We start from the raw sequence: 57214 nt of genomic DNA on the forward strand, positions 1-57214 counted from the left end.
ATATTATTCACTTTATGCGTAAACTCTCGTGACATTGTTTTTAATTAATTATATCATAGATGGTTTCTTTGTGAAATTAATGTAAAACTTTGTTTACATTCTAATGTCATCTTACAGTACTAAAAATTAACTCCAATGTCATCTTCATATGATCATATGGACACCTTGTCTATGTCTATGATAACAATTACATTTTTCAAATACTCATTTAGTTGAAAGCAACATTATAATTCAAATACTTTTTCTTTTCTTGAGGCCAATAATTCATATTTCTCTTTCCTAATCAACTTTTCAAATTGTATCGTTGTCTATATAAATTAATATATATATATATATATATATATATATATATATATATAGTTACATTACTTTATTTTATTGTAAAGAGTGTCATTTAGGCTTTTGCTTTGAAATTATTGTAGTTTTAAAAATAATTGCTACCAAATGTGCTTTTTGTAAAATTACTTTATTATCAAATTAATCAGTATTTAGTAAATTTTGACTTTGGATATATGTGTGGTAAATAAATATCAAATTATTGTATTTTTAGATACTAAATAATGTATATTAAGGTCACGACTTCAATTTACTACGTGACTATCTATAAATTATTAATTCTTAAAATTTTCAAAAAACACTCGTAGGATTAAGTGGGTTGTCCCGAACACTCATGGATATAAAGAAGAGTGCAATTTGCTTGACATTTAGAAGTGGTTTGGATAGATTTAATTATAATTTGTTTCACCAAACAAAAAAAAAAAAGGTTAAGATTGTGTTATAAATTATAATCACTTGTTTTTCTTGGGAGTCAATCCAAACACATCTAATGAATATTTAAAAATAAAAATAAAAAGATTCTTTTAGAAATATTAACTTCTAATGAATATTTAAAAATAAAAATAAAAAAATTCTTTTAGAAATATTAACTTTTATTTATAGAAATTAGCTTTATATTTTTTAAACAGGAGATCTTGTGTTTAAATCCCCATTCATGTTTATTTAAAAATACATTTTTAAAAGAAGAAATGCAAATTACAAAACAAAGTTTTTTTAAAAAAAAATTATAAAAAGGATAAATTGAAAAAAATTACACCTAAAATATCAATATGATATGTTAGTTGCAATCATAAACTTTGAAAGCATACAAACTTATAACTTTTACAATTTACCAAACAACTATTCCTCAAACTACTTCCTGAGTTTGGTTCAAATAAACAAAAATTTTATAAGTTGAATTGGTTTATGGATTCACTAAAATAACTCAACCTAATCAAATCAATCTAAACTTATTACTAATATTAGTAATATTAAAGTGTGATAGATATATTTATTTTAGGTTTATTTAATTTCATTAATATTTTTTAAAAACTTATTTCCCACAACTCCCGAAATAATTTTTAACTATTGGAAAAGAAAATTTTCATTATATAAATTAAAATTAAGTTCTACCATTAATTCAAGTATAAAAAAAATTAAAAATAAGTTTTTATGCATTATATATTTAATACGAGCCAAACTACTCCAAAAATTCAATTGTTTTTGGGTTCTTAACAAGAGTTATTTAAATTTACATTTACGAGAACAATTAGATTGAATCTAAGATGAACCCAACCCAACTTAGGAACATACTCTACCTTTCTTTCATTTCCATTCACAAAAACAAAGGTTGAAAAAGGGATGAAAAAAAGTAACTATCTCACATGGGAATGAATAGTTTTCAATAGAGGGAAATTAACTAAAATGCTTCAACTTTTCACATAATCTTTAAATGAATCATTACTTGGTAAAACTTAACAGTAGTATTAGATTTGTGTGAGCATGTATATATATATATATATATATATATGGTTGTTTCCTTAGTCCATGGCCTACTCATTATACCATGAGCTAATCTATGATTATTCAACCTCACCATTATTCATTAATGTTCACAAAAACCCACCCATTATTATTTCCTTCCTCTCATATCAATTTATCCTTTTACCAACCCACTACATCATTTCCAGCTTTCTTCAAAATTCTGAATATTGAATATCTAGGTGCTCTTCAAAATATATATCCAAATTCTTTTAGCACCCCATGACTCTGATCACTTGACCAAAGTACTCTCTGCTTTTATCTTAAACCACATTTGTATGACCAGTCACACATTGGGATTGGTCTTGAAAAGATGGTCTGTACTTACGAGGATGGGGAGAAGTTTAGGGTTTAGCGTTTTAAAGATTAAAGATTTAAATTCAAAGGCAACAGTTAATTATCAGTATCACATATGTTTATACTAAAAGAGATTAGAACATTAGAGTTGTTAATACTGACATCACATATGGATTAAACTCCGAAGCTGACACAAAGATCCAAACCCCCATGTCTTCTCGTGAATGATGTTCTTTAACTAGATGTAGGATCTACCCCATGTTTCTCAGTCTTTGCAAACTCAACGAAAATCAATCTTCCATCAACAATCTGCATCATTTATCCAAACAAAACTTATAAATCTCCTTAACAATTGACCCAGCTTAAAATACAATCCATGAGTTCAAACTAGCTACCAAAACTAGCATCTTGGTTGAAAGCTCATATTACTCAAAGCTCATATTGCAGGCACGGTTTTCACAAAAACCCAATTGAAATGAATTCCCAATAATAAAAAATTAAAACAGAACCATATTCCCGATGCTACTAATGTAAATCAGATATATGATCTCACTCAGACATTTTGTCGAACAGGTTATGTGCGTAAGAGGGGAGGACACATACCCTGCCATCCATGGCTTTAAGAGCCTTCTTTGCCTCAGCTGGGGATTGAAATGTGACAAAACCAAACCCTTTGGGCCTCTCGGTTTTCGGATCACGAATTAGCCGAGCTGAAGAAATTGGAATTTTCCATTGATGAGAAAAGAAATTGAAACTAAAACCGATTAAGGAGGAGATACGTACCTTCAGAGATTGAACCGAAGGGTGAAAACAGATTCTTAAGTCGTTCTAGAGTTGTGTATGATGATAGTCCTGAGCAAAAAAAGAGAAAAATCACCATCAATTGAGAAAAATCACCATTCTTATGAAATGTTCGAGTGAGAGAAAGGGAGAGCTACTGCTGATGAAGAGCTCCGAGCCAAGTCTGTTAGCCATTCCTTCACAAATCCCAATCGGCTATTTTGCTTCTTTTCAATTCATTATGATAAATTTACTTATGGTAATTTGTACCATTACAAAAATAATATTTTGAAAAATAGCATACTTTTTGTTTTATATTTAAAAAATAACACAATTTTAGAAAACTCCTAAATTCATGCCCTCATTCATATCCAAAAATTTTGCTCTCAAAACCAATTCAAGACACTATTTGCACCACTTCATCTTTTCTTTCTCCAAGGGAAACCCATCTTGTTTGAATGTGTTCATTAGTTTTATTGATCCAATCCTTGACAGTTTGTAAATCAATATCAATCATTTTAATTCTGTTCATAATTATTCCACCATCATTATAATGACAAACATTCTTGGCCATGGCTAAGCCTTCTGCTCATGGCTATGCCTGTGTTAATCTTTTTTTAACAATCTTTAAGGTTACCTATTGGGATCTCTTTTAGCTTAGTTGCTTAACTAAACCTAAATCAGATACGTGTGGGACTCAAAGGAAATTAAGCTTTGTTTGACCCTTCAACCACTCCTTTAATTTGAATATATTCTGAATAGAGAGTTTGTAACTTTCTTTTCCATTCCAATCTTAATAATATTATTGAAATGTGGGCTTAGTGTGAAGATGTGACATTTCTTCCCCTATGTTACAGTAATCAAACACTTTAATCTAACATTTCACACAATTCTAATATTAATTGTCGGTCACCCATGAAATTACCTCAATCATAGTGTGGTTAATTTTGAACTTAGTGTGGTTGTTATTGAGAAATTAAAAATTAGGGTTTAGGTAACATGGTTAAATATAACACAAATTTATAAAACTATTTATTTTGCTATAAATAGTTTTGATATTTTGTTAGGGATGATAATTTAATTTGTGAAAAAATAAGTTGGAAGAGTCAAAAGAAAAAAGAGAAACGTGTAAAAAAAGAAGAACACTATAAATGAAGGGGTAGCAGCGGCATTAGTTCATTGTTGCCTACAAATTCACCATCAAAGAGACACCTCATCTCTTTAAAAAAACGTATAGATTTGGAAGGAGGAAGACACCTCTCATAGGATAATAAAAAAGCAGGAATTATTCATTCTCACTCCTCCGGATAAAAGAGAGAAAAAAATTCCCCTTTAGTTTTCTTTGGGAGAAGAGAAATTCTTGAATCATCCTATAATTCTTCTTCTTTCATCATCTCTTCATCTCATAGCACAAGTAGCATCTGATCGGAAAACCCACTTCATCATCTATCATCATCCTTTTTTTTTATTATTATTATTATCTAAATTTATATTATTTTGGGAAAATTCTTGGCGGATGAAGTTGGGTTTTGATGAATTCTCGTTTTCATGTAATTTCCTTTCTCAATAATTACTAATCGATCTGTGATGATGATCATCTTGTACAAGCTGGTTTCTTTTTTCTTTTCTTTTTTTTTTTGGAATTTGAAGGAAAATAATTTTGATTCTGTAAATTGTGTGATCTGGGTCTGAAGAGTTGTTTTTGTGATTGATCATTGGTGGTGATGTTATTATTGTAAACCCTGTTCTGGGTCATTAAGGATGATGAGAGTTTGATTTTCAAGTAATTGTTATTGGTTTTTGTTAGTGTCTCTGACTTTTTGCTCCTTATATTGAGTTTGCGTGAACAGATGTTTTTCCTCTCTTATGGTAATTCCTTCCTTTTTGGGTTCTTTTTGGGGTTGGAATATCCATTCATAGACGATTGGTATTCTTCTTAACAATGCTTTGCCTTCTGCTCTGACTCATTTTTCACCATCATCTTCCTTATTTTGTTTTCCATTTCCTTAACTTGTTTTGTTTCGGAGTTTCTTGCTGCTCTTTTACTTGGCTTTGTTTTTTCTTTTCTTAAGCTCAAATGGTAGTGATCGAGTGCCTTATTTGGGTTGTTTTTGGTTAACTGATCTAATCTTTGATCGTGGTTTGGAATAACTTATTTGGGTTAAAAACTAAGTTCTTAAAAAACTATAAGCTTGAAACGTCAAAGCATCCGTAAATCCATTATTGGACTCTTTTTTTTTTTTTTTTTTGCCTTTTCATTTGTTTTTCTCCTTTGTCTTACGAGTAATTTATACAGGTGTGGTTTGTTTCTTATGTAGATTCAAGAGTGGAAGTTTGTTGAACAATCCTGTTAATCTATAGGTAGATAATAATATATACAATCTTTTAGATTACCTAGATAGGAAATGTTGTAATTTCTCTGTTCATGTCCTTGCAAACTCAGCCATCTAGACTCATCTCCTGCCAAGTTTGGGCACTGCAAAGCCTTTGGCAGTGCCCATGGATGCCACCACAAGCGAAACGGCAGCCCTACAGTTCCATAGCATTCCTGATCAATCAGTTTCTACTATTGTCACCAGTGCAACATCCACATTTCCACAATCGAAACGACATTGCTTTGGGGAATCTGACCCAGGTGAATTCCCCTTAGCCGCCAATCCCTCCATTGTTCTTCATGTCTTGACTGCATGTAACTTGGATCCTCAAGACCTTGCAAAGTTAGAGGCAAGATTTTTCATTTCCCTTGTTTTGATTTTCCAACATTGTTGTAACTTTTAGGATCGATAATGCTGCTGATTGATTTTGGTTGTGTGTTGCAGGCAACATGTTCATTCTTTAGACAGCCTGCAAACTTTGCTCCTGACTATGAATTGTCGATTTCGGAGCTTGCTGCATTAGATATGTGCCGAAAGAGAGCCATATTCAAACCTATGACACCAGAACAGCATGAAGCAATGAAGCAAAGATGTGGTGGTTCCTGGAAACTGGTATTGAGGTTTTTAGTGGCTGGAGAATCATGTTGCCGAAGGGAAAAATCCATGGCAATTGCAGGACCCGGCCACAGCATTGCGGTCACTTCCAAAGGAGCTGTTTACTCTTTTGGATCTAACAGCTCTGGACAGCTTGGACATGGTACAACTGAAGAGCAATCACCCCCTCGCCTTATCAGGTTGCAAAAATTTCAACGATCCTTTCACCTAATACCATAAGAAGTAGTAAAAAAGATTAATGGATTCCATGATGTTGCAGATCCCTGCAAGGAATTCGAATAATTCAAGCAGCAGCAGGGGGCGGGAGGACAATGTTAATCAGCGACGCCGGCCATGTTTATGCATTTGGCAAGGATTCATTTGGTGAAGCTGAGTATGGAGCTCAAGGAGCTCAAGTTGTTACTACACCAAAGTTGGTTGAATCCCTGAAGGATATATTCGTGGTGCAAGCTGCAATTGGAAATTTCTTTACTGCTGTATTATCAAGAGAAGGTACCGTGTACACATTTTCTTGGGGGACTGACAGTAGGCTCGGTCATCATACCGAACCAAACGACTTGGAACCACGACCCCTGAAAGGAGCATTAGAAAACATTCCAGTTGTTCAAATTGCTGCTGGATATTGCTACCTTCTTGCTCTAGCTTGTCATCCTAGTGGCATGTGAGCTCCATCCTCATTTTCATCAAGCACCACTTCTGTTTTTCACCTTTATTTGTCTTTACCAAGTCTTAGCACAGATTGAATGGAATGGTATTTTAGATTTCATTTTTTTACTACTAATGGTTATTCATTAACAATCCTATGTTTTCAAAACATCAGGTCAGTATACTCAGTTGGCTGTGGACTGGGTGGGAAGCTCGGTCATGGTTCAAGGACCGATGAGAAACACCCACGACTTATTGAACAATTTCAGCTTCTGAATCTCCAGCCAGTCGTGGTTGCTGCTGGTGCTTGGCATGCAGCTGTTGTAGGTCGTGACGGTCGGGTTTGTACCTGGGGTTGGGGGCGATATGGGTGCCTAGGTCATGGAAATGAGGATTGTGAATCTTCCCCTAAGGTGGTGGAAGCATTAATCAATGTTAAAGCCGTTCATGTTGCCACAGGAGATTATACAACATTCGTAGTATCTGACGATGGTGACGTGTATTCTTTCGGTTGTGGAGAATCAGCTAGTCTCGGGCATAACGTCGTTCTTCCTGAAGAAGAGGTTTCTCCTTGCTTATACTTTCTTCCTTACTTATACCAAATTCTTCTTTCAATCCATAGCGCTATTTTTATTGTTTTTATTACTATATATATTGTACAGGGGAATCGGCAACCGCACGTTTTAAAACCAGAACTAGTCAGATCCCTGAAGCAAATTAGCGAGCGAGTAGTACAGATTAGTCTCACTAATTCAATTTACTGGAATGCACACACCTTTGCATTGACAGAGTCGGGGAAGTTGTATGCATTTGGTGCTGGAGACAAAGGGCAGCTGGGAGTTGAACTTGCAAATCAAACCGAAAGGGGAAATCCAGAGCTAGTTGACATTGATCTAAATTAACCAAAAAGAAAGAAATTCAATAACTTTCTCTATGCTAATGGTTATGGCATTGCATTTTAATCACTAGATTTGGCAAATGAAATTATTAATTTGTAAATAGGAAGAAGAAAAAAACCAAGAAAAAGAAAATTGTGAATTGTTTTATGGTTGTTGATATTTGGATGGTAAATGGATGGGGCAGTTCCTTTTGTAGGTTTTCAATTCTTTTTAACCTTTTATGAAATCTTCAAAATTTAGTTGGAGTTCACCAAGGAATTGGATTCCATGATATATGAAGATGCTACAACAAATAAAATGAAAGTTATGAAAATGAAACTTCAATAGATTTCAAGAAAAAATCTAGAACAGATAAAATGAAATAGAACTACTAATTGAGTCCAAACATCATTTAATGTATTTATAATCTAGGTTAGGTTAGGATAGTTTTTTTATATCGATTGGGGTAGATTAACCCACCTATATTGAGAGGATTCTTTTTTAATAGTAATGATCTTTTAATAGCAATGATCTATAACGGGTGAGAATTAAGTGATTCAATTTCGAATTAAGTGATTCAATTTCGAATTTCGAATAGAATTAAGTGATTCAATTTCGAATTAAGTGATTCAATTTCGAATTTCGAATTGTGTGGAATTAAGTGATCTAAATCTCTAATGTGTGGAAATTAAGTGACTAAATCTTGAATTGTGTGAAATCAAGCGATCTAAATTTCGAATGTGTGAGAATTAAATAAGAGATATTAGATTGTGGAGGGATTAAAAGAAAATAAAAGAGATTAGATTGTGAATGCGTGAAAATTAAGTATATCTCTAATGTGAATGTGTAGATTAAAATTAAGTAAGAGAGTTTAGATCGTGAATGGATTAGAAGAAGTTACATGCTCTTTTCCTTAGATGCTAAAAGTGAAGAAGTTACCTGATCTTTTACTTAGATGCTAAAATTATAGTTAATGAAATTGGAAAGCTGTCTAGGAGTTGGAAGAAATCGATTTGGTTATGTGATTTCTTTGGTTCATAACCGTGCCTTGATCAAAATTATTATTTTAGAGCTCTAAGTCAATTTTTTTTTGCAAAATATAGTTAATTCTAACTTATCATTCTCATTTATTTTAAAAAAGAAAAAGTTGTTAAAGGCATGAAATTGTTCGTCAATTAGTCTAAGAATTCTAATTTTTACTACATTGAAGGGAGATTGTTAAGAATTCTAATTTTTACTACATTGAAGGGAGATTGTCAATTTAAACGAGTCCAATAATGCTATGTCACGCTAAGAAAAGGGCCCCCAATTGTTTGATTGTTTTAATTTTCTTTTATTCCCTTCAAAAGCTCCATTTTCTCCAATTGTTTAATTGCCACAAAAATATTTTTTTTATATATTAAAAAAAAAACAAAAAAACAAGCTAGCCACAAATAAGAGAAAAAAGAACATTCCATAACCACTAAATTTCTGATTAATACCTGAATGTAAATGTAAAATTATATTAGTTACTATTCAAAAGAAAAAAGAAGTAAAATTCTTTAAAAAATTTAATCAATAATAACTAATAAAAGCTAAAAAAAAGCATTTGAAAGAGAGTAAAAAAACTAAGTTATTTAAGAATGTGGTTTATTAAGCATTTCAGATGTAATAGATGATAAAACAAACAAGAAAATAAATCTTTTTGAAACCCTTCACCTAAGCTGAAAGCCAAAAAACATGCAATTCAGCTCATCTAAATAAAGTTCACTGAAATGCTTGAATTTTTCTATAGGATTTATCAAGGCCCATCTACATGAGGACAAAAAAAAAAAGGCTAAAATTTGGACCAATTGCTAAACTTTAGAAAAACCTGGCCCCCAATGAAAGAATTGAAGTAATGAAACCACATTTCGTACAAATTTTACACAAAATGATCATATTTTACATCACCCATGTACACCTGCCAAAGGAAAGGCTGCAAGAATAGCATCCAACCGAGGTGCACGCTCAAGGGGAAACGGCAAAGCATCTGATCCAACATAAGTCAGGGACTATACTACCCACCCAAACGTCAAAAAGCTCTCGAGGATCTTTGCATCAATACATTCCTTTGAAAACAGGATTCGTGCGGCATATGCTTGCACCGTACTCCTCATATTCCGCTTTTGTATGACAAGCCTGCATCCAAAGAAAACATGATAAGTTTTGTTGATTACGTGAACTGAGCTACTCTAGCACATTGGGAGCAGATTGTTCTCTTATGAGACACTGTGCAAGAATCTAATGGTAATATGAATTACGGATAGGCTCTCAAACCACATTGAACAAAAAAAGCACCTAACTTAACAGGTACCATGCCTGACATCCTTCCCAAAATGGATTGTAATTGGCATATGAAAAAGGTTTAGCATACATACCGCAAAAAACTCGGGAGTTGATGCAAGAACGGAGCCTCCAAACCAGACGGCAAATCTCTGGATGGGATGGCTAACAACATTGACTTCCACCGGATGCGACTGAAAAAGGCAAGAAAATTGTGAATTCATTGGAAAGTATTTCGTCCTGCAGTTTAAAAAAACATATATATATAGTAACCAGTTTCTTTTTAAAAAGAGAGAAACAAGAAGGTCATGCAGCATTTCTCACTTTTATTTCTCCTCCTAATCTAGCTTCAGAAGCAAGGATTCGAGCATCCACGATTTTCTTCAAGTCTCTTTGTAACCTCCTATGGAAGTCCTTGAACATTGTTGAACCTCCAGATAGTACTATATTCTAAGGTAAGCAACAAATATATTCAATAGGAGAAGTAGGCTTTTGTAAAGGAGTAAGTACTGGAATAGAACGGTCATTATATATGTCTAGGCAAACAAAAACGAAAAGCAAGAAAAAGGAAAAGTGTACATCAAATAAATCTGATAATTAAAGAATGGCAGAAAAAAGGGTGACACCTAAGTAAAAATGAAACCACGTGTGGAACCCAAGTAAAATGTAAAATGCACATAAACAAGGTAAGAGAAATTCAATACATTTCCTAAGCCAAAATAACTGATTGTTTCATTATAATCAGGCTTGAAAGTTACTTTCAAGAATACTTCACCTTGTACAACGCTCTTCTGGTATCAATTGGAGCAGATTGAATACACCTGTCTATTACAGCAGGCAAAGGGGTGGTAAACTCGCTGCTGTAAATTTCAGGATTGAAGAACACCTGTAAATCATCAACATTGCCAAAACAGTTCAGCACTACGATGACGAGAATTACAATTGCAAAGGGAACAGAATGACAAAATTCTCTAATCATCATAGCCTAACTCAAGCATGCATTTCGGGAAAACCAAACCTCCGGGCCAAGAAATCGTTCATAGCCAATATCACAAGAATATGGTGCGCCAGTCTTGGGTTTAATACCCTTCCAGTGCTTTAGATACTTGCCTGGCTCCTTATCATGCTTATTGAACTCCTGAAATCAACAATACAAACTACCTCATCAAATCATTTGTGAAGAGAATCAACGACAAGATAACTAAACTAAAACAGAAATACAGAATAGGTTGAGAAATATGTTATCTACTTCCAAGTTTCAACCAAGTTGTGATTGAAATAAATCTTAAAAATGTGCTGTTTTCATTTCTATCTACCAACCAAGAGTCCAAGACCCATCAAACAAGTTTAGAGAAGTTCCAACCTTGACAATGTCAGAACAGGTATAGCAATACATTTCCTTCACTTTTCGGGCCACTTCAAAAGAGTCCTCAGGTGGTACATTTTCCCCTCTTTCCTAAATGACACAAAGGTAATTGCAGAGTTTGTGAGCTCATCAATAGGCAACAGCTCATTGTATAAATTAACATAAATGGAAGCAAAAAAAAATATCTAAGAACATTCTTATATCCTCAATTTTAGTAACTTCTGATATCAGCATATCCAGAACAACAAAGAAACTTAAAGTACACAAAAATTAAACATCAAAGACAACATTCTTTTGAAAATAATATAACATGTGATCTGTTAGAATTTTGACCCTATAACCTCTTAGAGAAGGCAAAGACAACCTAACCATTGAGCTATTCCCTCATTGGCAACTTCAAAAACAATATTCCACATCATATATTAAAAAATGAAACATAACTTCACAGAACAACACCTAATATTAATATCCCATATTTTTACCCAGAAAATTTTATTTGTGTAGACAACTACTTCACTAGATCCAGAGCACTTGATGGAGTTTCTTAGCACGGAAGAATTAACTAAACTAACCAAAAAAAATTCGCAACCATGGATATTGGAGCGTCAAAACCACTCTAAAAAAATTCCATCAAAATTTCCATGTCGAAGAAGAAAAGAATCACACATAAATATTACAGGATAACCAGTCAACGAAGACAAATTAAGCTTAACGATTCTCTAAATATTTCCACATTCTTACAAACTGTAGTCAACAGAGACAAATTCAAGGATCAAATGATGCAAAGCTTAACAAGAGATAATTCTCCAAATGTTTTCATATTCTTGAAACTTTCCAGTAATAAACAGCTGGTCACAATGATATAGATCAGATATGAGCAATTGACAATTGACATGACAGGATTTGACCTCAACCATTAGACCCTTCAAACAAGCAAAATATAATTCTTCAACCAGAAAAAGAAGAAGAAGAAGAGGACAAAAGAGAGACAACCTACCTTCATGAGCTGTTGGACAAAGAGAGTCACGTCTTTGCCAGCAATGGGAACTGACTTAATGCTACTTCCAATAACATAGCCATCTGCAACAGGCACAACATGAGTAGCCCCATCTCCAACGTCCACTACAACTCCTGTCATCTCACACTAAGGCAAGCTAATTGTCAATTTATGAGCAAAAGATTAACATAAAACATTATCAAGAAATAAAAAGACACATTACATAATATACGCAATGAGTAAAAATGATGACACAATTAAACTGATTGCTTTAAGGATGCGACAACAGAAATAAATACATAGAAACAGGAAGAATTCATCTTCAAACATATCTAGAGTGATTTGCGAACAGATTCTGCCTTTTCCTTCTTTAATTGTTAAGTGGTTAAATTTAATACTTCTCCAACTCATCAAGAATTACTTTAGTTTTTATTACAAATCAGATCATAGTCTTTTGAAATCTAAAACATTTCTGCAACAAGATTGCTTCGATATCGAGTTATCTGGTTTAACTCAAAAGTTATAGGAAGCTTTCGCTTTATGCTAAGAAGCACATACACTGTAGTTTGACTACCATGTCCATGTCTGACACATGTTGAACACTTGGGCACTCTTATACTTATTAGCCACGTATTGGACACTTGTTAGTACAACAAAAGTGTTAGACATGCAAGGTGAGTATACAAAAAAGACACATATAAGACCATAAGAATAAATTTTTAAAGTGAAATACACAAAACTAGGTTTCTTACACATATGAATGCACCAACATTTACTTTTCTTTTAATGAAAATAACAACATTCACCGAGGAAAAAAAAAGAATACAAGGGCATACAAAAACAAAAAAGAACAGCCCCACCAAACCACCCCAGCTGAATGAAGGGGCTCCAACTAGTAAAATGTTGACTATAAAATAGTTACAATAAAAGCCTCAAAATTGACACATTTCCTTTTGAATTTTCTTTTAGCATAAAAATTATATATATTTTTTAAAATGTAAATTTTAATAAATGTGTCATTGACCTATAGTATATTAGATTTTTAAAAAACAACTTGTCTCGTATCCGTAATGTGCTTGCGGGTTCAGCTTTACTGAATCAATAAGCTGCTGAACATGAATGAATGAATAGTCGATTGCCATTATAACATCCAAATATCTAACAGAATCTAAAACCTCTCAAGGAAACCTCCAAAGGGGTAGCAACTGCTTTTGGGTTTTTTTTCTTTTTCTAAACTTAAAAGTTGTATTATCAGTGCTTATATTCCTTGCAAATTAAGAACTACATTTCCCAGTGCTATGAAATTGCGTCCATACATACAGATTAAGAAATTGCTTCAATTTACAAACCAACCTTAGATGTGGTATAACCAGCAGCAAGAGCAAGGACGGAATTGACAGCAATATAAAGCCCCGGAACATTGAATGTCTCGAACATTATTTCACCCGTATACTCTCGACTCTCAGGCGCCGTAAGAGGGCTCTCGGTCAAAAGAAAATAATGATCCTCCGGATCACACCGTAAATAATTGAATATACACTGCTGCCAGAACCGCTCCATGGCATCCCAATTATAAACCTGACCATTTCGAATCGGATAACTAAGATTATAAGTACTACTAGATCTCGACTTCGCAAGCGCCTCATCTCCAATAAAGAAATCAAGATCTGCCATTACACCAGCATTATGCTGCGCAAGCCAGTTAGCTTTCGACGAGTTTCTGGATTGGTTTAGGAACGATTCATTAACTGCAACTACACTAGGAACGATGAAACACGGCTCTACATTACCGGCAAACCCCATTTTAGTATATCTGAAACAAAAACCCAAAAAAAAAAAAACAACAAAAAAAGTTAAAAGAAAGAGGCAAGGTAGTCAATGAACACCGACAGAAACGAGAAATGAAATTAAGAATCGAAATTCAAATTGGGTTTTCGTTAAAGGACAAAGCAGAGTGATAATAGAATGGAAAAGGGTACCCGGTTCCATTATCGATTACTACAGCGGGACGAGAAGCAGCGGGGTCCATACGGGAATATGAAGACGATTGTGGTTGTCGATGTTGAAGGTGATATCGAGATTCTGGATATGGGAGTGGACCTGCAACTGAGATCCGGAATAAGGTTGAAGAGAGAGGATCATGGCCATCAAAGGCGCGATAGAAGAAGAGAAGAGGAGGAGATGGTTGAGGTTGAAGGAGCAGTTGTAGACTTGGATCGCAAGCGAAAGGAGCGACTCAACGAACGGAAGCTTGATGGGTTGTAATAATGGAGGAAAAAAGAAGCCATGTTTTTAGAATTGTAATGTGATTAAGGGGAATTAGGGAATGGAGAAAGTGGAAGGAAGTTGATGATGAAGATGATCATCTTTGTTTGTGTTAGGAATTTGTGATGCTTTTCTTCGCAATCAAACAAAACTCAATCACTATGGCGACCTCTGTGTGTGGGTTTCGGGGTTGGGGCTTTTGCTTTTTTGGAATATCATCTCTCTATTTTCCACCGTTGGATATTCACCCACCATGGATCTTTCGCAGCCGTCCGATCTCCCTCTTCTACTTCTTGGGCCCACCTAAAGTCAATACCCCGAGATCCACCGGCCCAATCCCTTCTCCTTCAGTACACTATACGATTCGTTTCCCATTTGTAATCATAACCAAAATTTCCCCACAATTTTACTAATTATATATAAACCTTTTAAATTATAAATACCCTAAAATCTCTCTATACATTTCTACCCTTACTCTGTGAGTCTAACTGATAAACTAATATTTGTAAGATGTTCTATATATATATATATTTATAATTTTTTAAAACGTGTTATATACTTAATTAATTAGATTCAAAATAATTAAGGATATAAAATTTGTTAAAGTCTATCAATATAAATCTATCGTAGATAAGTTTGGTTATATTTATAATTTTTTTAAATATTGCTACATACATAATTATTATTTGTAAAATTGTCATAAAATATAATTACAGTCATTTTAGAGCAACCAACAAAGTTCAAAATTTTCCTTTGTTATAATTTTTCATATATTTTGCTTTATTTTGAAAAAATAAAAAGAAATACATCTTATAGTTGTTGAGTTTTTTTGTTTCGTTTCAATTTCAGTCTTCAAAACTTCAAAACATTAAAACTTTACTCTTGAAATATGAACTTTATTTCAATCTTCTACATTTTGTGCTTGATGTAAATTTAAAATAAACGATATAATAAAATTAAGATTGACTATTAAAAAGTAAAATTGAATATTATGTCAATTATCGTCACCTAACACAATCTCCGTCCCAACGCTCTAAATTCCTTCTCATTATTACGATTTAGAAAGAAAGTTAATATTTTATCGAGAATGTAAAAAGCTTTTTTTAGTACCAAAATTGATGACTTTAAAAAGAATGAAAAGAAAGAGTTGAAAGGGTACCCTAAACCCTTTCTTTTATATTTTTATCGTTGCGTGGAGGAACGGTCAAATTTCCCTATTGTCGCTAACATTCGTATTGCTTTACGTAAATTAAAATCTGAATCATCAACTACTTTTTTTCCCTTTCACATATTATATCCCATTTATTTTGAATTTGTTCATCGTTTACATTTCCTCTTTCCCTTTTCAACTTAAGAAGTACTTAAAAAAACAAACCCTCTTCCCATTCATTTCTCACTTTCGAAAAAATTGAATTATTGATCTACGTTGTTGAAGAAAAACTTGTGTTGGTCTAGTGTTAATTTGGCCATCAACGCTCCAGCCTCTAAGTTAATAACGACGATTAGAATAGTGCAAGATAATAGAAAATTTGTGATGTGTTTTAGTGTAGTACCTCAAATGTCTCGAGGCTTTAATTAAACTTTGTAATAGATATTTAACTAATTAACCTAATGAATAATTTGTTTGATTGTTACTCACTTTCTGTAATTAATGACAAAAATGTTTAGAAAAAACAGTTCACAACACCTCTTTTTTTCATATTGTAAATTTGACAAATACGACAGTAATCAAATTTCAAATTTACTATTTTTGCAATTTTAAAAATGTAGGTGACATGAACTCTATCATCATAATTTTTTTTCCCATTATTTTTGTAAACTCCTCAATAAAAACTACATAATTTGGTGATCATCGTCAAGTTTGTCTCTTATAGTCCATCAATTAAATCAACATCTACGCTCAATCAAACAAAACATAACATGTTGAATGATGTAATATTAAATATATTTTTTCGTCGTCAAAGTTAAGTTTTATTACTTTTATTTAAAAGAAAAAAAAGCTACTAATTTTGCCATGCCTTTCAATAGAAATCAATATATATATATATTATATATGTGTGTGTTTTAATATTGAAATCATAACAAAAAGTGGATGGCCCAATATTTTAGATAAATTGACATCTTATGGCCACCACCGGAATCAATTTCAATATTAGTGTACGAAGGTCTACATAAGTGTTCAAGAATAAAGTCAAAGTAAATATGGTTTCACACCACAAATTATTTTCGTATTTTTGGAAGTTTGTAGTTCGATTCTTCATTTTCATGGTATTGTACTAAAACAATAGAGTACAAGAATTTAAATCTCTAATTTTAAAATCAAAGAAAACACACGATAACTAGATAAACTGTAATTAATGTCGAGAGTAAAAAAATCATGTTTCATCTTCATATAACTGAATCGTTGCATGTAAAACTATATTTAAAACTATTTACACCACATATAAAAAAAATGACAAAATTTAATATATTCTTTTTTTTAATTCGTTTCCTGTTTAAAACCAATTGATATAGATACAATTTTTTTAAAACTGATTTCTAAAGAATCAAATTTAGGTTTGATGTCAAACTTTTAAAAGTGGTTTTCGTATATTTATAGTTGATTTTCAATTATTCTATTTGAAAAATTCCGGTTGAAAATTTGTATTTTCTATTTTGAAAATAATTATTTGACTAAATAATTACGGTAAAAATCTAAATCTATTTATTTTATTATTAAATTATCTAAATCTAAATCACATATCACCTAATTTCTTGAAATTATTTTATATTTTTTTAAAATCAATTTTAGTTTACGTCATTTGGTTCAAAAATGACTGTAACAAGAGAAAAAGTGATTACAAAATATTCTTAATTTTTTGTTTCTTAAAATGGTGGAGGGAAAATGGTTTATCTTTATTTTTTAAATGCTCCTCTAATCAATACTCGTTTTTCTACTCTTAGAATTAAAAAAATATCAATAAATTTCTAAAATGAAGAATAATGATCACCCATGTTTATAATTAATATTACTTAATATAAGTATTACATATAAGTGGATTTAATATAAATACATTTATGGGTGTACGTTAAATCAAACATTTGATCTTAAAATTTGAAATTGCTATCAACAAATTTTTCAACTTTTAATTTCAATTATAGTTCGTTGAAAATGTTTAATAATTTTATAAACTACTTTTGAATTATTTTGAGCAGATATAACTATCATAATAATCTCTAGCTACAGTAAATATTATTTAAAAATATCTAGTTAGGTATAATAATACTATTTCAAAACTCTCCATTTGCTACAATATTTACTATTTGTTGACATTCATAATTTTTTTATTTGCTACAATGTTTACTATTTTATTATCAAACTAAAATAGTATAAACATACTATTATAATTTAAACTAAAATAATTTACACCATAAACACAAACTATTATAATTAAGCTATAATAACCTATATGTATAATAACTCATTCCCGTCACAAAGACTTATGTCAAATCTCGTATTTTAAATATGTAGTGAATGGATACATTAGTTTAAAAAAAAAATGAATTATCATAACTATTGTTCATAACGTTAAATCTAATACGTAATACAACATTTAACTTTGAACATATGTATTAGATACAAAAGGTCATTATCACTAGAAGTTAATATATTCGACATAAAATTGAGAAAGTGGGAACCTATTGTATGTTCTTAAAGTTTATGAATACATAAATAAATTAAATTTGTATAGGCTAAACTTTTAGCCGCTTTCGTTTGTATCCTCACATAAAATGTAATAATTAAGTGCATGAACATCATTCATTTTTATGCATCTTGTTTTCATCATACATACATAAAAATTACAATATCTAATGATAGAAGAAGAATAATTTATGATATGATAAAATATGATTCGCAAATAATAGGTGATGTCGAATATGTACGTCCAAGTGTTTTGGAAGGTTTGGTATTTATTTTAGACTTTGAATAATTCAACGAAATAAAGAAAGCATCGATCCCTTCACTTCACTTCAAGCATGAGGTGAGGTTCTTATTTAACACACAAAGGAATTAGGACACACAACCTCCATCCCATTTTTTATTTTGTTGCATTTTCATATTAACTAATTAATATAAAGTTGACTATAAATTGTTATTTAATTAATTTATAGACATAATTTATGTTTTAAATATTACATAATTGATATTTTTTAATTTAGTACATTACATATTAAATAAAAAGATATATATAATAGAAAAATATAACATTTCACACAATAAAAATTGAATTTTGTCGAGAGGCTAAATAATTTGTCGATTTTTTTTTATTTAAAATAAATTAAAATGTTTTTATCTCTAATTAATATAACTTTCGATCTTAAAATTTAAATTTTTTAAAAATAGCAAAATAAATTAAAATATTTAAATTTTATAACAAAATTTTAGATTATATCACTAACTTCTATCGCTGTCTATCAATACTATTTATATAAGCATATCCATGTTTATCTATTATTGATAGAATATGAAATTTTGTTATATGTCCTAAATATTTTATCAAATTTACTATTTTTAATTATTCTCGATGAATTTAAATTCTAAATACAGTATAATTATAAAAAAATGTCCATCTATTATTTATTTAATTAATTTTATTCGTAAAGATGTTGAATTAGGACATGGTATATTAATAATAATAGTAATGAAGAAAAAACATTTTATATCCAATGTAATCAAGAAAGTCATGTCAAAATTATTAATGTATGAGAAGGTCACATATGAAGGACAAAATGCTAAATGACTATTAATAGAATTAACTCCATAGTCTCTCATAAAATTTGCATAGTTTATTTATATAATCACCACATTGATTTCCACACCATTTAGATTTTCCACCTCTTTCTATAGTAAACTTTTCAGTTAAATTTTCCCTCGAAAGAAGAACAAGAAGATACATCATACGTAGTTTTCATAAAATATTTTATATGGTTGTTCGATAATATCAATTATATACAATATTACTGTTTTTATCGGTGTTTATCACTGTTACTCATAAAAAGTTATTAGAATTTATCAGTGATAGATATAAACGTTTGTTATGCATTGTAAATACTTTAGTTCATTAAAAGTTACGTTCTTTTTTCAAATGTAAAAAAAAAAAAAAAAAAAAAACTTATGCAAATATAGCAAAATGTCATTTTTATTAGTGGTGAACAACGATAGACTATTATCATATTTCACTCTTAAACGTACGATTGTTGGTAAAAAAAATTATCCAAAAAAATATATAATATTTTAAAATTTAACGCTGGTACATCTTCTTACACATGTTTTAATCAATTGAATTGAATCAGTCACGATTTGAAATTTTATTGACTACTCCTGAATTTATTTTCTTTTAGCTTGTTAGAGAAGGTTTGGATCCTAAATGCCTAGGAAAATGAATTGAAGATGAATCACTCAGGTAGGTTAATTTGTTTGGTCACAGAAGTTTCTCAGCTTATATACGTTTGTTTTTTCTTGAACATTTTTTTCATCTATTCAATAATTACATAGTTATCGAGGTAGGTTAATTGTCAACCTCTAATCTATTAAGTAAAAATGAATTTTAACTCATGCTTAAATTGACTACAACTATTAACTCACTAAAATGTCAATTCTAAGTCACTGTCTAATTGCTAAATACTCACATTCATAGCCAACCTATACATGCAATGCAAGTAAAAACTATATTGCTACGTTAGGAAACATAGTAAAGGACCAACACAATTATTATCTAAGACCCATCTATAAATCAAAAGTAAATATTTTGAAAGTGTGTAGACTAAAATGAGACTAAAATCATAACATCATTGTAGACCGTTATAATATTTTTACCTTCTTTCTTCGAACTACGTGGTCGAGATAGGGTACGAGAGGGTAAGAGATTGTAATGGATGAGAATCCAATGAGGGGTGAAGCCCTAAATGAACACATTATAATGTAATGTAGAGTGTTTGTATAAGAAACATCATAATCAAAAAAATGAATAACATGAAAATGCAAAGAAAGAAAGAAAGGTTACAATTCCAAAAAAAAAAAGAAAAAAGAAAAAAGAAAGTGATTCTCCTCACCCAACGGACACCCCCTTCCCCACCCGCCTCTAAACCCAATCACTACTCGACCATTATGCGCACGTTAGCTGTCTCCACTCACACTCTCTCTTCTCCTTCTTCTCCTTCTTCATCACCATCATCATCATCATCGTCGTCGTCATTTTCATCTTCTTTCTTCTTCTTCTTCATATCTACTTATAATCCCACCATTTAATTTAATCCCATCTCATCAATATTCCTTTTTTGATTTTGCTTAACATGCGCTGCGCTTACACCCCACGCTGCAATTCCCTGAATTTACTCCTTCCCCACTTCGTATTTAATGGTTCTGCTTCTGCTCAGCCTTCTCTTTTCGTTTTAAGACACACCCTTCTTTTCATCTCCCCCCCATTACTCCTCCTTCACCAGATCTCTACTCTTTCTTTACTCCACTCCTCTTCTTCTGTATGTCATTTCTGAATCCTTCCATTTCCTCCTCCGATCGGGTCCTACATTCTCTGGGATCATCCCCACTTGGGTGTTTCTTTCGTTTCTTTGCTTCTTATGTCTCCCTGATCCATGTTCTCTATTGGGTTTTCTCTCTCTTTTTGAGATGAATCCTCTCTGCTGCATTGCTCCGGTTTCTATTGATCGAGACCGGACTAATTCGGTTGTTGCGAAATCCCCAACTCACTGTCATTTAGGGCTTGATGCTCCTATTAAGACATTGAGCTATGGGTCTAAACCCACCTTTTCTGCTCAGGTTTCATCGGTTGGGACTGAATCGGACAAGCTTTCTGTGTCTGTTAACCATGATGGGGAAGACTTGGTTACTGAACCTCGGGATTGTAAGGGACTTGTTGGCAATGGTGGGGTTAGTGGTACCGTTGCTGGGATTTTGTTCAAGTGGGTTAACTATGGGAGAGGTTGGAGGTCGAGATGGTTCGTGCTGGAAGATGGGGTTCTTTCGTATTACAAGATTCATGGTCCTGATAAGATTTTGATGAGTCCTGCTAGAGAGAAAGATGTTAGGGTGATCGGAGAGGATTCTTTGAGGTACATGAGGAAGGCTAATTGGGGAAGTACTCGACTCGGATTGTTGAAGAAGCAATGCAAACCTTTTGGGGAAGTTCATTTGAAGGTGGGTTCTGTACTGTTTTCGTTTTGGAAATTATAATTCATATTCTGTATGTAGGAATAGAATAGGATACATATTTTCTTCTTTGAGTCTGGATGGATCACTTTTAGTTTTTCTTTTTCGTGGTTCTTTTGCTTGATTGGACATCCGTGACGGTGGCGTCATGTTGGGTTTGATGTTGCATCTTAACCAAGAAAGTGCATGTGTCCATCTACGCGTTTCAATTAGCGAATTATAATAACATATGAGCTTCGTCTGCATGTTTCAATTTTGTGGGGCAGCAGGCTCGAAACGCTTATTTTTCGCACTACCTAGAAAAACGTCTCTGAAAAATTTCTCTCTGTTGTTCATAAAGTAAAAGTTCAAGCTGTACCCAGATTTCATTCCACCTTGAGGAACATGAGAAATGAACTCTTACAATAGGTTGTGACTTCACTTGGCTTCCCTTCTGGGAAATCTTTATTTGCTATGTAGTTTCTCCTGTTGAAGGTTAATGGTCTCACTTTGATTCAGTGTTCATCTGGGAAGGAAATATAGAGTTCCCTGTATGAACTCTGGCTTCTGTTCATTATTTCTCTCTCCCTCAACTTACCTTGGCTATTCGCCACTCTTAACATATTCTATTTTGCAGGTTTCTTCAGTTCGTGCTAGTAAATCAGATGATAGAAGGCTTTCCATCTTCACAGGAACAAAAACTCTTCACTTGAGATGCATAACTAAAGAAAACAGAGCTGCGTGGATTGATGCTTTGTTGTCTGCCAAAGATCTTTTCCCCAGAATGTTATGTAGCAATGATTTTCTTCCATCCCAGGAGGTGGTTGTTTCGACAGAGAAGCTTCGTTCACGACTGTCACAAGAAGGGATTGATGAGACAATCATCAACGACTGCGAAACAATTATGCTCTCTGAACTCTCTGAGATGCAAAACCAATTGAAAGCGCTACAATATAAACATGTTACTTTGTTAGATACATTGAGGCGATTGGAGGTATCTCCTCCCCCCCGATTCCTCTATAACTTTATTACTTGATACATTGACTTGGCATCAGAGAAGAACAGTTCAAGATTTGGGTTAAGGTTGATATGTTCGGCTGTTAACTTGTTAATATTCTAACTAGTTGTGTGGTAATGATGTTATGCTAGCTTGAACTGGTCAAGTGCTCGTTATTTGTAACTAAAAGAAACAAGCATTGATCTTTGTCTATACCTTATTTGATGGAGATATTATCACTGGAATGTGACCAACTGGTTAAACCACTCAACATTTCCACACTCAAGAAACCCATGAAAACATCGTGGTCCTCACTCATTCTGAATATAATATATATCCATTGGATTATTTGACACTTTGTGTATGGTTTGCATCATTCATTCTCCAAAAATTGTTGCATGTAGTCATCCTGTTCTTTATTTCTGCTCACGCTCATGCTCATTTTATGCTTCACATAGTTTTGGTAGTGTGTCTAACAATTGGAATTTGAGAACTTCACTCATTTCAGAAAAATAATGTGCTTAAATTTTTCTACAGACAGAGAAAATAGAGCTGGAAACTACTGTTGTGGACGAAACGAAGGAACGGGAGTCTTGCTGTGGACAAGGGAATAGAAGATTCAGTGGTTAGTTACTCCATACCTTTTTGATCAGCTAATGTTCCTAGATGCAACATAACTTCATTTATAAACCGCAAAGTATAAATATGATCAAGTGAAGTGCAAATATTCAAACGTTTCTTTTTAGATTGAAACTAGTCAATGAACGTGGGTGATGAGTTTGTAATTGGGAAATTTTCTTAGGAATTTAAATTGCTTGATTTTGTTCTTCATATTTTCTGAATCTCTCCTTTAGATGTGTTATATGCTAATGAGTTTCTCATTGTAGAATTAGGTACGCTTGGTCCAAAGTTGTCAAATAGATTTTGTCTTATGGTGTGGTATTTTGCTAACTTTCCTCCCTTGTTTCAGATTTCTACTCTGTTATGTCGGAGGGAAGTGCATCTGATTTTGATGGAGAAAATGAGAGTCAAGATGGTGGTGATGTTGAAACCGATGAAGATGATGGAATGTATTTTGATACCAATGATTTTTTGTCTGCAGAAGCCTTGAGAAGTGCTTCCTATCGCAGTAGGGAATCTTCAGGAATTGCTTGTGCATATGATAGTGGTTCTTACTTCTCTGATCATCTCCATGAAGCCGAAAATCAGATAAGGATGGTGAAATATCCATATGTCAAAAGAAGAGACAGCCTTCCAGATCCGAAGGAGAAAGAGAAGCCTGTTGGCTTATGGTCAATTATCAAAGATAATATTGGAAAGGACCTATCTGGAGTATGTCTGCCTGTTTACTTTAATGAGCCATTGTCTTCATTGCAAAAGTGTTTTGAGGATTTGGAATATTCTTACTTGGTTGATCAAGCGTTCGAATGGGGCAAGCAGGTCAGTCGCTTATTATTCTTCAAGTTCTTGGAAATCAGTTTTATAGTACAATTGCTGTTAGTTACAGCAGTTTCTTTTTACATTTCACCAGTATATTTGTCTATTTACTTTATGCTTTCTAATGTTCAATGCAAAAAGATGATCCTTTGTGAGCAGTGAGACGAATGATTTAAAATAAAATGGTGTGAATATGAATTTCAGTAAGAAGAGAGAGTGGTAAAATAGGCAAATATTAGCTCTTTTTGCCATTCCATTTGGCTAGAAGGTTGACCAATCTTCTTGTCTCTCGTTATTTATCTTAATGGAAGGGTAACTGTTTTTATGTTAAAGAACATTGGATAAGGAGAGAGGGTAAATAATGCAGATGGATAAGGAGAATAAGGTTTAAAGCCAGAGAAAATATAGCAATCAGGGTAACAAAAGAGAGAGACAATGCAAGATTGAAACAGTATGCAACAAGGAACAATAGGGACGGACAACAAAGAATGAAATACAGATCGTGAGAAATAGAAAGTGGGAGTGGGACGTATAGCGATTAGGATGTGGGTGGAGAGCAAGAGAGAAAGCTAACAATAGCAACTTAGCTGAAAGTAGACGAATTGAGGAAGAGAGACTAAAAACAATGGGTCTTGCGCAGGAGAAACCTCTTGGGAAAAAGTAAAAACATCGGCTTGTACTTGTTCTTTTTAGGATCAAATTCTAGTTACTTTTCCCGTGTTTGCTGATGAAAGAACTTTTTCCTTGGATTTTTGAGAGGTCTTTGTTCTATTTTCTCTATTAGTTTGAATGACAGAACAATTGTTGTAAAGAAAAAATTGACTGAAGCGAGGAATGTGAAACTCCATGCAGTTTCTATGAAGAGCAGACAAAAAATTGAATTGTATTCTCTGGAGAACTTTGTTAAGTATGGCAACGGCATTAAAATTTTGATTTCCAGAACCATAATGTGAAAGTATGTATTGATCATGCAGCCTTGGCAATGATATTTTTCATTGCTGACTTGGTTTCTAGTGCGTTTGACCTACAATTCACTAATATTTATGTTAAGTGGGATAGTACGGGATAATATGCCTTTTAAGTAAAGTTGAAACAATATGCCCCTTTTAAGTGGTTAACACAAGTTTGGTGAGGAGCAAAGCTGTATCCAGGGATATTCACACGTTCTGTATTCATCTTATTGGTCATATTGTAAATCTAAATCCAATACCTATCACAGCGTTCAGTTGTATATTTTCATCTCAAATTAAGCAGTATTATGGTTCATGGTTTGTAGGGGAATGACTTGATGAGAATTCTAAAGATTGCCGCTTTTGCTGTGTCTGGCTATGCTTCAACAGAAGGTCGACAGTGCAAACCATTTAACCCTCTACTCGGAGAAACCTATGAAGCTGACTATCCAGATAAAGGACTTCGTTTTTTCTCAGAAAAAGTATTGATTCTCTTGCATACCTCTAAATATTATGATGTATAAAAAGAATGTTTTCCTTTGGGGGGGGGGGGGGAAGCGTTGGTACACCCCTTGGTTTTATATCTGACCATTACAATCTTCTCCTCAGGTAAGTCATCATCCAATGATTGTTGCTTGCCATTGTGAGGGAAGAGGGTGGAAATTTTGGGCAGACTCCAATCTAAAAGGTAAGTTTTGGGGGAGATCCATTCAGCTTGATCCAGTGGGTGTCCTTACTTTACAGTTTGAGGATGGAGAGACGTTTCAATGGAGCAAGGTCACTACTTCCATTTACAATATCATACTGGGAAAAATTTACTGTGATCACTATGGTACCATGCGAATCAAAGGCAGTGGCAAGTACTCCTGCAAACTTAAGTTCAAGGAACAATCTATCATAGACCGAAATCCACATCAGGTAAGCTTTTTATGGTCAAGAAATGATGTGTTTATCATCCTTGTGCAAAAGCAGAACTATATGAATACAAACATCTGTAACAATCTATTCATAGAACTTCTCTTCTATTAATTCCTCAGGTCCATGGATTTGTGCAAGACAATAGAACAGGAGAAAAGGTGGCACTTTTGGTGGGAAAGTGGGATGAGGCAATGTACTACGTGTTAGGAGACCCCGCTACAAAGCCTAAGGGATACGATCCAATGACAGAAGCCGCATTGCTATGGGAAAGAAACAGATCAGTAGCTAAAACAAGATATAACCTCTCTCCTTTTGCCATATCCTTGAATGAACTCACACCAGGTTTGATGGAGATACTGCCTCCAACTGACTCAAGGCTTAGACCAGATCAAAGATATCTTGAAGATGGAGAATATGAGTTGGCAAATGCAGAGAAGTTAAGACTTGAACAGTTGCAGAGACAGGTACTTTAATCCATACTATTTTAATAAGTTAGAGCAATAGAGTTCTGATATTTGGACCAAATTATTGCACAAGCACTTAAAAAGTAATTTCAAACATGCACTTTCTTGAATATTTTTCAACCAAAAATCCAATAAGATGGATTGTATTTGTATCTAAATGTCTCACAAAAGTTACCATACTCCCTTGGTTAGGTGTAATGAAACCACCATTTTATAGACTCCTAAAATACATGCTCAGATATTTTGAGATATAATCGGCGACCAAACTACAAGACAAACTAAGTTATTTGATGTACTTGGACCCTCCCCTTTGTTTATAACCAAGAAGTCTAACAAACTCCCTCACAAATCACTAATATACCCTTAATACTATGATAACACTCTAATAACATTCCTATCACATTTGACATGCACTTTGATAAGAAAATTTTACGACACGATAGCACCAAGAGTTATGTTTATCAATGCGATGCAGGCTCGAAAGTTACAGGAAAGAGGATGGCAACCTAGATGGTTTCAGAAGGATGAAGATGGTTGTTACCGTTATACAGGTGGTTATTGGGAAGCTAGAGACAAACATAATTGGGAGGGAATTCCTGATATATTTGGCCAACCCACAACAGATCATCTGCTCCTCCCTTGTTCAGGAGAAGAGTAAAGTCCTACCTTGCTCCATCCTACATTGTTTTTAGTTAACTTTTCCCCCCTTCCCCCCTTCCCCTCTCTGTTTTTTTTTTGTTCCCATGATCTAAGTGGGAATTTTTGCTGTAGGTATTATTAGCTTAGCTTTCTGTCAAATTGTAGTATTAGCAGTAGTAATAGAAAGTGAAAATATTCAATACTGTATTTTGGTTGGGTGTTGGGAAAGAAAAGAAAAACTATAAATCCATTGGGATTTGGGGCTGCAAATATTTGGTCATTCCCATTTACAGCAAAACCACCTTGTGTTTGCAGTTTTAAAATCAATCTCTACCTTAGTTAATATAACCATCAACTTCCATAATTGCTTCTTCTGTAAAACCTCAGTAGGACATGTGGTTTTAGTGTTCTGTCCCACTTTGAAAATATTTTTTTATAAAAGGAATATTTTGTTTTCTATTTTTAAAGTTATCATTAAATATTCTTAAAGTTGAAGTATCTTGTATGTCAGTTACATGTCACATGCTTTTAAGTTCTTTGTGATGTTGTATGTAGTTTTATTTTTTTGTTCAAGATTATTAAATATTATGATACTGATTCACTGAATATTGATTTGTGATTATTTTTTTTCCAATTAAAAAATTTCCTTTTACAAAAATATTTATAAAATATAACAAAATTTTAAATTCTATTAATGTCTAATCATACAATTCAATTCAATAGTCTTGTATCCATTAACACTCTTTTACATTTGTGTTTTTGATTAGGATATATATTATAATGTAATGAATTTGTAATAGATTCTAATTCCGAATCCACTTTTGGATTAAAAGTTTTGAGTTCGGTTTTGTAATCTATATTTTACATTCTATTCTACCATTATTTAATTTTTCAACTATAAACAAAGAAGAAGATTTGAGCTCAAACCGTTTCGTCATTTGAATTAAACTTTTAAATCATTGTGAAAACAATCAAATCATTACGATTGAAGAAACACACTTAACTAATCGAACCAAACCTACTTTTCATATTACTGTCGACATCTTACATTAAGTTTCCTCCCTTGATTAATAATATTTATTTTCAAAAATAGTTCTTACTGAAACACTAAATTGAATCCAAACACAAGACATAAGAACGAGAGGGTTTGGAGTAAATAGAAAGAGCCAAAAATTTAATTTTCCCTCTTGCGAATGTTGAAGCTCTGCTGAATGGTGATAGCGGGAAAATATGATGCAATTGCAAGCCATTCCCAAAATGGCTACTGCCGGCTCCGTTAGTACCTTCACGACCACCCTACTCAATCTCCCTCCCAATGTTTCTTACCTTTTCCGGTCACGGGGGACGCTGATTCAGACGGAAATAGGAGCTTCCGCTTACTTTCTCACTACTACGAAACTTCGTTTGCTTCACTCTAAAACCACTGTTGCAGCACTTGAAAACGAGTTTTCCTCCGCCAAATTTACCGATACCTCGCAGGTTCACTTTCATACTTCATTCAATTTTCTAGCATTTCCGTAATTGTAGATTGAGATTCGGGGGATTCATGATCATATTCACTACAATTCCGAGTCCAGAAAAGCTTGTGATTTAATAATGGTGGTTTGCTCAATGTCTCTACTAAATTTTGTGGATACTGTCTTTTGCATCTTCTGTTTGTTTAATTGTAAATAGTGATTTATTATTGTCGTTGGGTAGGGTGTCCGATTCGGTGGTGAAGAGTTTTTGACAAGATTACTTGCCAGAAGATGGACGTTGGCTAACCCCGATACCAAAATAAGCAAAGTTATGTTCTCAGCTACAGATACAAACATCCATGATTTTTCAGCCAGTCATCTCTTCTTGGGAGTAGATACTGATATCTGTATGCCTAATGATGTGTTGGGGACAGATTATTCGAACCAATCATTCTATATAGTTAGGGATGATTTATTGCATCCGCTCATAAATGGTAACAAGGCAAGAAAATTGGATGGGGTTCTACCTCTTATTGAAGATAATTCAGTGACTGACGTGGTAAGATTATATCCCTTTGGTGTATCGTGAACGAAGTTTATTGCCGTAAAAGTTTGCTTGTTCAAATGGCTGTTGTGAATGCCAGTTCTCTACCAGTTTTCGTACATTAATGTTTTTCTTATTGGTTCCTTCATCATTGGTGTTCTTTCAAGGAGAAATGGAAAAGAATTAACGTGGTAGATGTATTTTCATCATGTTTTATTTTAGTTATCAACTATCTTTAGAAGCTAAAGAATAAGGTATTTAGATGATATATTGGGTTAGAAACTTAGAAATTATATGAATATTGGCTGTATTCAAATTTAGGTTTAGTTTGAAACTAATCAAGCGAATTCCTAATTCCCTATTACCATTGATTTTACGAGCAGTGGTCTCCTAAGGTTTAGATATTTGTTGGTTAGTCTAAATGAAAAAAACTATTTTCATGTCTATTATAATTTCTCTGCTAATCTTTCCTTTTGTTTTCGTTCGTGACATGATTGTTTCACAATGCGATTCTGTGATTAAATTTGTGTACATGTTAACCGTCTCCATAATCAAGAGACAAAGTTGGAATTGTCGAGATTGTGGAGGAGAAATTGCATCTGTCTGTCTTAAGATCATGAAAATGTGACTTCCATTAGTTTTTTATTTTGAGTGGATGACTGCTGATATCTGGCATTATCATCACACTCACTTCTAAATTCTTTTTTAGAGAAATCATTTGGGGTGTCATTCATCTAAAATTTTCTTAAATTTATTTGTACATGTAATACACTAACATTTCACGGACAAAATGTTAGTGGATAAGTTAGTTAATCATTACGTAAATTTGGAAATATTCAGGAAACTGGTCACAGAGTTTCAAAGTTAGATCAGGTACATTAGGAAATCTGTTTACCATTTTCTTTCTGCATCAAGATTGCCCATCCCTCTTATTCTTTTTATATATATATATATATATTTGGCTTAATATATGCAATTAGTTTGGTGAGGCCAGGTTTAAGTTTTGGCACTGATTGGTTCACGGAGTTGATGGAACAAAAATTCTTGTACTTAGTTTAGTTTTATTCCTAACTATGCCAGCTTTGAATGACAGTTACCTTTAGAATCAGGAACAATGCTCTGAATTTGAACCATTTTATAGGTTACTTGTGGGGGTTGTCAAAGTGCACATGCAGCTGCTACTGGTAGGAGTTTTCCTATCTGAAGAAACCTCTCCCTTTGTTTTTTCTTCGCACAAGTGTGTAGTCACAAGTATATGGCATAAACTTTTAGTAGAGCGACAACAAAGGGTGTTCGCAAGGATTAGGGTACATTTCATTCAGTTGCACTTGTGCCACTGCGGTTGCATATTTTTTTTTAAATGCTTCATTTATTCTTCTTTCCGCTTTTTTCTCCCTGCTAAGAAAATCTATGAGCTATAACTTGCTCCAAACTACCCCAGACTAGCACATAATAGAATATATAACAAGATATACATACTAACTTCTATTATTTTTCCCTAGTCTTTTATGTCTTCCTTTCTCCCCCTCCCAGGTGATTGTAAACGAGCCTGGTAGAAATTTGTTTCTGCATACTGATTTTCTACTTTCAGCTGTTTTATGTGCAGAAAGAGGTTTGAGGTCACATCTACTTCTACGAGGAGAGCAACCTGAATTTTTAACTGGATACAACTTGATGTCAACAATATATGGAAACGTCACATATGTTCCAAGATCTATTTATGCCAATAGGGAAAAAGTGCTCAAGAGTCAAGCTGATTTAGTGGCCGGCAATAGTGGCAGTGTCTTATGGTTCGATGATATTTTATCCACTTCTCTTGGGAAGCAACCACGTTCACATGGAAGAAGGGTTATAGTCATCAACGAAGGAGCTGGAGATGCTATCGCGTTGCTAGGTAACTGAAAACCATTCTTTCTGAAGTGTGTATAGTCTTAATATGCATACCTGTTCCATCAACTTAGCCAGGGGATTGTATTAAATATTTATTTTTAATCTTCAGCATGAGGGATCTTTTTTTCCCTACTTTTGGTCCTGAAATGTCTATCCATCAGAAGAAGAAAAAAAGAAAAAAAGAAAAGAAAAAAAGAAAAAAATTGGTTCTGAAATGATTGTTCATTGAACAGGAATTTTGAATCCACATCCTGTAGCAACCTTGTAGGCAAGATGGGGAAGATTTTATTGTTTCTGTCGTCATTTTCCGGGACTTCATATTTGCATCGTGCAGTTATATTTTGATACACGTGCCCTGCTTGTTGGTAGACCTTGAATTGCAACCATTATATGAATAAACAAAATCGTGCATGAAAATGTTCTTTCTAGTTTGACACCAATTTGATGCGAAAATGTAATTCTATGGTTTGAAATATCAAGAGTGGCTTGATTAGATTGTCCACTTAAGTGTGAACGTTGGTGGGAAGATCGAATTATGTTCTCAACTCTATTCTCTTTTGTCCCATCCACTGTCAGCTAATAACTTTTGCCTATAGATTTACCACCTGATATTTAGGGGGTTAAGATAGAATCCAAAGAAGATATTATATTTTGTATTTATTTATTTTTTTGGCTCAAGAAACACATATGTTTCTTATTATGACTGCACAATTAACTATCTAGTTGTAGTTTTTATTTGTTCTATATCTTTTCAGGCATTGTTTCGTTGCTAAATGCTCATTCATTCATAGGTTTAATTCGACTCGTGAAGTACCTTTCCCAGGATCATTTACTTGGGAAACATAGGGTCATTAAATTTGTTGTAGATGCCGGCACTGGGACAACTGCTATTGGTTTGAGTCTTGGAGCTCTATGTTTAGGGTGTATACTCAAACCCGTCTTGTGAACTCCATTTGAGAATAGCATAAGTTTTTAATGTTACTGTGTCTTAATGAAACACTCTTTCTTTTTCATTCATGCTAGGCTCCCGTGGGAGGTAACTGCAGTGATGCTGGCTGATAGAATTGACGGATATAAACGGCAGGAGAAGCGTTTGATTTCTGAATTCAGGAAGCATTTTGACGTTCCTCTTGACCTAGGCAGGGATGAAGAAGTAAATGGGGGAATTGTAAATTGGGTAGAGCGCCTCCGTCAAAGAAAGTGAGTAGTTCGTTTTAATTTTGACCCCTTTATGGCAAATTATTTTCTTCAGACTTGCATTTATTGACGTACTATCTTATCTAGATTCTGCCATAGTGCAGAAAAATTGAATAATATGTTTAAACTTTAGGTCACTGTTTGAATATATAATAATAAGAGTTTTTAAATATAGCAAAAATAAGTTGATTTGTTTACATATATAGCAAAATTTTACTTTTTATTTGGGATGGTCTGCGATAGACTTGACGTCTATCATTTGATAAAGAGTAAAATTTTGCTATATTTTAAAACATTTTCAATAGTTTTAATGTTTAAAACAACTTTTCTACTAATAATGATTAGACATTTTCAAATATAAACAAATGAACTAAAATGTTTATAAGATATAACAAAATTTCATATACAACGTGATTATCAATGTCATCTAGACATAAAATTTTTCTATAGTACATATTTTCAAAAGATTTGCTATTTACGATAATTCCTCGATAATAAAAATATCACAACTAATTGAATTAGGGCTATTCTGGGTACATTCTCTTTCCCATCTTGTAGATTTGGCAATGTGCTGGATGGAGAAGTGGAGACATGCAGACAAATTGCTCAGAAAACCGGTATTCTTGTAGATCCTATTTACACTCTAGCTGCTTGGGAAATGGCTGCTTTTCTTTCTCAAAAGGGAGTCAATGCGAATGGAGATCTGGTGGTATTGCTTCATACTGGTGGTACTCTGGGCTTGTTTGGACTAGCTCAAAGGTATAAATCTTATTTTAATGATCTGAAAAATTTTGTTCCCTAATTAACAATTGTAGAATAACAACTCAATTTTTGAAATGACCGAGTTCTCTCGCTCCATCTCTGTAAGAGTGCGTGATTACTAGGTGGAAGAAAATGGTGCTTAGTAAGGTTCTCATGGTTAATAAAATGATATATTAGTATGCGTGTGTATGTATATATATTTGGCCAAATATTTGTTTTTCCTCTTATGCTACGTTTTCAAATTACACACACAAACAAAGTCCTTTATTCTACTTTTTTTAATGACTTTTACTCGCTACTGTATGAAAGTTACCTTTTACTTTCTTACCTTTTAATATTTTTTTGTTCATATTTATCTTTTTTTGTCAATACCATTCCTGGTTGATGGAGTTAGTTAAAATTTGGAGGCACTATTAATATTTGGGAGTGATTTTAAAATGACTAAAATGACTTTATAGATGACTTTTAATCATTCAAAATCAATTTTAATAATATAAAAAATACGTTTAATAATGCAAAATTATTTTTGAGTAACTAAGGGTATGTTTCAAAAGGATTTTAAATACAACAAAAGTTATTTTAACTATTTTAAAATCACTCTCATACATGCACTAACTCACTTAAAAGACGGAAAAAAAAAAAAGCTTTTTGGCCTGACCTTTTAGAGATTCAAGTAGAAAATGAAAATTTTTTATTGATGAGGTGGCATGGCATCTTCAAACCTCATGAAGTATTATGCATTTAAGCTTCTCATCAACTAGTAATTGAAGAAAAGGCATGATTGAAAAATACTAGAAGATAAAGTAGAAAAGTAAAACTTTACGTAAGGAGCATCTCAAAAGACTAGGAACTAGGAAGTAAATAAATCACATATTTGGCCTACATTCTTTTGAAGTTACTTTATTCTTTAGGGAGAGTAGGGGATGGGGTCAAAAGAGTAGACTGTAGCAACAGTCATGTCTTGAAAATTCTCATCAATATAAAGATACATGTCCTTATGAACACAACACAAAAATGCCTTCCCATTCCCACAGTTATAAAGAAGATGCCTAATTTAAGAATAGTAGTAGTAGTGGTAGTAGTAGTAGGGAAATAGTTTTGAGCAGTAGTGGGTAATTAAAAAAAAGATAAGGTGTTGGAATAATGTTGTGTGATGTGTGGTTGAAATTGAAACTTCATACAGTAAAGTTCTTAGGATTGGTGGGAAAGGGAAGCAGAGGCAGAGGCAGAGCTAGTTAAGAGAAGGAGAAGAGAAGAGAACAGAACAGGACATCCCTTTCACTTACTTTTTGTTTATGTAAACCAAGAAGAAAAAGATTGGACTTTGGAGAGACAGAAAAGGGAGTGGGTTGGTGGTGGCCCATAAATCATGTGGAGCAAATGGGGAACACAACCTAGTTAACCCTACTATACATAAAAACCCTTTTCATACTTCACTCACCCATTCTTTTGTCTTCTTTTGTTTTGAATATCCTCTTAATGGAAACACCAACCTCCTCTTCACTAAAACTATCCACCACTACTTTTATTCTCTCTTCTCAATACTTGTTTAGTAGTTTATTGGATAAACTCTGTATGAGGGAGCGTTTTGAGATAATAAGTTAGTTATTATAGTTGAGCTATAATAATTTGTGTTTGTAGTGTATATTATTTTAGTTTGGGAAGGAAAGTAGCAAAAAGGATAGTAAATGAAGGAGAAACGGACAAAAGGTTAACGTTTTTAGTTTTCGTTTTCAAAAGTAGTACATTATTTAAAACTCGTAAAACTGTTTTTCTTAGTCCATCTTAGGCAAGATCGTCCATCGAGATTTTCCTAAAATATTAAAAATTTCTAATTGATCAATTGTTTTGGAGTTTTTTTTGTTGCATCTCGATAGAAATTAGATTAAGATTCTACTATTTTTCAAATCTTTTCTTTTTCTTATCTTTTTAAAAATTGTTCAAATATTTCCAAATCTTACCCCAATTCCTTTTTTATCTTTTCAAGTTTTACTATGAATAGATAATAGTATTAGTTTTTAGAACATAATTTGACGTTAGCATGTTGCGATTTACATTTGAGGAGTGATATCTTTTATTTAAATAGCAATAGGATTTCTATCATCCTCTTTCTCATGTGATGATGGTATTAAAGCAATTTTCTTTTCTAATTTTTGCGTGACTTTTTTAGGGATTTTCTTGGTGTTTTTTGGGGCTTGTCTTTGTTGATTTTCTTTTCACTTGTAATTGCCAAACGTAGAGTTTTGAATCTTTTTCGGCTACTGAATTTTGTGTCAATTGACATCCAACATTCTATTGAATCCTCTACTCTCTACATCACCTTGTTGCTCCTATTTCGATGCTACTGTTGGTACTACCATTTACAATCAATCCTTGGAGCAAAGCTATATTGCTTGCCTCTTTTGGAAACAACAAGGGTTTGTTTTGTGAATGATGATATTAAGAAACCTCTTGGATCTTTCTTTCACTTGGGAGTGCAACAGTGATATCATCTCTTCTTGGATTCTTAATTTTGTCTCAAAGCACATTGTTGGCTTGTTGCAAGTCTCTCTACACTAACTCCATGCATTGAAAGATAAATACGACAAAGTCAATAGTCTCACATCTATCAATTTTGAAAAGTTTTTGTTACCACCATTTGAAGTATTTTATTCGTTGAAGTTTAATATGTGAAAATCACAACTATTTGGCAAGAACTTGTTAATAGTTCTACTCTATGGATGATTGAATGAATCTTTTGCAACCTTACTTACTCCAATGATGTGGGTGAATCAACCTTACCTTGTTGTTCAAGAACATCAATGCTTCTTCATCAAGCTATAATTGTTGATTTATTTATTTTGACGAAATCACATTCTTTCACCCTACAATAATGTTTTTCTTAAAGCTGCGTTTTAATTTGTGGTAAGCAAATTAGCAAGAATTCCAACATAAAGTGAGCATGAAGTCAATTTTCTAATCAAATCATCACCGAATCAACCAAAGTCGTTTAATTTGTTGGTCTAAGTTAATTTATGCCCTCGTAAATAAAATGCCATCCAAACCGATACCAAACAAATTCATCCTTATTTTCGAGCGACTACTTTTGACTTGATTTTTTGAATCCAATGTCCATTGAGAAAAAGGACGAGACACAACTCCTAACGAGGTCGAGGTTGGGTAAAAATGCAGTGGGTTGAATAGGTCCTTATGGTCATTACTATTATTTAAAAGAAGAAAAGATATAAAATTGGGAAATCGAGTGTTTTAGAGAATCTGTGTTAAACGAAAGGATGAGAGAAAAATTTAAAAATTGAAAACATAAACATAGGGAAAATAGTGAGCATTGGAAACTTGAGAGAGAGAGAGAGAAAGAGACTAGAGAAAGAGATAGAGAGAGAGAGAGAGCAGAATTTCGAGTTTTAAGGAAAGTGGGATTTTGAGGAGTGGGTTGCGAGGTTGTCGGTCCATTTTGTATATTAATACCATATTTTGTGGGTAGTAGAGCCCCCCCTCCCTCCCCCACCCCAACCCCAACCCCAACCCCAACCCCATTTACTATTTCTATTTACACCTTCTTTTATCTCTAATCAATCAGAGAATGAGCTAGAAAAGTTGAAAAAAATGAGAAAATTACTTAGCATTTATCTCTCTCTATACATGTAGGTGGCTGTGAAATTTAAAATTTGGTGAGGTTGGGCACAAGGTTTTACTTACTTGCCCTCCTCCCCCTCATCTGCCCAACCCTGACCATGCCAGCTCAGCCATTGTCTTTTCTCAAAACTCACTTCAATTCCGCAGCACATAAATCATCTCTCTCTTACACTTTCTTTCTTTCTTTCTTTCTTTCTTTCTATACAATCTCTCTTACTTTATTGTATTTAATGCATGTAGCTTTCTATTTTCAAATACAACACCACAATCCAATCTCAATCTCCAAACATATTTAAACTTACAACAGACCTCAATTAATTAAGTTAAGCTCACCTCCAACTTTAATTGCATTCTTATTGTTATTACTCAAGATGAGTTTATTATATATATAGCCTTTTGTTGTTGTTAATTGGCGGTAGACGGTAGGTTTCATTTTTAAATGGATATTATGTTCATCTGCATGGGAGCATTAATATAATTTCAGAAACATGCAATATATATGAAATTATTAATATGAGGAATTGGAAAAAGAAAATCTCAATAATTGAAGCAAAGAAGAAAATATTGAGATTATGGAAATAAAAAAGAAAAAAAATAGAGAAAAAGGAGTCAAGAAGTACGAGTAGTCAAAAACAACAACCTGAAAAAGGCACTATTGGGCACCCGACGCAATTTTAATTATTATTTGTCCTCGTGTGCTAAATTTTCTTTTCTTTTTTTTCTTTTTCTTTTTCTTCCCATATCGCCTCCACGTGTACGGCTGTTGTTTCATTACAAAAACACTTTCAGGGGTATTCTAGTCTTTTTACGTCTTCGTCTTCCCAAAGAGCAAAGGACATTTTCATGGACCTTGGCCCCAAAAGGATGGATTATCCTACACCAAATCAAACTCAACCTAACCCTTTTCCTTTTTCCTCTGCCTTGCTTTTATCTTTTTTTTCTTACTTCAACTTTTTCACTCTCTGATACTGTAAACAGAAATCCATTGCGTTTTTTGTTTTTGTTTTTGTTTCTGTTTCAATCGTAAAACCCAGAGAAACACAGACGTCGGTGACCACGACGACGTATTCCCTCTTCTTATTCTGCCATGTTTCGTATTTGAGTACGACGGAAAGACACTAAGACTAGCTATTCTCTCTGTTTCCGTCCGACCCATTTGAGGTTTCTTTTTCCCACCGCGCATGGCGGAAACCGGCGGCGTATATGGGCAGTTTCTAGCGGGGAGTTTAGACCCAACAGCTCAAGAGTTCCGGCCAAGATATTCGACTACTTTGTTTTTGCCGCAACCACCCCATCGGGTTTTCTTTCCGTACCCACCAATTAGCGACGTTCCTCTCCTGCCGTTTTGCGAGACAGGTGTAACTTACCCGCCGTTTACAACGACGGAGTCGGCGTATGTACCGGTACGGTCGCCGGTGTCGTCGGTTGCGACTCGGTCGTTAGTGGTGAGTTCGGTTCCTTGCGACGTAAGCGAGACGATGGTGAGGAGGGAATTGGAAGTATTTGGGGAGATTCGAGGAGTGCAAATGGAGAGAGTTAAAGAAGGGATTGTTATCATTCATTTCTATGATATTCGCCATGCCGAGAGAGCTTTGCGAGAGATTCGGGATCAGCACATGCACCATCAATGTCGTCTTCGTAACTACTTCAACAATAACAACAACAATAATGGTTTCTTGTTATCAAATTCCTCTCTACCTCGCCCTTCTCCGGCGCCTGGCCTCATCGCCGGCCATGCTGTTTGGGCTCAGTTCATCGTTCCGGCTGGGAAAAATCAGGGCACCATCGTTATCTTCAACCTTGACTCCACCGTTTCCACTTCTTGTCTCAGGGAAATCTTTGAACGTTTTGGTATATTCTATTCAACTTCTTTCTGGGTTTTGATTTTGATTTGTAAGGGATCTGAATACGACGGGTTTTGCTTTGTGGTTTTATTTTGTGGGGACTGGATTAGAATATGTGGGGTTTGTTTACTTTTCTGTTTATTCTATTTGTCTGGTTATTACAAAATCTTTATAAACATGGAAGCCCCTCTTTTTAATTCTCTGTGTTTGTTTTGAAGGTCAAGTGAAGGAGTTGAGAGAGACGCCACTGAAGAAACAACAAAGATTTGTGGAGTTTTTCGACATCAGGGACGCCGGAAAAGCTCTTAAGGAGATGAACGGAAAAGAAATCAATGGAAAATCTGTTTTGATTGAGTTCAGTCGTCCTGGGGGCCATGGGAACAAGTTCTTCAATGCTAACTTAACTACTCCGGCCATCTGTGGCTCGAATAATATATACTCCAGGAGTTCAAAATGCCCACCGTCACGACCTCCCCCTCCGCCGTCGAGAAATTTCTCTGGTGGGGTAGGTTCAAATGTTCCACCTCGGTGGTATTACTCGAAACCCCATGCTTCCTCTAGGAAATGGAATCTCAACAAGGGGAGTCGAAGCCCGAGAAACCCTCGGAAGAGCTCGGAGTCCGATGATGTGTATGAAAAAATGGGTTCCGTTGATTTGAATGCCGGCGGTGAGTGTAATGAAATTGAAGAGCGAGAATCATTTGGGGTTTTGAGTAAGATTTTAAAGAACAGCCATAGTAGTTCTTCTGTTGGTGCTGATCAACAACAAGTGCAGCCCAGTAGGAATAAGCTAAGAAAATGTAGACAATCCAGGAAGTTCGATTCTCGATTCTTGATAAACGATAATGATTCCGATTGCAGAGATTCGAGGACTACTGTGATGATCAAGAACATCCCCAACAAATACAGGTTTTGAGAAAACAACAAATTCATTTTCAAACAAAATTATGGGATCTTTTGTTATTATTATTATTACTTTTTTTTTATTGGTATAGTGTTCTGACTTGGATGCAGTCAGAAATTGTTATTGAACATGCTGGACAATCACTGTATTCATTGCAACGAGCAAGTGGGCGATGACCATAACGAGCCACTTTCTTCCTATGATTTTGTATATCTCCCTATTGATTTCAAGTGAGTTGTTTGTTTGAATTTTCTCAGAAGTGATTTGAAAAATGATAGATGTTTATGTTTGTGTTTATGAGAGTGTTCATTGTAATTTTCAGCAACAAGTGCAATGTTGGATATGGGTTTGTAAACATGACCTCACCAGAGGCTACATGGAGGTTGTACAAGGCGTTTCATCTTCAACCTTGGGAGGTTTTTAACTCCAGAAAAATCTGTGAGGTCACTTATGCTAGAGTACAGGTAGTGCTTGACTTCATTCTTGATTCGTCATCATGGATTATTGTTATTCGAATGATTTGAATCTGATATCGGACTTTGAACGACTAAGTAGAATTCATATTTGACTTAATTAATTATTTACGATTACGACCCTAGTGGATTCTGTATCTTGTTCTAATTCTGCTCCGTAAATTTGTGTGTTGATTCCTTGCTATGTTATGTTTTTATGTATTATTTATTTGTTGATATCCTAACAAATGTTTTGTTTTGTTTAAATGGGGGTTTTTTTGCAGGGACTGGAATCACTGAAGGAGCACTTTAAGAACTCAAAGTTCCCATGCGAGATGGACCACTACTTGCCAGTGGTGTTTTGGCCTCCTCGGGACGGGAGGAAACTGACGGAGCCAATGCCGATTGGTGGGCAGAGACAGTCAATCACCATTGGCCTCTCAACTACTCCATCTTGTTCTGGGAATGATGAGATGGAGGAGGGTGAAGAAGAAGAAGATGATGTTGCAACAACAACAACAACAACACTGGTTGACCAACAGGAGGAAAGCATGAAAGGAAACAACAACAGCAGCAACAGTAGCAGTGGAAGCATTGATGAAGACGACACAGACGGTGATGAGTATGATCAAGTTTCTTAAAAATGGGTGCAAAATGTTGATAGGAAAGGAAAAGACATGGTATAGGGCTATTCTTATTAGTCTCTCATTGCTGCAACAGCAACTGCAACCACCAATGACTTAGTGAAGGGTCAAAGCTTTTTTAATTTGGGTTCTTTTTCCCAGGTTAGAAACCATCTCTTCTTTCTCTTTCTCTTTCTCTTTCTCTTTCTCCTTTTCACATATGGAGTGTGTATTAAATTTCTTACTCCATGCTCAGATGCTGTAACATTATTATTGTAGAAAAAGTCCCAAAAAAAGCATCCTCCTTGTTGTTTTCTTATATGGTTTATTTTTGAGGTAATTTCCTTCATTTTGATATATGATCATGATGCTATGTGTGTGTCCCTTATGACCACATCAATATGTTTCCATGTCCTACACGCACATTAACATTTGAAAGGACCCAATGGATAAAATTTCTTAAAATCACTTTTAATTTTACATTTTTACATTAATTTTTAGACATTAAAAATACGTTATTTTAGTATTTTAGAACATGTATTGTATTTCAATTTTTTCATTGTTTCATTTTTCTCACTATTTTCCCACAAAGAAAACTTGTAGATGCATTTGAAAAACAAAACTATATTTGTTGAAATATAACCAAACCCTAATAGGAATAAATGGTTGTTTTTCTTTTTAATGGGTTTGGCGTTATATATGAAGAAAAAAATAATGTTCAATTTCGAAGTGGCCTCAGAATGTTTGTTTATTGGTTATCTCAAAATTAATTAAAGTTCTAAACTATACATATTATTGATTTTGATAAATGATACCAACCAAAATAATAACAGATTTTAGATATTAACAAGAAGCATTTCTTTTTATCCTTTGCGAGTATTTGAAAACCTATAAAAAAAAACAACAATAATACGAAAAAGATAAACTAAACCCATGCAGAAATACGATATAAAGTTTTTCTTAATAAGGAAAGAAAGAAAGCAAATATTTTGAAGGCATGGGAGTATTCGAACATGGGTCGTCTTATCTTTCTTTAGCATCGTGGTTGAGTTTGATTATTTAGAGGCCTTATCGAGCGATGAGGGTTCCTTCTCTCATCTAATTTTGATTATCGTTGATTCTATTTGTTTGTAACCATCTCATTTCTGTTGTTCATTGGATTCCATTCCCATACTTTACTGAACTCCAAATTCAAAGTTTCTTTCCTCTAACAAATTGTAGCTAGTAAGTTTGTGTTTGAAAATCGAGTTTCTCGATAATAGTAAAAAAAGTAGTTTAAAAGAAAGTAAGTGAAAGAGAAAACTAGAATAGTTTTCATCAAAATATTGTTTAAGATTGAAATATGATAGGATAAAATAAAAAATGAATTGAGAAGTTCATTTACTGTTTTGTTCAAAGAATGGCAGTGTTTAGGGTGTTCTTTGTCAGTGAATGATGTGTGTGTAGGGGTTTGACACGTGGACCATGTGATGTAGGGCACGTCATCCGATTATAGGATACTGTGTGTTAGTGAGTTTTGAATGTGAATTGTTGCATTGTTTTTGTTGGGGTTGTCATTGCTGACACAAACACCTTTTTATTCATATTCATATCTTATTAAGGTTTTCTTTCTTTCTTTTTAAGATTTTAAAATTTTGAATCCTACAAACAAGACAAATTTTGGATCAATCTTTCTCTTCCTAAATCTTTCCCATCCACTTTTTATTTCTCTCTTTTTAATACAACTCTTCAATTTAGTAGAAATTAGTAGAAAGGAAAAGTTGGAAAGAGAAACGATGCGTACGTACAGATATATTTAAAAGTGTGTGTTTTCTGTTTTCTGTTTTTGATAAACCCAACATCGCATGCTTCTCCACTCTCTTTCTTTAATACACATTTCTTTCTTACTTTATAATCACATACATTTCTTCATTCATTATTATACTTTTTTTACTCCAATCTTTGTTTTCTTTCCTGAAAAATAATTTTTTAGTCTAACACTCGTGCATCTTCCTTTTCTTTTATCTCCTTTTACAAATGATTTAAAGTACCAAACCAAATTCAATTTGATAGTTTTTTAAATTTAGAATTTGGTTAGGAATTCAACTATTATATGTAGCAAAATATATAAAAAAATAGATTTTTTTTTTTAATAAATAAGAAATCCATATCGGTAACGGTTGAGTTAAAACTCAAGTTGACAATTGAGTTTTTTTTTTATTTTAAAACAACGATAACTTAACTTTGAAGGAAAAAAAGAACCAGAATCTAATATTGGATATTTTAGTTAATTACTCTTATCAAAAGAAATAAAATACTAGTTAAAAATTAATATGTAAAAGTTATCCTAATCAAATTAGATATTTCTATATGTTTTTACATGTAAAATGTAACGTGGATGACATTTAAAAGTTAAGTAAATTATATAATTATAATTCACGATAATTTTAGAAATAATTTTAAAAAATTATAAAATATAACTAAATTTGATATATTAATATTTGCAACATGATCTATGATCGACAAACTTTGACAGATTTTACTATATTTATAAATTTTTTAAATTAATTATTTATGTTGGTTAGGTTGTGGTTAGGAGATTGTAATGTAATATTATGAAGTACAAAAACTTTAGAATAAACAAATGATAAAATAATATTGAAAAAACAAAGGCGGTATTAACTATTTGTGCTAACACCAAATGCCATTTCACAAGCAAACACAATATTTTGGCATTTTGCCAATGTTTCATATTCTAACTGTATCCATTTTTAAAATGAGTTGGGCCTATTTCATCTCACTCTTCCCACTACAATCCTAATTTTTAAATGGTATTGGAGAAACTAAACTTGGTGCTTTATGATTCTATTTGATCATGTCACTCTTCCCACTTGAATCCTAATCAACAAGTCAAGTACTTGGTGGCCGTTGGACAATGGCTATCGAAGCATCCTAAAAGAATATTTATCTTTCATCAGGTTTTGACTCAGACAAATTGCCGCCTTTAGTTCAGCCAGTGTTAAATTCAATGCTGCTTCAAAAAGACTTTACACCTGAATTGGGATTTGGTCATTCTGCTGTGGCTTTGTATTTTCTTGTTAAGGCATTATGGGAAAGAAGAAAACTGGGGTATTCAGATATGCTGATTGGTTGGATCAGTTGCTAATGTTTCTTGGTTGCTTGGGGAGTATTGGAGATGGGCTTACAACTCCACTCACTATGCTTGTTCTAAGTGGTATGATCAATCACTATTCTGTTTCTGATTCCAACTCTTTTTCAAATCATGTTGTGGACAAGGTAATTTCTTTATTATTACTTTCTATACTTATAATAGTTTCTTCCATTGGAATTTACTGGTTGTGGTTGTAATGAATTGTGTATCTGTTTTCTTGCAGTATACACTCAAGCTGCTTTATATTGCTATTGGTGTTGGACTATGTGCTTTCTTTGGTAAACTTTCTACTGCAATCCATCTTTGTTCATTGTTTGTTATAACAATGATATTTAAAATTATATGGCCTATTCACATATCAAGTTACTAGAAACTTCTCTTTGTGAGGTTGAGACGTTGGTCTGTTGCTTTGTAAATCTCGAATGTTATCTAACTGACAAATAAAGAATGCGAGAAAGCGTAAACAATAATGATTGACACATAGATTTGTTTAGTTTGCTAACAATTAGATTCAATGTATTCCAACACTGACCGAGAGTACATCATGTTTGTTTCCAAGTCCTGGAAATGTGCTCTTAAAGTCATAAGCACCTCTAATCTGTTTTTCTTTCATAACTTTGTGTAATATTTAGACTATTGTAGCTCAACTTGTTATGGAGTCTTGTTTTTAATTGTTTTGTCAAGGCAACATTGAAAAGTGAAACCTTCATGTTTATGACTTGTAGAGGGAATGTGTTGGACTAGGACAGCAGAAAGACAAACATCCCGCATCAGAATGGAGTACCTAAAATCAGTTTTGAGACAAGAAGCTAGTTTTTTCGACATTAATCAAGCTGCTTCTTCTACATTTCTTATTGTTTCTTCCATCACTTCTGATTGTCACACTATCCAAGATACCATAGCTGAGAAGGTTCTCAACTTCTTAATCAAACATGTCCTTTCTTCATTCTAAACCTTATACATTAATCTAATATAGACTTTCATTTTGTGTTAGATACCAAACTTTCTGGCTCACATCTCAGGCTTTATCTTCTGCATTCCTACTGCATTTGTGCTCTCATGGCAGCTTGCTTTGGCTGCCCTTCCGTTCTCTTTCATGTTTATTATTCCAGGGGTTGGATTTGGAAAGGTTTACAAGAACTTAGGTGTCAAGGCCAAGGTTTCTTATGTGGTTGCTGGTAGCATTGCCGAACAAGCGATCTCTTCAATCCGCACCGTATATTCATACGTAGGAGAGCACCAAACTTTAGAGCAGTTCAGTCATGCACTTCAAAAAAGCATGAACTTTGGCATTAAACAAGGCCTTGGGAGAGGACTTATGATGGGTAGTATGGCAATGATGTATGCTGCTTGGGCATATCAGGCATGGGTTGGTAGTATTCTCGTAACTGAAAGAGGAGAAACAGGTGGAGCCATTTTGATATCTGGAATATGTATCATTTTTGGTGGAATGTGAGTAAATTGACTTCTTTTTTCTTTCCTTAGTAACTACCAAAATTTAATGAAAGTTTGAACACAACGATGTGTCCCTTTGCTTATTGTTCAGATGTGTTATGAATGCACTCCCAAATCTCTCGTTTATCTCTGAGTCAACAATTGCTGCATCTCGAATTTTCGAGATGGTTGATCGCATTCCTGTCATTGATGCTGAAGATGGTAAAGGAAAAACTTTGGACTGTTTAAGAGGAAAGATTGAATTTAGAGATGTTGAGTTTTCGTATCCGTCAAGACCTGCAACCTCAATTCTTCAAGGACTTAATCTCAAAGTGAATGCTGGGGAGACAGTAGGCCTTGTTGGAGGTAGTGGCTCAGGCAAGTCCACTGTGTTCCATTTACTTGAGAGATTCTATGACCCTGTCAAAGGAGACATTCTTCTTGATGGTCATAGGATAAGGAAGCTTCAACTCAAATGGCTTAGATCTCAAATGGGACTAGTCAATCAAGAGCCAATTCTATTTGCAACGTCCATAAAGGAAAATATTTTGTTTGGTAAGGAAGGAGCTTCAATGCCACTTGTTAAGAGAGCAGCTAAGGCTGCAAATGCGCACGATTTCATTGCAACATTACCTGATGGATATGAAACTCAAGTAAGACTTGTTTTCTTCTATTCTTTTACTCATGGCTTCTTGTCATAATTTTGAGCAGAAAAATTTAGCAATGCAGGTGGGGCAATTTGGTGTTCAATTGTCTGGAGGGCAAAAGCAAAGAATTGCAATAGCAAGAGCTCTAATCAGAGATCCCAAAATTCTTCTTTTGGACGAAGCAACCAGTGCTTTGGATGTAGAGTCTGAAAGAATTGTACAAGAGGCCTTGGACCAAGCTTCACGTGGAAGAACTACAATCGTCATTGCACACCGTCTTTCAACAATTCAAAAGGCCGATCAAATTCTTGTACTTGAATCAGGTAGAGTAGTAGAGTCTGGTTCTCACAATAAGTTACTTCAAAGAAATAATGAAGGAATTTACAGCAAAATGGTGAAAATGCAGCAATCTCGAATGGAAAATAACCCTTCTAGTTCTTTGTATGATTCTACTGGAGAAACATATCTCCAAAAGACAGTAGGAGGAGCCAGAACTCCATTGACACCATTAAACCAAATATCGGTTCGTCGAAGCAGCCCAATTTGGTACAACAGTCCAATATATTCTATTAGCATGTCATGTCCATACTCGGTCGAGATTGACTCTAGTAATTACAGTTATTGTGAAGGCTTAAAGTATACCTCAAGTTCTTCTCAATCTCCTTCTCAATGGCGAATTTGGCGATTGAATGCACCTGAGTGGAAACAAGCATTGCTTGGTTGCATGGGTGCTGCAGGCACAGGAATTACTCAACCAATATATTCCTATTGCTTAGGAACAGTTGCCTCAGTTTACTTCTTAAAGGACAACGCTGCTCTTAAATCAGACATTAGATTCTATTGCTTCATATTCTTAGGCATAACATGTCTTAGTTTTATATCTAATCTAGTTCAGCATTACAGCTTTGCAATCATGGGAGAAAACTTAACCAAGAGAGTAAGAGAAAAAATGCTTGAAAAAATCATGACCTTTGAGATTGGATGGTTTGATAAAGACGAGAATACGAGTGCCGCTATATGTGCACGACTAGCTCTTGAAGGAAACTTGGTTAGATCTCTTGTAGCAGAAAGAACATCACTATTGGTTCAGGTATCTGTGACAGCTACATTGGCATTTGTGCTTGGATTACTTGTGACATGGAGAGTAGCAATTGTAGCAATTGCTATGCAACCACTTATCATTGGAAGCTTCTATTCAAGAAAGGTTTTGATGAGAAATATATCTGAGAAGGCTAGGAAAGCACAAGGTGAAGGCAGCCAACTAGCTAGTGAAGCCATTACTAACCACAGGACTATTGCTGCATTTTCCTCTCAAGATAGGATTTTGAGTCTGTTTGAAGCTTCAATGGAATTCCCCAAGCAGGATAATGTAAAACAATCATGGATTTCAGGTTTAGGTTTATTCAGCTCCTTATTTCTGACTACAACAACAACAGCTTTGACACTATGGTATGGAGGGAGACTCATAAATCAAGGGTTGGTAACACCAAAACAACTTTTCCAAGCATTTTTCATCTTGATGAGCACTGGAAAGAACATTGCAGATGTAGGAAGCATGTCATCAGATATAGCAAAAGGTGCAAATGCCATAGTATCAATCTTTGCAATTCTAGATAGAAATACTGAAATAGACCCTCAACAACTTGAAGGGGTAAAAGTTAAAGAGACAATTCGTGGAGAAGTAGAATTGAAGAATGTATTTTTCGCATACCCGACAAGGCCTGACCAACTGATCTTCAATGGACTGAGTTTAAAAATTGAAGCTGGAACAACCGTCGCATTGGTTGGGCAAAGTGGTTCGGGTAAATCTACCGTTATCGGATTGATCGAAAGATTTTACGATCCTAAAAAAGGAGTAGTCCGCATTGATGGAATAGACATAAAGAGCTATAATTTGAGAAGTTTGAGGTCACACATTGCTCTAGTGAGTCAAGAACCTGCACTTTTTGCAGGAACTATACGCAATAACATTCTATTCGGGCAAGACGATCGGTCAGAAAATGAAATTAGGAAGGCTGCAAAACTTGCTAATGCTCACGAGTTTATTAGGTAACATAATAACTTAATCACCATGATCTCTCATTTTACAGATCCTTCTTTTCACCAAATCATTTCATTGCAGTTCTATGAAAGACGGCTATGAGAGTCAATGTGGAGAAAGAGGAGTTCAGTTATCAGGAGGTCAAAAGCAGAGAATAGCTTTAGCAAGAGCCATATTGAAGAACCCAAAAATCCTTCTACTAGATGAGGCAACAAGTGCTCTGGATAGCATGTCAGAAACTTTAGTCCAAGAAGCATTAGAAAAGATGATGGTTGGCAGAACAAGCCTCGTGGTGGCTCATCGGTTGTCGACTATACAAAAAGCAGATTCAATAGCTGTAATAAAACAAGGTAAGATTGTTGAACAAGGATCACACTCGACTCTACTTGACCATGGACAAAGTGGAGCATACTACTCCCTGATTAACCAGCTAAAAAGTTAATCATTTTTACTCAATATACAATCTTAGCATCAGTAGATTATGCATACAAATGAATGTACTTAGAAGGTCGTTCTAAACAAACAGGTATGTAAGTGAATTCAATCACGTTTGCGGTATTTGTCAATCATCTCCATTAATCAAAGTCTATGATACTAATTGCAAGTAGATGACTCCAAGTCGTTCAAGTTTTCATAAATTCCAACCATAAGACGTTGATGGATAAAGGAGCCCACCATGAGACACTGTATACATGTGAAAGAAATATAGACAACAAACTATTCATTATTTCATTATCCTCTTCATCATTTCATAGTCATGCTTTGTCTTCTGAAAAAAACCACATTTTTTCTCGCTTTATCTAACAGCCGACACTTGATTGTTTGATGTAAATAACAGTAATTAACATGTATTAAGAACCATAATCACGTGGATGATTCATTTTGACATAATCTAGATTATGATTAATTATCTATAAAGGGATCCTTACTTGGATAAGATAAAAACAAAAGGTATAGTGTTGATAAACTTTTTGTTCTTTCATATGGGGTTGAGTTTTTAAGAGGAATCTACACATTTTTTTAGGTGAATACAAAAAAGAAACATACCCATAAGACATTGTTCCCCACTATATATTAACTCCCAGCATGTAACAGAACTTTTCCCAAACATATATGAACAGAATTTTATAGTTCACCTAATGATCAATCAATGTATGGTATGATCAATTCAACAGAAAACATATCCTCTCCAATTTACAATATTTCAAACGGACTCAATCACTAGTACTAGCGGAGTTACTATAAGTTTAGAGATTCAACATCTTGACATAGTATCAATACCATGAGTTAGTTTAATGATAATCATTATAACTCACAAACTCCAATAATCAATTTAGCATGAAAAGCATCTTTTTAATTATATATCAGTAAACAGTACTTATAGTTATAGTATGTGACAACTCAATGAACATAAAACATAATTGAGTTGGTTGTTCTCTCTAGAACTCAACTATAAAAACAATCCATTTCAACCCAAGTATTCAAATTCGATGAAAATTACAAACACTTTGATACATCTATACAACTACAAATATCTATTTTTCAAAAGAAAATTAATACACACACACATATATATATATAGATTTGTCTCCTTGTGGTATTATTATATCATTGTTTAATGGTCGTCCCCCTATGCTACAGCAAGGTCCCTCTTGTATTAAATTGAATAAATGTGACCAAAGCTTTGGATTGAATTTGTATGTTTTCGTGTATATATTAAAATCACAATCATGTGGGAACTCATAGGGTTTATCTCAATAGAAAATGACTTACCATTTGATAATAGTGTGGGGAAAAAGTTGCTTTTATTTATTAATTCTTTTCCATGGTTTAAGTTTACAACTTTTAGGTTTATTTAGTATAGACTTAGTTCTTGAGTTTAAAAAGTTTTAAAAATAGTTTTTAAAAATTTATTTTTATTTCTCTTGCTCGACTAAAAATTCAATTAAAAAAAAAAAACTAAAAAAGATTGTTATTAAATAAACTCAAAATTCTTAAATTATAATATTTTAAAATTCAAACACTAGATATAAATCAAATTCAAAATTTGATTACATAATATTTTGAAAGGGAAGGATGAAACATAAAAGAAATAAAAAAAAAAAACTTAGGAAAAAGATGTATTTTTTAGTTTTCACTTTTCAATGTAGTACAATTTCCTAGAAAAATGAATCAATAAGTGTAATGGAGAAAAGGTCCCCAATGAAATAAAATAATTACATCATCCAACTATACATCTGGCATAGGTAGATTAATTATGAGAAATTGAAAGGGATTATAACAAATTTTAATATGGTTTTATCCTAAAGAATCCAAATGTGATTATGATGTCTAGGTGGAGAATTAAATTCCAAAATCCTATATCTATATTAGATTATATACAAAAAGGCATTGACAAATCAAAGATTGTGATGATAATATTATTGATGTAATTAAGAGCAATTTTGATATTTACATCCATCATTGTTTTTTTTTTTTTTCTTTTAATTGCCCAACTTGGAGGAAACAAACAAATGGGTGTGGAGAAAAAAATAAATATATTGTAATTATGCTTAAAGGGGAAGATATATATTTTAATTTACTCACTTAACAATATGGAAAAATTATGTAGCTTTCATTATCAAACAACAAAAAATAAATATATATATATATATATATGTATGTATGCATCCTTTGGTCCTAACAAAGGGAATCACTTGTAGAAAATTAGTAATGATTCTTTGGATCTATACATTGTTAGAAGTGATAATAATGTTGTATTTAGGGTTGGAAGGATTTTGGTTTCGAATACCTTTTAATACGACTAATACTATTTGTATGTAAAAGAAAAGGTCGATTGAAATATATGTCTACGAGTGGTTTATTAATATAAAGGTTTTAAAAAATTACAAAGTTTTATTGGGTGTATTAAGAGTGTTCAAGATTGAGTTATATGTACTAATGTGTGACGGTATTGATTGAAGTAAATATTGGATGGTCAACGTAAGCATATAACTCGATAATATACCATATTATGAATTTGATAAAGAATTCAACCATTATACTGAAGAAAGATACATATCGTTATAGGACATGAAGAGAAAATATGCTTAATTTGAAAAAAAAGATGAAATTGTTACTCAACGAGACCTCAATCTTTTGTTTTTGAAAATTAAGCCTATAAATATCTCTTCTTGAAATTTAGCTAAGAACACAACTCTCATAATAAAAACATTAAAAAAATAGATATAATTTCCAAATATGAAAAACAAAAATCAAATTCGCAACCCCAATCATTGTTATAATTACTAAATTAAAAAAAAAAGTTGAAACTATATGATGCAACAAAATAATATCAAAATTAAATCCTCATTCAAAATTTAAAGTCTAGAAAAAAAATGTATTTAACATTAAAACAAATCAAATTATTTACAAATATATAAGAAAAATAATCGTTTCTCTATCAAATAATAGTGTGTGTAATATTTTTATTTTATTTATGAATATTTTCAAAAAATTCGTGAATCAAAATAATTTAAGGAACTAAAAGATATATTTATTTAGTTGAAAAAAATAGAGAGAGGGAGAAGAGAATTTAAATAAAGAGTAGAAATTAAAAAGGAAGAGAGTTTTTAAGAATGGTGGAAATATCAAATCAACACACAAAACTTAAAAAAGTATGAGATGATATGTCAACATATTTTCAATCATTCCAGCATTAAATTAAGGAATTAAGAAACCCAACAATTGTACATTATTACATAAAATATATAATTTGGCCTTAGAATAAACCAAAATAACTTTTTGCTTTTTTTTGCTTTTTGCTTCTTATTATTCTTAGAAGAATAAGAAGAATAAGAAAGCAAAAAAGCAAAAGCAAAAGAACTTTTTACATTGGACAACTTGGAGTTTAATTTAATTATATTTGTATGTATATGTGTGTGTGTGTTTTGATAAATATAACATATTAATGGATGATAAGTCACCTAAAAACAGTAAATACAAGAAGGGCACAAAAGGTTGAAACCAAAAAAGAAATGAATACCATTGGCTATACCATCAATTAATTAAGCAAATGTCACCCATCATCACCATCAAATTCATGATAAGATAAACAATTTCCTAATTTATTTTATAAATCTTTTATATAAACATATAAACAAAATCAATATACTTACTAAATAAAACTATTTTTTTTTTTGCCAATATCCAAATCAATAGTTGGTTTGTATACCATTAGAATGAAGTTAGTGAAAAATTGAAATTGAAGGTGGAGAAAGGTGGAATGTAGTGTTTGATTTAAAGGTCACATTTTCGTTTGTAGTGGGCCTACAGAAAGTGGGGCTAAACATCCAAAAGATAAAGAAACAACAAAAAGAAGAAGAGATAGATGTGTGTGTACGAAAGTTCAAAGGAAAGTAGGACACTACCCCTTTCTTCTTCTCTTCTTATTTCCATTTTCCATACCCGCGTTTTCTTCCCCCCACTTGCCTCTGCCCCTTAACTCACCCCTTCTTCATTTTTACTCTTTCACTTTCTTTCTACCTTCACATTAGCAACCGCAGTTGAACTAAAATTAATTTTAGTATTATCAGCCGTATTACTATTATTATTTCGGTGGCCACTGGAATAAAGTGAGCATTTATGTTGACTCAATTTTTCTTCAAAATTTACCCCAATTTTCTTCTTCCAAAATTGACCCTCTCAATACTCCACCTCGCCATTCCTCAATGCCCACCATCTTCTCCTTCTATATATACCTTTTCAAAACTTCATTTCATTACCATTTCTTCATCTTCCTCTCTCCTTCACTCTTCTCGCCGGCATGAGGGTCCGATCATGGCTAATCCCCTGCTCCAGGGCTGCAGCCACTTCCGCTGCTGAACCCAATCATATTAAACCCCCTCAATCCTCCTCCTTCTTAATGTCCGACGCTAGCAGCTTTTCCGACACCTCGGCCCACTCTTCCTCCTCATCCACTCCTAGTTCCGACACGAGCTCTTCCAGTCTCCAAACCAATCTCTCCCTTCAGTCCCTACCCTCCATTCCATCTCTACAGAAACTCCCCATCCCCACCGATTCCTTCCACGTCACTCTTTCTCAATTCCCCGTTGCCTCTTTTAAGCTCCCTATCTCCCATCTCGCCGTCCATGGTCCTTACCTCTACGTCGCCACCGCTCACGAAATCAACGTCTACGATCGACTCACTTTCTCCCATATCACTGGATTCAACGCTCCAGATTCTTCCTCTGGTTCCGTTAAGGGAATCGCCTTTCTCCCCCGCCAAATACTTACTTCTCACCAAGATGGAAAAATCCGAGTCTGGAATTTACTTCATAAGAAGAACAATCAATTCAAATTAGTCAACACTCTCCCTACAGTCAACGACCGTCTTCGCCGATTTATACTCCCGAAGAATTACGTCAACGTCCGTCGTCACAAGAAACTCCTCTGGATTCAACACGCTGACGCCGTCACCGGACTCGCCGTAAACAACGGTTCCATTTACTCTGTTTCTTGGGATCGGAGTTTGAAAATCTGGCGAGGCTCCGACCACCGTTGCGTCGAGTCGGTGAAAGCAGCTCACGAAGACGCCGTCAACGCGGTGGCTGTTTCCGCCGGGGGGACGGTATATACAGGTTCAGCCGATCGGAAAATACGAGTTTGGGCGAAACCGGAGGCGGAGAAACGGCATGTACTGGTAGCAACTTTGGAGAAGCATAAATCGGCGGTGAACGCATTAGCGTTAAACGAAGACGGTTCGTTACTGTTCTCAGGTGCGTGTGATCGGTCGGTTTTGGTATGGGAAAGAGAAGACAGTGCGAATTACATGGCGGTGATCGGGGCATTGAGGGGTCACAAAAATGCGATACTGTGTTTGATATACGTTTCAGATTTGTTGTTGAGTGGGTCGGCAGATCGGACAGTGAGGGTGTGGCGACGTGGAGGAGATGGGAGTTTTAGTTGTTTAACGGTGTTGGAAGGGCACAAGAAACCGGTGAAGTCGCTGGTGATAGTATCGGAGGCGGAGGGGATGATGAGAAACGGCGGCGTCGTATCGGTGTGTAGTGGGAGTCTTGATGGAGAACTCAAAGCTTGGAAGATTTCACTTTCGAATCTTAATAGTCCATTGCCGAATTCGAATATTATGAATTGCAGCTGATGGATTTGGAATAAAAATATTTCATTTGCTTTTTAGGAACAAATTTTGTACAAATATTTTTTATTATTGTTGTTATTATTTTATTTGTTTTTGAAAATTTTGAATGTGTGGATTTTTTAAATAGTTTGGTGGGTGTAACTTTTTTTTTTAATTTATTATTAACACAAGTAATTAATGAGGTTTTGATTCTAATTAATCTCACGTGTTTACTTTGGGTTCTTCATCAACTCTCTCATTCTAACTTCTCCCATATCAATCCATAATGTCAATTCAATATTAGTGATTAAACACTTGTTCTACCTCAAATATTTATAAGAAAAATAACTTTTATTTTTATTGACTTACTCAAGTGTTCACTTATTTGATCCATAACTCTAATTTGTAGGTTTAGTAGACATTGTTAGGTTCATTGAGTAGTACACTTGTGTAAAAAAGTTTTAAAACCTTCAACTCGTAGTTAAAAGAAATTGAAGTTTGGTTTTATCGAGAGGATCTCAGTAGATGATCATCAGTTGCCTTGAGTCGATTTTGTTAGCAAAGGTTCAAATCGACCTCGACATCGTTGAACAAGGGTGATCGATCGGTCTGTTTTTGTCGAGTATGTCAGTCGATTAAGTCAGTTTAACACTTAGGAAATATTTTTTGAAAATTCTAGATTTGAAACTTTTCGAAACCGACCTCGACTGATCCCTCTTTTTCTGACCTCAACATCGATGAGTAAGGGTCAATCGGTTTTCATCAAGTCTGTCGATCGATCAGTTCAATTTTTTGATCCATCGTGCTCTCTCATTGATTTGATCATATTAAAGATGAGTTGTTTGTTTGAAGAAGTTTAGTAAAAATTGTTTGTTACGGTTTTTTTTCAAACTAAAATAATTTACTATTCAAGTTTATATTGTTATAATTTAAACTAAAATAAAGTTCGTACTAAATACAAACTATTCTAAATTAACTATAACAACTAATTAAGGATTATAATAACTAATTATTTGTATATACGAAGATATTGCATAAATAAGCAAAGTTGGTATATATATTTATACACGTAGAAAAAGGGAGTGAAGTAGAAGGAATTAATGATAATAAATGGATGAGAAGGATGGGTGAAAGACTTTTTGGTTTTAAAACCAAAAAAGGGTAAGAGAGAAGAGCCCATAACAAAGGACAAAAGAAACTTCAAAATTGTGTACTGATAAAAAGAATAATGATTAAAATAGTGGAAATTAGTGAACAAGCTAAGGACAGATACATATACATATACACACACACATATATATATATTATATACAATGATGATAGATAATATTGATATGATGATAGAAAGCAACGAGTACCCTCCTGCCAAATTGAATTGCCTTCTAGCTGGCCTCTCTCCCATTTCCCACAATGTAATCTAATATCTCCTTCTTTTTTTTTTTCTTTTCAGTTTACCATAGTGTTAATAATAATGTTGCCATTCATTCATATCACTTTTACCATATTATATATATATATATATATATATCAATTCAATTGTGTACATAATAAAAGCCTTTGCATGATGCTGTGCGCCCATCCCATTGTTCAACTTGCACCTCGCACTCAACTCTTCCTGCGGCTAAGATTATTCAACCCCCAGAATAACTCAAATTATTGTATATATTTCAATTTCCTTGGTGCTGTCAAAAAGGTTTGAGAACCTCATCCACACACCCTTACATATTTGGCCTTGTACGCCATATTCATAGCTACACACGTTCACCTTTAACCTCTAATATATATGTATGAATGTATGTATGATAATTATGATCTAGACATATAATAACATGCTTGATTTTTTGTTGTGAATTTGTAATTCGAAAAAGACATGCATGACCTACAAAACAAGCAAGATTTGAACATGGCACAACATTTTTTTTTATAATTAATTTAAGGCAATAAGACACTTTTGATTGTAATAAAAGTTTTAGAGATGGAAATAGACTTATTTCTTCTCAAATCATAATGATGTGTGTACGATTAGGAAAACTCCCACACAGAGCATCCAAATTAGGGTTTTTGAGTTAAATTAGGCTCATTTTCAAGCCTAAAATTGGATTATTGTTCCATTGTTCCCATGCATTTAACTTGTTTTATTAATGAAAAGGTGAGGTTTAATTTGGGTATTTGGTTCAAACTCTCCAACTTAGGTGAAGATGAGAGTTTGGACCAAATTAATAAACCGTTAGTTTGAGTTTTTGGCCTAGGTCGAGCATGCATATATTTGCAACGTTCATTAGAAAAATAGGCTTAATCTCTTCCTTAGTCGAGGTAAGTTTAGGGGCCGTGTGATACAATTTTAGCTTGAACTTCGTCCTTTTCTTGGTCTGATAACATGTAGACTCTCACTTAAAGTTGATTATGTCATATATAATCATTATATTGATTGAAAATGCAATCTAAATTCTATGTTAGTTAGATAAGAAGGATGATTATAAGATGAGTTATATCCACCGTTAACAATATCACAATAAAAGTATTTAAAGAGTCCGTTGACCTAACCGCGTGCAATATAAACCTAATTACACGTATGTATATACATGTACACTCTATTTAAATGAATAATCCACTGCATTTTATTTTATAAGAAAAAAAAGTTGTGGCCAACTCAAATCCACCAACCCACACACCCAACTTTATGATTATTAAATTAATATATTGTTACAATTATTTTAGTTTATATGTAATCTTAAATGTGAGGAAGAGAGGAAGGGAGCTGCTAATTTAATTTAATTAATGAATTAAATGTCAACTTTGATGAGAGCTTCCCCTAAAAACTTCAAACTATATTTCTTCACTAATGATTTAATATTGATTAATAGCCAATCTCTCTTGAAGAAAGTGGATTTTGTACTCTACCTTTCACCATTTTTTATATTTCAATGTACTTTATTAAATATTTTGCTTCCACTTTCAAGCATCTTTCATTGATTAGTGAACTTTTATTACTTAATTAATCGTTAATTATAGCAAGGAAAAGTGAGAAGTGGTGTCCTTAATTATTAACTATTTTTCATTGATTTCTGTTTAGTTAACATATACATCACCAAGGAGCTTCAAGCTCTTTAAGTTAATTGGTTCTTTAATTAACCATCTTGGGCCACATGCTTGCATGGAAACTTGCATGTGTCACCTTTGTCTCCACCAAAACCCTACTCATTAAGAAATAATATATATACACACAAAACACTAATTTACCATATTATATATGGTATATTATTGTACTAACTACATACCATAACTTAAGGTGTTTATGTGTGAGATCACTTCATATTACACTTATGCTTTTGACTTTCCATATATATTCAAATCAATTAATTGCTAATTTACCATCAATACCGGTGTTTTACATGGGTTTTTCGTTGGTGTGGGTCTCTTGTGTGAATTTGACCTTTAGCCATTCGCACCAATGCGGTGTCAAGCCTACCACACTCTAATGTCTAATGTAATATAGAAAGTTTTTAATTCAACTAATGAGCACACAAAAATATAACAAAAACCAAGT

General features: G+C 33.6%; 8 protein-coding genes across 12 annotated transcripts; 6 read left to right on the forward strand and 2 right to left on the reverse strand.

Annotated features, from left to right (window-relative positions):
• Positions 1-2207: 2207 nt before the first annotated feature.
• Positions 2208-3252, reverse strand: LOC101205553 (small RNA-binding protein 11, chloroplastic). Its single transcript, XM_004135241.3, has 4 exons — positions 3093-3252; positions 2938-3006; positions 2758-2864; positions 2208-2463 (listed from the first exon to the last, which is right to left on the reverse strand). Exons 1-4 carry the CDS (start codon positions 3127-3129, stop codon positions 2389-2391), a joined length of 288 nt encoding a protein of 95 aa, XP_004135289.2. The 5' UTR covers positions 3130-3252; the 3' UTR covers positions 2208-2388.
• A 761-nt stretch (positions 3253-4013) lies between these two features.
• LOC101205316 (ultraviolet-B receptor UVR8) lies at positions 4014-7672 on the forward strand. Of its 3 annotated transcripts, none has more exons than XM_004135240.3 (7): positions 4014-4484; positions 5253-5295; positions 5378-5658; positions 5754-6103; positions 6184-6585; positions 6745-7132; positions 7232-7672. In XM_004135240.3, exons 3-7 carry the CDS (start codon positions 5434-5436, stop codon positions 7469-7471), a joined length of 1605 nt encoding a protein of 534 aa, XP_004135288.1. In that variant the 5' UTR covers positions 4014-4484; positions 5253-5295; positions 5378-5433; the 3' UTR covers positions 7472-7672. The 3 variants fall into 3 exon arrangements, with proteins under 3 accessions (XP_004135288.1, XP_011655590.1, XP_011655591.1); XM_011657288.2 differs by having other exon boundaries at positions 4130-4484; positions 5231-5295; XM_011657289.2 differs by lacking the exon at positions 4014-4484 and adding an exon at positions 4504-5145.
• Positions 7673-9059: 1387 nt separating this feature from the next.
• LOC101205075 (actin-related protein 3) lies at positions 9060-14562 on the reverse strand. The gene is made up of 9 exons (XM_004135239.3): positions 14094-14562; positions 13468-13927; positions 12115-12261; positions 11115-11207; positions 10770-10889; positions 10527-10637; positions 10076-10201; positions 9847-9945; positions 9060-9607 (listed from the first exon to the last, which is right to left on the reverse strand). Exons 1-9 carry the CDS (start codon positions 14141-14143, stop codon positions 9527-9529), a joined length of 1287 nt encoding a protein of 428 aa, XP_004135287.1. The 5' UTR covers positions 14144-14562; the 3' UTR covers positions 9060-9526.
• Positions 14563-20504: 5942 nt separating this feature from the next.
• Positions 20505-27334, forward strand: LOC101204827 (oxysterol-binding protein-related protein 1D). Its single transcript, XM_004135238.3, has 8 exons — positions 20505-21574; positions 22203-22559; positions 23100-23187; positions 23533-24002; positions 25276-25431; positions 25559-25867; positions 25987-26331; positions 26807-27334. Exons 1-8 carry the CDS (start codon positions 21047-21049, stop codon positions 26987-26989), a joined length of 2436 nt encoding a protein of 811 aa, XP_004135286.1. The 5' UTR covers positions 20505-21046; the 3' UTR covers positions 26990-27334.
• A 732-nt stretch (positions 27335-28066) lies between these two features.
• LOC101217882 (D-cysteine desulfhydrase 2, mitochondrial) lies at positions 28067-33045 on the forward strand. Of its 3 annotated transcripts, none has more exons than XM_031885322.1 (7): positions 28067-28449; positions 28669-28986; positions 30113-30155; positions 30578-30865; positions 31653-31782; positions 31885-32061; positions 32617-33045. In XM_031885322.1, exons 1-7 carry the CDS (start codon positions 28201-28203, stop codon positions 32858-32860), a joined length of 1449 nt encoding a protein of 482 aa, XP_031741182.1. In that variant the 5' UTR covers positions 28067-28200; the 3' UTR covers positions 32861-33045. The 3 variants fall into 3 exon arrangements, with proteins under 3 accessions (XP_031741182.1, XP_031741181.1, XP_031741183.1); XM_031885321.1 differs by having other exon boundaries at positions 28072-28449; positions 30563-30865; XM_031885323.1 differs by having other exon boundaries at positions 28434-28569; positions 30563-30865.
• Positions 33046-37317: 4272 nt separating this feature from the next.
• On the forward strand, positions 37318-40635 carry LOC101217639 (protein terminal ear1). The gene is made up of 5 exons (XM_004135456.3): positions 37318-38304; positions 38516-39206; positions 39312-39431; positions 39524-39665; positions 39938-40635. Exons 1-5 carry the CDS (start codon positions 37635-37637, stop codon positions 40292-40294), a joined length of 1980 nt encoding a protein of 659 aa, XP_004135504.2. The 5' UTR covers positions 37318-37634; the 3' UTR covers positions 40295-40635.
• A 2407-nt stretch (positions 40636-43042) lies between these two features.
• Positions 43043-48156, forward strand: LOC101217411 (ABC transporter B family member 15). The gene is made up of 7 exons (XM_004135455.2): positions 43043-43552; positions 43651-43705; positions 44153-44337; positions 44422-44879; positions 44974-45514; positions 45591-47557; positions 47631-48156. The coding sequence occupies exons 1-7, from the start codon at positions 43364-43366 to the stop codon at positions 47989-47991; spliced, it is 3756 nt and encodes a 1251-aa protein (XP_004135503.1). The 5' UTR covers positions 43043-43363; the 3' UTR covers positions 47992-48156.
• A 4130-nt stretch (positions 48157-52286) lies between these two features.
• On the forward strand, positions 52287-53887 carry LOC101204588 (protein JINGUBANG). Its single transcript, XM_004135237.3, has one exon. It carries the CDS (start codon positions 52354-52356, stop codon positions 53689-53691), a length of 1338 nt encoding a protein of 445 aa, XP_004135285.1. The 5' UTR covers positions 52287-52353; the 3' UTR covers positions 53692-53887.
• The last annotated feature ends 3327 nt before the right edge of the window (positions 53888-57214 follow it).

This window comes from Cucumis sativus, chromosome 5 (genome assembly GCF_000004075.3).
Source record: "Cucumis sativus cultivar 9930 chromosome 5, Cucumber_9930_V3, whole genome shotgun sequence".
Lineage (NCBI taxonomy): Eukaryota > Viridiplantae > Streptophyta > Magnoliopsida > Cucurbitales > Cucurbitaceae > Cucumis > Cucumis sativus.

What these genes read in the sequence shown, in the direction of transcription:
- LOC101217411 (XM_004135455.2), top strand. Translation starts at nt 43,364, where the DNA reads ATGGGAAAGAAGAAAACTGGGGTATTCAGATATGCTGATTGGTTGGAT. An exon ending in AAGATACCATAGCTGAGAAG is followed by an intron (nt 44,338 to 44,421) that starts GTTCTCAACTTC and finishes ATTTTGTGTTAG; the next exon opens with ATACCAAACTTTCTGGCTCA. An exon ending in AATGCTCACGAGTTTATTAG is followed by an intron (nt 47,558 to 47,630) that starts GTAACATAATAA and finishes ATTTCATTGCAG; the next exon opens with TTCTATGAAAGACGGCTATG.
- LOC101205075 (XM_004135239.3), bottom strand. Translation starts at nt 14,143, where the DNA reads ATGGACCCCGCTGCTTCTCGTCCCGCTGTAGTAATCGATAATGGAACC. An exon ending in CTGGTTATACCACATCTAAG is followed by an intron (nt 12,262 to 13,467) that starts GTTGGTTTGTAA and finishes AGCTTGCCTTAG; the next exon opens with TGTGAGATGACAGGAGTTGT. An exon ending in GATTAGGAGGAGAAATAAAA is followed by an intron (nt 9,946 to 10,075) that starts GTGAGAAATGCT and finishes TGCCTTTTTCAG; the next exon opens with TCGCATCCGGTGGAAGTCAA.
- LOC101217639 (XM_004135456.3), top strand. Translation starts at nt 37,635, where the DNA reads ATGGCGGAAACCGGCGGCGTATATGGGCAGTTTCTAGCGGGGAGTTTA. An exon ending in TATCTCCCTATTGATTTCAA is followed by an intron (nt 39,432 to 39,523) that starts GTGAGTTGTTTG and finishes TGTAATTTTCAG; the next exon opens with CAACAAGTGCAATGTTGGAT. An exon ending in TCACTTATGCTAGAGTACAG is followed by an intron (nt 39,666 to 39,937) that starts GTAGTGCTTGAC and finishes GTTTTTTTGCAG; the next exon opens with GGACTGGAATCACTGAAGGA.
- LOC101205316 (XM_004135240.3), top strand. Translation starts at nt 5,434, where the DNA reads ATGGATGCCACCACAAGCGAAACGGCAGCCCTACAGTTCCATAGCATT. An exon ending in TCACCCCCTCGCCTTATCAG is followed by an intron (nt 6,104 to 6,183) that starts GTTGCAAAAATT and finishes ATGATGTTGCAG; the next exon opens with ATCCCTGCAAGGAATTCGAA. An exon ending in TCGTTCTTCCTGAAGAAGAG is followed by an intron (nt 7,133 to 7,231) that starts GTTTCTCCTTGC and finishes TATATTGTACAG; the next exon opens with GGGAATCGGCAACCGCACGT.
- LOC101204827 (XM_004135238.3), top strand. Translation starts at nt 21,047, where the DNA reads ATGAATCCTCTCTGCTGCATTGCTCCGGTTTCTATTGATCGAGACCGG. An exon ending in ATACATTGAGGCGATTGGAG is followed by an intron (nt 22,560 to 23,099) that starts GTATCTCCTCCC and finishes ATTTTTCTACAG; the next exon opens with ACAGAGAAAATAGAGCTGGA. An exon ending in CGTTCGAATGGGGCAAGCAG is followed by an intron (nt 24,003 to 25,275) that starts GTCAGTCGCTTA and finishes CATGGTTTGTAG; the next exon opens with GGGAATGACTTGATGAGAAT.
- LOC101204588 (XM_004135237.3), top strand. Translation starts at nt 52,354, where the DNA reads ATGAGGGTCCGATCATGGCTAATCCCCTGCTCCAGGGCTGCAGCCACT.
- LOC101217882 (XM_031885321.1), top strand. Translation starts at nt 28,201, where the DNA reads ATGATGCAATTGCAAGCCATTCCCAAAATGGCTACTGCCGGCTCCGTT. An exon ending in AGATGCTATCGCGTTGCTAG is followed by an intron (nt 30,866 to 31,652) that starts GTAACTGAAAAC and finishes ATTCATTCATAG; the next exon opens with GTTTAATTCGACTCGTGAAG. An exon ending in CTTGGAGCTCTATGTTTAGG is followed by an intron (nt 31,783 to 31,884) that starts GTGTATACTCAA and finishes CATTCATGCTAG; the next exon opens with GCTCCCGTGGGAGGTAACTG.
- LOC101205553 (XM_004135241.3), bottom strand. Translation starts at nt 3,129, where the DNA reads ATGGCTAACAGACTTGGCTCGGAGCTCTTCATCAGCA. An exon ending in CTTCGGTTCAATCTCTGAAG is followed by an intron (nt 2,865 to 2,937) that starts GTACGTATCTCC and finishes CAATTTCTTCAG; the next exon opens with CTCGGCTAATTCGTGATCCG. An exon ending in TTAAAGCCATGGATGGCAGG is followed by an intron (nt 2,464 to 2,757) that starts GTATGTGTCCTC and finishes TAAATGATGCAG; the next exon opens with ATTGTTGATGGAAGATTGAT.